Here is a 72,089-nt window from a genome sequence, read left to right on the forward strand (position 1 = left end):
CTGGAAGCTTTTCTCTTGCAGCTCCTCTGAAATCTTAATCCCACCTCCTCCCCTTTGGCCCCTGAGAGCACAGTCCTCTTAGAACAGGCGCTGCACTCACTTGTGCGACAGTCATGTGTAGCACTGTCTTCTCTCCGATGGACTGGACACTCCGGTCCAACTCATCACTGTAGTCCTGAAACTTAGCACAGTGCTTGGTGCAGGATAGGCATTCAGCCCATGCTTGTTGGACAGAAATAATTAAAGGAAAAACTTGTAAAAAACCAAGCCTATAGGGAAATTCTCATGGTCAGTGCTATATAAAAAATCATTTTTCTTTCAGATGAAGAGCTACCTTGAGTCTCAGTTATTTGGCACCAGCTTTCCGGCAGGCATTGTGATAGCCCCCAGTAATGTAAAGATGAATCAGATATAGCCCACAGTTAAAAGAACTTACAGGACACATTCAAGTAAATAGTCACATTGTAATGTGTTAAGTAGTAGGTTAGAATGCAGCGCAGGGTTAATTCTATGGGAATTCCAAAGCAGAAATGTCTGACCCATCTGAGGATCAGGATGAGGGGAGAGGGGAAAGCACTGGATGGTCACGGATAGAGACAGCTGAGCTGGGACCAGAGCTGGGCCTCCCCAGTCTCTTGGACGTGATTGTGAACACACAGGACTAGATGGTGGATCTTAGTTCTCCCAGCAATGTTTTTATTTGAACAATTCGGCATTTCACTGAATAGCAGGTGACTGAGCATGAATTTACAGAGGAAGGATCCATAGGTAGCACCTTTAAAAAACAGCTACCTCCTGCAGTCAGTGGTTACCTCTAGCAGGAATGGGATCTGAAAAGGCAGCGGGAGGGACCGTTACAATGAGTTTGCAACAGACTGGAATGCAAGTCAAGAAAGTGCAAGACAGAAGAGCTGCCACGGAGGAAAGTTCCCAGTTCTTCAGAAAGGGCTCCTCAGGACACATCCCTCTGCAGGTTCCTGACACTCAAAAATGACCATTCCTCCCTCATACTTGCAATTTGGAAGTTACCCCATTTAACAGACAATCACACTGTGAAGCAATGGCCCCCCTTTCGCCTCTATCCCACTGTATTAGTTTGATAGGGGAGCTATAGCAAACCACAGACCAGGAGCTTACACACCAGAAATTTATTTTCTCACAGTTTCAGAGGCTAGAAGTCCAAGATCAAGGTGTTGGCACTGTTGGCTCCTTTTGAAGCCTCTCTCCTTGGCTTGTAGATGGTCTTTTTCCTATGTCTTCACATTGTCTTCCCTCTGTGTTTGTCTATGTCTTAATCCATTCTTATAAGGACAATGATTATACTGGGTTAGGGCCCACCGCATGATTTCATTTTATATTAATTATGTTTCTAAAGGCTCTATCCCCAAATACAGTCCCCCTCAGATTCTGGGCTACTAGGGGTAAAGACTTCAATGTATGAATGGAGAAGGGGACATGATTTAGCCTATACCATCCACTGAAATGGATTTTATTCTGTGTTAGACTAAGTTTTCTATTCATGAGGAATTTAAAAATTCTGAGTGGGGAAAATTATCTCCCTGAGGTGTGCTAGCATCCCTTTGGAAGAGGTAAATGCTCTCTCAGCTAACTAATAGAGCCTGGGAGAACAGGTCCTAAAGAAGATAGAGATATCTATCTATCTCTCTCTATCTATCTCTATCAGAGATAGATTGATGAAAGTTTGAGTGTCAAGGTCTGCCACTATGAGTCCTGGGAGCTATTGACTATTATAGCAGGAGAAAAAAATGCATGACCACTATCAAGAAGTATTTCTAGATAAGCATTTCCAAGAAACTGGCCAATAAATTTCAAGGAAAAAAATCTGAATATTCAGGTTTCCAGTAATGTGTTGTGATTGCATTTAATGTTCTTAATAAATATTTACTTTGATACTTAATTTTGTATTCACAATTTTGTATTCTTTCTCTCAAGCTTCAGCCTCCACCTCAAATTTAGATCTGCCCAGTAGAAGAAGATGAAAAGGTGAAATCCTTTCTCATAGCTTGGACACTGAAATGTCCACAAATCCAGGGTAGATGGAGTTCTAGAGTTGGGTGTTAGGTCTGCCATCTACTAAGAAGAGGGAGGAGAGAGTTGGGAAGTGAAATACTCAGGCAAAATGTGTTTTATTTCTGGAAGTCGACAACAGTAATAAGGCAGAGTGGACAGAACCTATGCACTGGTGCTGTCTAGTCTTCATGGAACTTATCTACCTTTGAAGTATTCAGTCTGGGCCTGATATTCAGGCTACAATTTTCCACTGTAAAGACAAAAAGGAAGAAAAAAAAAAGCTTTCACTGGAAAATAGTTTAAAAAGCCTATACATTGGCTCTAAAATTATTTTTTAACAAGAACTAAGAGACTCCTTTTCCCAGCAACTGAATTCCCAACTCACCCAAAACAAACCTTTGTAAAATCAGACCAAGTGACACACAGGGGACCATATAACTCATGTTTACCAGAGCTGCCCTGGCCTGTACCAGGGAATAATCTCAGCTGCACAATACACACCATGACAACTGCCAGGCTTGAGGCCCCAAACCATAAGACCCACGCAAAGGAAGCTGTATTGACTTACATGAAGGCTACCGGGAGGCAATCTCATTCTCCTCATGGTATTTTGTATTCTAAAGGCCAGTCCCTCTCAATGTGGCTCCATTATTCCTGGACAATGAGATTACATTTGGAGTTTTAACTTTAACTTATAATAATTACATCTCACCCTTCAATTTCAGTTTGGGGACTAGCTGGGAGTCAGACATGGCTGTCAGAGAGATGAAAACCAAACATCAGATGTATTACTCAAAATAACTAGATAGGAGAGATGAATGAGATGAAAAGTCATGGTGAACTATCTCATATTTCCTCCAAACTTCGATTTACTCATAAGCACCAATAGGCATGCCCAGCCGACCAAGCTGCCCTGGTATTCTGACCACAATGCAAAGAGAAGACCCAGAGATACTGTCCTTGTGGGTGGCTACATCTGAAAGAAATTGAATCTAGGAGGAGATGAACCAAATTGCCTTCTTCCAAACTCATACGGTAGATAAATCATGTCTATCCCTATGAGAAGAAGTGAGTGGAGACAGGAGGGCAAAAAAAGCCCGGGTGGGTCCCTCTGGCCAGAACAATGAGCAGACGGAGTCGAGGCTTCTATCCTATGGTACAGGCAACAAATATCTCATGTCTAAAAAAACTGTATTAATATTTAGACCAAGTAACTGAACTTTCAAAAATATATCAAAAGAATATAATCAGTGATACAAAGAGTTATATACACTGGTATCCTCATTTTAACATTAGAGCAGGACAAAAGTCAAAACAATAAGAGAAAAGAATAGCATGTGTCTATTAAAAGTTTGTACATGTTTTTAATAAAATGAAAGGCTTTTAGGTTGTAATGGTGAATTTTTTAAAAAGGCAACAAAATTGTACTGCAACATAATCTCAACGTTTTTCAAAAGTGTTTCCACAAAAAATATAAAATGGATAAGAAACACTACGTAGGTATATTTTCCTTATATTATTACATATTTTTCAAATGTTCTACAAAGAGCAAATACTAATGATATAATCAGACCAAGATTATTTCTTCAATTTGCCCCATGTATCCAATCCACAATGTTAACTATGTATACAAATTTCATACAATAAAAAGGAATTTCATATTTAAGTATCTCTCTTCAATCATGAATTATATAAGAAGAAACCTAAACCTGTGTAGCACATTACTAGACAACAAATATCAAAAAAGTGAAAAAAAAAAAAAAAAAACAAACCAACAAACAAAAAAACAACAAAACAGCACATTGCCATAAAGACAACAACCATCCATATCTGTATGAATATCCCTATATTTCTGCAATATAAAGTAGAAAACATATATTTTATCCTACTGTTGTAATCTACCTAAAAAGGTGAGGATAAATATCTAATATACCTATTGATTCTAGCAAAACTAATCAATGATCAAATAAATTACTGTTTGCGAGCAAAAGCAATATTAACATTTTTAAAAGATTATTTTATTTAATTTCATTTTATTTTAATTTATTTAGAGGAAGCAAAATAGAAGGGGCAGAGGGAGAGGGAGAGAGAGAACCTCCAACAGATTTTGGGCTAAGTGCAGCCCAATGCAGGGTTCAATCCCACAACCCCAAGATGATGACCTGAGCTGAAATTAAGAGTCAGACCCTTAACTGACTGAACCACCCACGCGCCCTTCAACATTTATTTATTCATTATTTCTTACACTTAAATTCAATTAATTAACATACAGTGTAGTATTAGTTTCAGGGGTAGAGTTCAGTGATTCATCAGTCTTAAATAAAACCCCGTGCTCACATGCCCTCCTTAATGTCCATCACCCACTTAACCCTATCCCCACACCCCCTCCCCTCTAGGAACTCTCAGTTTGTTTCTTATGATTGAGAGTCTCTTATGGTTTGTCTCCCTCTCTGATTTCATCTTGTTTTATTTTTCCCTCAACATTTAATTATACATGATAAGGGTTGCCAGATAAAATAAAGTCTGCTTAATCAAATTTGAATTTCAAATAAATAACTTTTTCATTATAAGTATGTCCTTTGCAGTATTTGAGAGCCCACGGAATATTTGGAACATACTTACACCAAGAAATTATTCATTATTTATCTAGAATAACAATTTAATTGGCCACCCTGAATTTATATTTGCTCAATCTGGCAATGTTGTCCATGAAGTCATTTCAGAAAGCCACGTTCTCTCTCCTAAATATCCATTACTCTAGTTCCAGCAGGGGCCAAAACAATTGAATTAACCAGAAAGCACTCATCAAATGAAAACTAGAGCTTTCTAATTCAGAGGGAAACACTCCTGGGAAGGACACCTGAACGGATTCCATGCTTGTAAAACTTGCTGTGTATTGTATAATTGCCTTTGCAAACTTCTCCCCATCCCCATCCCAGCTGCAAGGCCCAGATAAAACAGGACAGGAGGGAATCCAACCTGCTCATTTCCCAACTAAACACTAAATGGAATATGTAGGAGCCAGCAATCCTTCCCCTATCTGAGAGCCACCCCACTGCACTGCTCCATGCAGCAGCTGCAGGAGGGTGGTCTGTACCAGCAGTGGTTCCTCTGCAAAGCACAGACATCAGAGAAGCCAGGGATGGCCAGGGCAATATCTGTCACCACTGGAAGAAACAAGGAAGAATTTGTCTGGCTTTCTTCTTACTCTAGAGATGGTTATCAAATATTGTGATCAGAGTAAAATGGAGGTTGAAAAAGGACAGGAAGGGCACTCGGACAACCCATGTATTATTATCCTGTGGCTCTTATTCAATTGTATGAACAATAAATACAGATATGGAGCAAAAAATGCAGTTATTCACACCCTCTCTATCTCATATACAGATAAGAACTCAATCTCCAAGAAGACTTTGGTAGCCAGGTAGCTCTCTGGATCCTTTATTAAGTGCTGACCCCAGAACCCAAAAGATTTCTGCCCATTGTTTGGTGCATTACTTCCAGGAAAGTTGTTTTAGAGGAAGATCAGCAGCAACACTGAACTGATAACCCTATCAGCAGGAGTAGGAAGGAACCCAGCAGAGGGTCTCCAAAGAGGACACATATCACTGTCTGAGCTTTAACCAGATGACCCACCATGCCAGAAGGAATTCAGAAGGGCAGCTGCAGGTTCCTCCCTGGGTAATCTGCCCTCTCCTCAATTCTCTGACACCTGCCCCATCCCAGCAAGGAGGTTTTATAGCTTAGTGTAGACAGTGACAAGTAGACAAGTAAATAGCAGCATGGTTAACTCCTGTTGTTCAATCACAAAAATGGCCCTAAGACTCAAGCTAATAAAGTATACATTTATCACCCTGAAATTATACAGTTATTCATTCTGCAACTGCAACTGTCCTGTTCACCTACAATGGTTCAGCACACACAAAGTGAGGATAAGCACCAATGCCCAACAGTTTGAAATCTATACTATTAGCTACTATTAGCCCAATGCTGATTGGATGCAAACCAAGAAATAAAAATCATGCTTTTGGTATTTTAATTCTTATTACTTAAATATCATTTGCTTTTAAAACTATTTGTGCATATGTGAGTGAATTTCATATTTCACTGCAAAGCCAATGTTATCATCATGTGTGCATAGCGTATATTCTTTTAACTCTTTCCTCTGAAACACTATACACTTTAGTTACCTGGCTACATGTCATTTGCCTTAAAACACTACAAAAACCCTGTTTCCAGTTCTCTTCACCCAATCTGGCTTCTCAGTTTAAATTTTCTTACCTATCTAGAGTGATTGGCTTCTAATGTCCTATGGCTGGCAGCTTCCATTCAGCCAGCCCTAAAACATACCCAAAGAAGCAGAATGCTGATGGAAATCATTCCTTGTCATTAAGAATAAGTTCTATTCTCATCTTTCCAATCTTCTCTCACTGATACTGGCAAAAAAAAAAAAAAAAGGCATTATTCCATAAAGGACAATAACCAGCTGGCTTTGAGAATCCTTAAAACATTGAAAGGACATTGACATTGAAGACATTAAAATAAGACATTACAGTGTTCTCAACAGAACACTTCTAATAACGATTTGCCAATCAGTCCTCCTCTTAGAGAACCTAAACAACCAGGTGTCCGTTGATACAGGCAACCACCAGTTTGCTTCTTCCTCCCTGAATCCATGCGAGCGTGAGGTGTCAAAGAATCTTTAATTCATTTTGGTTATTATTCTGTAATCTGAATGGACAACATCTAAAGTAAGATGACTCTATCAGGTTGCTTTCTCTTCAAAGAAATGAAAGGGGGATAATCTACTGTATATCTATTATCAGGAAAATAAAACTCGATTGATGTGCATTGTGAAAAGACTACCTCCCTCCTTCAGTACAGTGTTGGGGTGGGAAGTGGTCCAAAGAGAGAAAGCCTGGTTGAGTCCCTGGCTTCTACTTGCCAGAAGGATTAGAAGGAACTTTGCCTAGTGTGCGTGTCAGTTTTCTCACATACAACACAGAAATGAAACCCTGAATACCTCTTAGGCCCATTGTAGGAAATGAATGAGATCTTGTAAGCAAAAATATTCTATAAACTGTAATGACCCCAATAACTGCAAGTTCACAACATTTGAGCTCTAGCTACAGAGGAGAGTCAGGCTCTACGAATTCACCTCAAAGCAAGGGCAGAAATGTTGACTTGGAAATAATGCTTTTATTTTAATCTAAGTGTTTTAAATAATGTATATCTGCACCAAGAAGATTTGCTACTCTGGGAAAAAAATAGCATGCTGGTATTTTTAATTTGTTTATTTTATGCCACTCGAACAGAATAACACAGCCCTCTTCTCTTTAAAAGTCTTTCCTGATCAATAATGTGTTTAACCTCAACATTAAAGAGGTGTTTAAATTAGCACATGATTCTCAAGTTCCTTCTCCGAGAGAAGGTCCACAAAGTAACCTTCTAAATATTGCTTTTGTCTGGGCCAAATCAACTTGAGATGCCAGAAATACATTACCACAAAGCTGCGTTATAAGACAGTGCCATCATAACAAAATGGTGAAAAACAGAGCAGTTTTTATTAATAACAGCAGAACCTAATTTCATGGGTTTTAATTTACCATTTTTACATTTTACTATGACATTATCCAGATATAAATTGTTATGATGAGAAGCTATTCACTAGGGACCCAAAAAAATTACAACTCTGCTTTTAAAAAAAAGACTTTGCATATATCAGTGAAGGACACACTAATAAAGATTGGTCTGGAACATTTCTCTTTATGACGATTGACTTATCAGCAATAGTTACTGCCACAGAGTTGGAAATTACATAATTGCGAGAAACTGTAGATATTTGACTTGGCAAGAACCTTAGGCTTATCTGATTTATTTTTGTAAGAATTGGGCCCCATGGATATTTAGAAATGTTTAATGAAAGAACAGTAGAATATAAATGAAACAAGCAAAAATCCTCTTTTCAAAGGCTTCATTTAACTCCATCGTCACTGTTGTGATAACACAAATAAACCAAAGACAAACCTTTGGTGATGGCATTGGGGAAAAAGTGCTGCTCTAAATTAAAACATTATGAGCTACTAACATCTGGACAGTTTCTCCCTCTTCATAATAATTCTTGTCCATTCTCTGCCTACTATTTATCAGTGGGCACTGCATGACATGACAGTGAGCTTTGGAAGACATGCACAATAATGAGCAAAAACAGGATGGGGTCATACTCATGTGCAGGCATGTTCTGACCTCTGCACTTGGGAAAGAGGCCATTCCTTGAAGAGAGAGACAGAGACTGAGAGACACAGAGAGAGACATGGAGAGAGAGAGGGAAGTATATTAACCCCAGGCTATTCTCCTTCTTTGGATCTCCAGTAGCTGGTCAATGCTTGTTACAAAGATGATTTTCACAGAGTGCTCTGTTGTAGAATGGAAGTAAAATGAGTTCACATTGTGAGATCAGGCCTAGCAGTGAATGGGTTAATCAAACCCTAAAACAAAGGAAAGCCACCCATTTCAGAAGTTAGTCATCTATCCTTCATTCCTTTGGAAACATTGATTGAGGACCATGATGAAGCAGGGTGGTATCATGCATCAGAATATAAAATATAATCAAAGTGTTGTAGCAGAGACAACATATAAATGATAACTAAAGTGTCATGCAATGTGTTTGATAACACAGGGATGAACATAATGTTATAGGAGCACCAAGGAGCATCTGGTTAGATTGCCACAAGCTTGGTAGTTTCAAAATTCTCTTGCTTCCATTAGTAAAAGAGGAATATAGTGCTGGGTTAAATACTCCTCCTGCCTTGAGGCTATTTTTTTTGAAGATTTTATTTTATTTTTCTGACAGCAGAGATCACAAGTAGGCAGAGAGGCAGGCAGAGAGAGGAGGAAGCAGGCTCCCTGCTGAGCAGAGAACCCGAAGCGGGGACCCTGGGATCATGACCTGAGCCGAAGGCAGAGGCTTTAACCCACTGAGCCACCCGGCGCCCCTTGAGGCAATTTTTTAAAGCAGAGTAAAAAATTATTATAATGAATTGACCCCCCCCCATAGAAATATAAGTAATGGGATTTTAGCAGCACACTGATTTCATGGATACCTATGCATATAAAAATATTATTATAAGATTTATTTGTACATTAAAACATATCAAGCTTGTGGTTTTCTGATCACTATAAAAATGTTCATGCATACAAATACTTCAAATGTTATAATATCCTTGTATACTCAAAGTCGTAAGAGTAGCAAAGTTTTTCACATTAGAATATTATTCAGATTTTTAATGAATAACTATCCTATAAAACAAGTCTCTTCAATGATACACTTGCTAACTGACTGGCAAAATGAGCAGAACTCTAACCTAATACTTACATAAACACAGTAAGTTTTGACTATTTTCAATTTTTTTTCAATAAAAATGACCCAAGCTCTTTTTAGATCCTTTGTATTTTATCTTTCATTTTCTCTGAGTAGTAAAATAATGGTTGTGGCATGTTGAACGCTTAAAATTATGGTCTGAAAGCTACGTGGAGGTAAGAAATTGGGGCAAGAAACAGTACAGGCAGGAGACAAGGAAGAAGGCTCTGAATTTATTTAACAAAGCTATATTTGCCCAGTGTTAAGAGTTAGCAATTCTAAAACTATTTTATGTATACTCAGAAATTGAGGAATGAATATGCTGGGTGGAGCAAAAGGAGGAAGTCACAAATATGAAGGGAAGGTCAGAATGAACCTGTAGAGCTGGATTGTGATTGGAGATATCTGTATCAGCTCATGGTTTTTAATATCTTAGACAGGTAGGTAGACAAATAGATGTGCAAATAAACTTAGGTGTGTGCGTGTGCCTGTGTGTGTGTGTGTGTGTGTGTGTGTGTATCACATAGCCCATCCATTGGAAGGGCCTAGAATACTAGAAACAACATGCCACTTAATGCTTACATATTAGTTTCTATATACTATTTTCCACTAAAAGGAAACAGAACTCTAGAGAAATAGCTGATTCCAGGGATGGAAGAGAAAAAGTACAAGGTAAGACTAGAAAGTTCTGTTTTTCTCAAAATAAGAAAGTGCTGAAGAATCATGGGGACATTTCAAGGGTATATAGGAAGCTACTTGGAAGGATTCCAACTAGCTAAATTTGGGACAATATGACCTTAAAAATATGATAACAATAAATTATAGCCATTCATTATCCATTTTATTGAATAAAATAAAAATCTGAGCTTGTGCATACAAAAATGAGTAAATTCATGGGAAGAGAATGTATTTTATTAGAGGAGGATGCCATCTAGTAAGTAAAGAAGGAATGGAGCTAGACAATCATTAGTGAAGCTAAAACTAGAGGTGAAAGTTGATGAATGATGAAATATTTGGACGGTCTCTTAATGTATCCCCTCGCAATTATACATTACACACAAAGGAACAATTAGCAATTTCACTATGGAGAAATCTGAAAGACACAAATTCAACCAAATATTCAAAAATCACCAACATTAGGACAAAATGACATTGTGATCTTCCTAATGAGATGTACTGAGAAGGACACAATATTGCTTCAGTGACATTATTCTATAAATAAAAGAAAAATAATTATAAATTGGCAGGCATAGGGTAGAGTCTGTGAAGGATGATGTGGAAGGGACCAGAAATGACAGCGAACATGCAATTGGAGGCATGGTTGGTTTTGGATATTAAGAGAGTCAAGCTAAAAGATGCCAAGAGGTGACCTGGCCAAATGTAACAGGGAGGAAGGGACAGGTGTCTAAGATAAGCTCAGGGTGTATTTTTACCTGACCTACCAGAAGGATGGTGGTGCCATCCGCCAGAATAAGAACACAGGAGTAGAACCAAGCTTTTTTTTGTTGTTTTAATGGGGAGGGGGAAGTGGCCCGGAGAGGGGACTAACTGGAAAAAAAAGGAGAGGCTATCAATCTCAAAGCCAAACTCCAAAAAAATGATAAAGGTCATGAACACCCATTTTGTCCATATGCATTACCAAAAATACCAAAAGCAACCTGGACTGGACGTGGCACTCTATTCTGATCTGCGCAGCACAGACGGACATTCATCGCTGACCTATATTTTGCAGTAATATCAAGGGGAGCACCACTAGAAACAAGCTGCTTGCTCCTTAAATAGCAAACACACATATTTTCTCACCAGGAAATTGCACAGACCCCAAGTCTAAAACAAGCCAAAGGAAAACAAAGAGACAAGCCTCCTAGTCTCCTGTTCATGAGGCCCTGAAGTTCGGGGCAAGGCCCTCTTCATGGGGTCCAGATAAAATCCTCCCAGAGATCCTGAAATTTGTTTATGCAGGTGAATCAGGAGGCAGGGGCCCTGGGAAGAGGTGGTTACTGACTGCCTGCTCGGTGCCAGGCACTGGGTTTCAGCCTTCACTGTTGCTTGTTTCCTGTCTCTCTAGGAGGTCAGTATTATTATCATTCCTGTTTCACAAATGAGGAAACAGGCTGTGAGGTTAAGCAACCAGCAGAGGCCCCTGGGCAGTGGCAACACTAATGTTCAAAGCCAAGCCTGCAGATGACAAAGCTGCTTCTTTTCTCAGCAATGTGTTGTCTGTCTCAAAGAGGTAAGTGTGCTTGCTGGGAGCTCCTGGTGGCTGGAAGGGAAGCACCAAGAACCGCCACCTCTGACGTGGGAAGCAAAGGCAGAAGGCAATGGAGATAACATGAAAGGTCCATATAACCTGTAGCCCACTGACAAATACTTGAGGCCGGCAAAGTACAAATTCCTCCAGAAAGCTCCCAACAGTCTTAATTTTCACACCTACCTAGAGGCTAGGGGCTAAAATAACCTTGGTTTGAGAACAGCAAGGTCTCCAGTATCCTGGGAGTCTTCTTTAGCCTGTGAAAATCCCTTTGGAGCTTCCCTTACTTTTACTTCCCCCAACCCCAAACTATATAATCCGTTGTTCCCGGGGCAGCTGCTCTTTCTGCCCAGGGGTGCTGTATCCATGCTTTAATAAAACCACCTTTTTGCACCAAAGAGATCTCAAGAATTCTTTCTTGGTGGTCAGCTCCCAACCCAACAACACTACTCCAAGGACTATATCACCTCCACACAGGAAATAACTTGAGGAAAATGCAGGGGCGGTATGATGAACATGCGTATGCGCAGGTGTCTCCTCTTTTGTTGTTTGTCCTTCTTCCTTCCTTCCTTCCTCTCTTTTCCTTTCCTCTCCTCTCCTTTCCTTTCCTTCTCCTTCTTTTCCCTCTTTCTTTCCTCAAATAATCTAATAGAGAAAGCCCCTTAGTCCCCACAGCTTCTCTCAGCTGATAAAGTACTGAAAGCCTCCGGCCAGGAGGCATTTCCCTGTTTTGTTTTACTCAAAATTTGACTCTGGAAAACAGAAGCATCAGGACATCGCACAGAACCAGACAGCTCGGACGGCTGCTGCGAAATCCGGAACACGTCCTCCTCCCCACACGGCAGTTCCAGGTGCCCCACTTGTGTGCCACGAACCTGAGGAGGGCACATACTGAAGTCCTATTTAGCACTTGGTTCATCTGACCGGCATGCGGCAGGAAACTGGATCATTTCTTTTTACCCCTTGGATGAGGCGTAGCAAGCTGATTAATGATGTGAGGGAGAGTGGCCTAAGGAGGGGAGTTCTACAAATGTTTCCTTTCTGAGAGCCACGGCAGGCATGGGGAAAGAAGGGTGTGCATTGTAAGAAGGTGGCAGGCAGTGTTGGCTAATTAGGGTTTGCTTAATGCTGGTGAGTGTCGAACATTCCTGCTAATGGCTGTTACTAATGGGAGAAATGGGATCATTTGTTAACTTTACTTAGGAAAGTGAGTGTTGATGGCAGGATGGAGAAAAAAAGGTGAGCAAGGCCCATTCTGGCTAAGCCAAACGAAAAGTGGAAAAAACTCCTCATGATTTTCTTTAGGAAAGCAAGACCCCGATTTCACATGGGTACCACGCTCCCTCACCTTTATAAGAAAGTGGTCACCAACTTCTACTTTGCCTTCCTGCTTTTCAGTCCCTTTGGCCCTCTTCCAGTTGACCTTTTTCTCCCTGTTCAACATGCAGATTTTTAAATGGAAGTTGTCTTGGAAGCATGTGTTATTAAGAACTTACTGTGAACTGTATTCCTTGCTTTGACTTGCATGATTTCATTCAAGTTTTACAACACAATTGTGAGATGTAGATATGCATCTAATTCCCATTTTACAGATGAAGATTGAAGCCCAAAGCCCTAATCTACACAACTACGTGGCATTTTTATTCTTCAAGGCCTTATGTTTTATAGAGCATGTTTACCTTTAAGACTTCCTCAGGATAATGTTTAACACTTATTTTCTAAAGTACTAGTGTTTTTCTTTTCTTTTAATTCTTTCCCAACCCATCTGACACATTCCATTCCAGTGTCCCACAGAAAGAGTTCTCTGGCCCTTTGAATTCATTGTAACCTCTAAGTCATGGGGGTAATCAAGATGGACTGGCCCAAGAAATATGAACTTGGAAAACAGCTTATTCTTCACTAGTGAATTCTGACTGTCATACTCTCTTCTCTGGACAGCCTTCCCAGAACTTGTACATTGTAGCCATGACCTACATAGGTGGAAGTCTGACATAAAAGTCATCTGAGCAGAGCTTAGTATATATGCAATTGGCCTCCAGTCAATATTTTGAACAAAGAATTTCCACTTATCAGCTTTCAGCAAGAGTACTCTGCATATGCACTATGAATAGGGTTGATATGAAGAGAGGTTGCTCCTTAATCATGCTCTCAGACCTGTAAAGACATGGTCTCATCCAATAGGGTTTATATTTAGAAATATGAAGACTCATTCTTTGGAGTATTGAATTAACTGCATAGGATTTCAGATTGACCTGCTGTTAACCTGGGTATTGGAGAAGTTCCCTCAAGGGAAAGTACAATTAAGCAGAGGCAGGTAGGACTGTTTGTTCATTTGTTTGTTTAAGATTTTACTTATTTATTTGACAGACAGAGATCACAAGTAGGCAGAGAGGCAGGTGGGGGTGGGGGAGAGCAGGCTCCCTGCTGAAAAGAGAGCCCAATTGGGGGCTTGATCCCAGGACCCTAAGATCATGACCTGAGCCGAAAGCAGAGGCTTAACCCACTTGAGCCATCCAGGCGCCTCTAGGACTGAGAATCTTGATTCTACCCATTGTCAGTTTTGTGACTTTGGATGTTACCTCACTCTGCTTGGTAGCTGAAAAAGTAGTAAATAGTATAAAATGCATAAAATGTCGTTTAATTCCTAAAGATTTCAAACCATCCCAATAGCAGCAGCATCCCAAAGAGGGAAAGAAAATTAGTCTCTCCAAAACTTTGAAGACCTGAACACTTACACAATTTCACTTCCTCAGAATTATATCAGATAAAGCAAGCCATGGGCAGGCCTAAATTCAAGGGGTGGGAAAGAGACTCTACTTCCTGTTGGGAATGGCTGAAAAATAAGGTGCATGACTCAGTCAGCCACAGAACCAGGTACTCTGAGCCAAACATACTATAGGTATTGCCTATGTATTTCTCCCTAAGAAACCTTCAAACTAGGTGTTATGCACCCATTCTAAAACATGATAAACAAGGCTTAGAGATATTAAGAACTTATCTGAGATTAACCAAGTAGTTACTAGCAGATCTGGATTTTAAACAGAGCTTTTACTCCAAAATCAACACTGATAACTTAGATATATATTTGAAAGGCCAATCATGAGCAAGTCCTCTGTTTCTATAGGAAGGAGCTAAGAAAAACACATTACTTTGTCTTTACATTTATTTCCTAGGACTGTTCCAAAGAAAACATCTTGAGTATACAAACTCTCTATTTAGGTGTCAAGGTGCTTCCAAGTCTGTTCAATGCCAGTCTCAATAATCTATAGGGAAGTGTCCACCATTCCTCCAAAAGTGTCCAAATATATGAATCCAAGGAACATAGGAACAGACTCAAACAACTCTTCACATATTACTTTTCCCAGCCCATATTCTCAAACCATAGGAAATGTCTTTAAATCAAGTGCCAGGAGCTGCCTTAGCTAGCCCATGTTCACAGAGACGGATGATGTCAGTTAAATGAGTGCTATAGGCAATATTTTTTTTAAATTTTTTTTAATTTTTTATTTTTTATAAACATATATTTTTATCCCCAGGGGTACAGGTCTGTGAATCACCAGGTATAGGCAATATTTTACGGTAACTCCTCCACAAAAAAACCCTCACCCTTGAATAATTCCCTCCCCTGTGAATACAAGGGGACGTTACTCCCATGATTATGTTATTGTACATGGCAAAAGGGATTTTGTAGCTATAATTAAGGGTACATATCATTTGACTCTGAGTTAACGGAAAAGGAGATTATCCAAGTAGGCATAACCTCATCATGTGAGTTTTTTAAAAACAGAGTTTTCTCTGTCTGCTAACAGAAGAGAAAGGCAGAGAGATTCAAAACATGAGGAATTCAAACAAGACAGGTTCTCCATTAATGAGACGGAGAATGAGAATGACCTCCAGGAGCTGAGAGTAACCCTTGACCAACATCCAACAACTTGGACTTCAGTACCACGATCACAAGATACTAGATTCTGCCAACAACATGAATGGGCTTGGAAGCAGATGTTTCCCCAGAGCTTCTAGATAAGAGCCCAGCCTGGCTGACACCTTGATTTCAGCCTTAGGAGACCTTGAGCAAAGAACCCAGATGAGCCGATCTTGATTTCTGTTTTGCAGAACAGTGAGATAATAAACTGACATTTTTTAAAGCTGCTAAATGAGTGAGGATTTGTCATACAGCAGTGGAAAATGAAAAAAACAGCAAGCTGATCCAAGCGGCAGATGGAAGCATTAGGAAAACCTGAGTCTTTCCTTTTCTCCCCAACCCCTCTCTGTAATATCAGGCAAGGCATACCTGTGTTGACTTATCTTAAGCCTGATATTCCCCAAACTATTTACTCTGTGATATGGACAGTGTCCATGGCTCACTATACTACATTTTCTATTATAGTATTGATTTGAAATTTATCATTAGACCACATGTTCCACATATTTTCATTTTCAATACCTCACCTTACTTAGGTAGTAGAACATCAGTCATAGGATTATATCGATGCTCTATGCAATATTCTGTTCATAATTCACCAAAACAAAATGATAATACCCATTATTGCTAGGCACCTTATTATACTATCAGTAACCTTCACAACCTCTATGAAAGGTAGATATTATTCCAATTTGGAGGTCAACAGAATTAAAGTTTGGATGAAGTTAAGTGGTCCAAAGATACTGACTAGCAGAAGTTGAATTTTAATCCAGCTCAGTCTTACTCCTAAATTCAGAACTCTATTGGAGAGTGGTGCATAGATCTGTAAAATGGGCTGTGAAGAAAGCAGATTAGGTGATCACCTCATGCTGGAAATGGGCAGATGGGGGATGATATCTTAAGGGTGTTAGTTTATTTTTGAAATGATGACAATATTCTAAAAGTGATAGTAACGGTTGTACAACTTTGTGAATACACTAAAAGCCAACGATTTATACACTTTAAATGGGTGAATTGTATAGTATGTTCATTGTATCTCAATAAAGCAGTTTTCTAAAAAGAAAACTGAGAAGGATCTTATAGGAGAAGTTGAGGGATATAAGGTGAGGGAAGTAGGTAAGGAATGGGTAATGGGCTATGTTATGGGAAGCCTTGCATATCAGGCTATTCTCATTGAAATATATTCCTTCAAAAATAATGGTTCCTCGTAAAAAACATTTTATGTATTTATTTGACAGAAAGAAGGGGAAGAGAGAGAATGCATAAGCAGCAGGAGTGGAAGAGGGAGAAACAGGCTCCCCACTGAGCACGAATTTAGGATCATGACCTAGCCAAAGGCAGTCACTTAACCAACTGAGCCACCCAGGCATCCCCCAACAAAGGGTTTTAAATAAGGGAGTGAAAAATCCTTTTAGTGTTTTAGAAAGATACCTCCAGTGGGTACGAAGATGGATTTGAGAAGAGGGATGCCATACTATAGACTAGGAGGTTGATAAAGAGACTCCTGCTTAACTCACTGAAAAGATGGGACTTGACCTAAAGGTAATGGAATAGAAGGCCTAGTGCCTGAGAAACAATGCAGAGAGAAAAGAGATGTAACTTTTTAAGAGCCTGAGATAAGGGAGAAGAAGTTAAAGACAACTGGGCTTTTTAGTTTGAGAGGTCAGCTTTGCAAGGACAATGCCACCTGGCCATTTGTAGAGCATGGGGGGACTGGACAGTGGAATTTTTAAAAGCTCCTAAATCATTTTATTATGCAGCCAAGCATGTGAACCTCTGACTTTGATAGTTTCTTTCTGGTTGAGGCTGACAGAAAAGGACACAGCTTTTGCGTGCCAAATGCTTGTAGCCCAGCCAACAAAACATGGATCTGCTGAATAGAGGTGAAGCCTCATCATGAATAACTTGGGGTCTGATGGGCCCATCCAAGTGGCAGTCTCACTGATGGTGGCTTTTATTAACAGATAAAATTTAAGGTAAGGAGAAGATTATTTGAACTGGTTAACATGGAATCAGTAGGCTAGCTACAACCATACTGTGGGAAGTAAGAATTCCTAACTACTCTAGTACAGTGATTATCAAAGTGTGGTTCTCAGACCAGCAACATCAACTTCATCTAGGTACTCATTAGAAATTCGTGCATTCTAATCCAAACCTAATGATCACAAGCCCTGGAAATAAGGCCCAACAATCTGTGCATATTTTTTTAATGAAGTAAACTTCTTAAAATTTTGAAATAATTATAGATACATAGTCAATTGTTAGAAACAATAGAGAACAATCCCATCACCTTTACCCAGTATAGCCCAATGGCAGCATCTTGCAAAACTATAGTACAGTGTCACAGCCAGGATATCAACACTGATACAATCAAGTCAAAAATAAGAGTTCTTCTACCATCATAAAGATCTTTTATGTTGCCCATTTATAACCATAATTTCCTCTTGCCCTCATCTACTTCTTAAGCCCTGGCCACTACTGTCCCCATTTCTATAGTTTTATTATTCAATAATGTTATATAAATGGAATCAAACAATATAATTTGGGGGGGTTGGCTTCTTTCATTCAGTATAATTCTATGGAGAGTCATCCAGGTTGTGTGAATCAACCAATCAATCATTTTGGAAATATTCCAAATATTCAATAGTAGGGAAATACTTATGTAAATTGTAGCAGACCCACTCTAGAGCATATAGAGTCATCAAATTGATGATTACTCAGACAACATAATATAATGAAAATACCTTTTTCTAACATCGTATAGAAAAAAATCAAGATATTGAGTTATATATACTGTATAATTCTAATAATATTTTATGAAGGAAGAAAGATTAAACTTTAAGCCAACGGATGAGGAAACTTTGGAAGAATGTAATTATAAATATGACTATCAGGATACTGAGTTCACAGATGCCAACTTTTTTTCAAACTCTCTAATTTCATTATCTTTGAACCTATCTACATACATATAAAGATTTTAAAATATAAATAAATATTGACATTACGACATGTTAGTGACTTTGTGTCTTTTCACTCAGAGAAGAAAAACTATAAAGGTAATAGAGCCACTCTCCACAATATTAATTTCAATAGATCAGGGTGGACATCGTGAAGAAAAAGATTCTTCAGAGTCTTCCAAGTACACTAGTGTCTAGTTGTATTCCTCAATATGCATCTTATGTTATGAAAATCTCCTGGCTAACGGAGAGTTGACTAGTGTCACAATCTCACAAAAAAATAAGAAATAGCAGAAGGATGGCCAAGTAGGAATTGTGTCCCACAAATGACTCTCCCATGTCCTCTTCACTCTGTCAGGAGAATGGGTATACTCCTCTCAGTAACCATGGCAAGAATCAAAACACATTTGCCAAATAGATGAAGAATGACTATTTAGACATGTTTGTGGTATTCTACAATATCTTTTAAGCCTTTTATAGAGCTCTTTTCTTAAAACAAAAATTTTCTCCACAACTAAAACTGACAATGAAAATTTCATTATAAAAACCAATTTTGGGTGATCTGGGAAGGGTGCACGACAATGTCAGAACTTTGCACTGTCTTGGATTTATTACTGAGGTTGAACTCATAGAGAAACCAATCCAAAACAAACAGAAGATATGTTGCTGTGACAGCGAATTTTTTGTAACAACTGGACTGGGCTAAGCTGGTTAGACACTATTTGAGTGTGTATGTAAGGATGTTTCTGGAAGAGATTAGCATCTGAATCAGTAGACTGGATAAAGAAGGTCCACAAACATCGTCCAATCCAGTGAGAGTTCAAACAGAGCAAAAAAGGTGGAGAAAGAGTGAATTCTCCCTTTCATATTGAGATTGAACACCCATCTTCCTCTCTGGCTCTCTGAGGTCACAGCTCCTGATACTCAGACCTTTTACCCTGAGGCTTAAACCAGTGGTTCCTCGGGTTTTCAGGCCTTTGACCTTAGATTGGGAGTTCACCATTGGCTCTCCTAGTTTTCAGGGCCTTCAGATTCAGACTGACTCATATCACTGGTCTTTCCAGTTATCCAGCTGGCTAATGGCATACTGCGTGACTTTCCAGCCTTCACAATCACATGAATCAGTTCCTATAATAAATGACTTCTTATATGTCTGTATATCTCTTATTAGCTCTGTTTCTCTAGAGAACTCTATCTAACACAGCTGCCTACATGCTATGTGTAGTTTTCAGTGCTCAACAACAAAGTCAATCAGAAGATAATAAAAGAAAACAAATCAGGAAATCTGAAAAAAATACAAATTATTATTTAATATCAACCTCAGCACTCATAGCAAAATGATACATTTAAATTTCAGTACATAAAATAATTCAAAATACTCATGAGGCTCATATTCTATCCTAGACTCTCTAATATGGGAAAAGACCAATAATCAAGGAACTTATTGAATATATGGACTTTGATTTCCATGGAAGAGTCATGGAGAGGACCAAAAGTAAAGCCAATATTGGCGGTAGGCTAGAAGGACCAGTCAGAAACCAAAAACTCTTTTATTCCCTCATATCTGCAAAATCTTTTCCCTGTGTTTTACAGAACGCAAATCTCAGAGCTCTCCTCTTCCTAACTGCCATTGTAACTATCCCCTCCTAGCCTGCCCTCCTTGCTCTTGTCTCCATCAGTAGGTCTAGAGAGTTTAGGATATGGGAAGAATCACCAAACTAACATTTGATTGATTATACATGTTTAGGAATAGTAAGTATTTTTAAACTTCTGTTCCTACAACCAGATTGCACTGGGAATTAGAGATTTCTATTTGAACTCTCTAGTATAGCTACAGCAGAATTATGAATAAAACAGTGAAGCAAATATTCATTAATCACTTATAAATACCAGGCACTGTCTTAAGTACTTCATACTAGCTCAACTATCACAACTACAATTTGATGTTGATACCATCATTTTCTCCACGTTGTAAATATGGAAATTGAGGTTTAGGAAGATTAAACACACTTGTTCAAGATTGCTGTGAGATACTGGCAAGGGCTAGGATGCAGGAGGAGAGTGGAGAAAGAATTCAAACCAGGTCCTCTAAACTTGAGGCTGCATGTTTCACTTTCTGGAAGACCCTTTGGAGAACTTTGCTTAAAGCTGTCAAGAACTTTTGATTTCCAAACAAAGTTATGAACTCCAATTAAGAGAGGTAGAAATCTGCCTTAGCTCATGATGGTCTGACCAACTCAGGCTCCTTTGTGAGTCTTATCTAAAGCTTGGGTGAAGATAAAATCAGAGCCATAAAATGCATTGCATTAGTAGACCCTGTAAACCAGGGTTGGGGGCTGGATTTTACATGTCTTCTGTGTGCATACAAGAGGGACAAATGTGTGTTTAAAAGTTCAAGCATGGCAAGAAAGACAGTACAGCTATCATTCTACTACACTGTGTCTGGACATAGGGAAAATGCTTTGAAATGTGACATATGGCCAAATGGCCTTGGCACTGTGAAAGAAATACCCAACACAAAAGCTAAAAACAAGTCTAAACTTCATGTCTAGAACGAAATCTCAGCTGTCAAAAATAGTCTGCAGATTGCAGGAAGTTCTCCAAAATCTATTGGGATGAACAATAATAAATGATTGGGTCCACAAATGAGTTTACCATTCATTTTGGCACTGCCAGAAAATGTACAGCCACAGTGGGGTTTATATGATGAGTAATATAGTAATGTTTAAAAAGAAAGAAGCAGTAATACTCATATTGCTTCATATTAAACATTTTAAAATTGTTTAGACATCACTTCCTAAAAACTTTAAGAATGGTTATGAGAGGATGTACTCAACTATGAAGAAATACTATTGCTTTTTTTTATAGTCACATATTCAGAGTCAGTTTGTTACTATGGAATCACATATGATGTCATAAATTTGACATTCTAAATGCAAACCTAGGCAGAGTAACCGAAACATCAGGAAATGGAGCTGGGGAGAAGAAAACCTGCATAACAACGAAAGAAATTCAGGACTTAAAAGAAATGAGTCAAACATCCCTGAAACAGAAAAAGAAGGTGAGTGAATTGAATGTCCTAGAATCCTGCCAACGAGCTAAAGAAATGTAGACATCAACAAATGTAGCTATCATTGCCTCTGGGAATGTTCTGTAACAATTAAATCACTTCAGATAATGACTATATCTGGAGTAAAGGGAAGGAAAATAAAGAATATAAAGAATGGAGAAAAGTGAGATTAAAGCATTCAGAATCAGCCTATCTAATAATATAGCATTTATTAAGCATGTGCTCATATGTTAGTGGCAAGAGGAGAAAACACTGTTGCTATCTTTGAAGAATGCACAGCCTAGTAGGGAAGAGAATACATAAACAAAGTACAATTCAGTGCTCAGTAAAACTATGTACAAAAGACACAGGCAACACAAAGGAATGTTTAACTCTGGGAACTTCTCCCAGGTCATGCTGAGCTGGGTTTTGAAGAAGATTAAAGAGGAGGTTATGAGGAAATAGGGTGATATGTAGACAAATACAAGTCATTTAGCACAAGTGAACATACAGATAAATGTGTACCATGGTGGGCAAGTTGGAGGTAGACAGGATACACCATGAGACTCTTGGTCTGTAAAGCCAAGTGAATGAAGAGTGTATCTAGAAATGAAGCATAACTATATTTATGTTTTATAAATAGCACTTTAAACAGATGGATGGAGTGGATGGATCTAGAAGTTGGGAGGATTTGAGGTTATGAAATCTAATTAAAAGTCTATAATATTAGGAATGCAGGCCCATAACGTTCTGAGATCTGGAACAAGACAATGATAATAAGGACGGAGAAAAGGGATTATTTTTAAATATCTTTTGCAGTTATAAGTGGCAGGATTTTATGGTGATGATGTGGAGAGTGGCTGGAAAGATTTTAGGATCTAGTTCTAGGACCACATAGCTCTGCCATTCTCTGCAGTCATAGACTCAATCATCCAACTTACACTAATGCAGAGTATTAATGCACAGACTGGTCCTGACCACATTGGTCTAAGCTAGAAGCTGAGCTCTTAAAACTAATAACACTAATCTTGATCACAATATACCTACCAAATTAGCATGAAGCAATACAAATAATGCTCCAATACAATGGTATTTCCTACAATTGAAAAGGAACATATTTGAATAGTGTCCATGACACAAATCATCTCCCTGGGCTCCCCCACAAAGTCTTCCCTATCAGTTTGTTCACAAGAGACCTCCTTTCACTCTAGCTGGTATGAATAATTACAGAATATGTAGTTCTGTCAAGAGATCTGCATAGGATTAAGAACCTTGATTTTAAAAATCAAGCTGCTATTGGTGAGGCTTAGATTCACAGAAGATTGGAGTTAGGGTTTATTAAGAAAACAAACAAGTTTCAATTCTACATGGCCAAAGGAAAAGTTCCCTAAGTAGCAACATTCAGAGTATTAGAGAAAATAAAAGTTATTCTGTGGGGGAAATTTCACATTTAAATCAAGGTCCTGCTGAGCTCTGGAAAATTCTCCTGTAGGATTTTTGCCTGCTACCTTTTTTTTTTTAAGTGATAAATGCCTCATGCCTCAAATCTACAAACCAGAATATTTCTATATTAAAAAATGTTTATATAGTTCTTTGATATGTGTTATTTTTATTAACATCTGTTAGAACAGAAAGAAAATGTCTAAAATTTATATATATATGATATGTATATCATATATATTAATTATATTGGAAAAGAGGCAAATTCTAATTTTTATTCATCCTTTTATTCCCAAACTCAAGGTTTCTAATGCTCCTGAGATTAATTAATAAACATTCTTTGTTTCCATATTAAGAATGAGACTGGATCGAGGAACTCAAAAGACAGCTTAGACACAGAGAAAAGAAAAGATTCTGAGAAATCAGGAGTTCGTCTGAGCACTCAGGTGAGCTGACCTCTGTAGAGTTGGTTAGAGAATTAAAGAGAAGAAAAACACAATAGAAAATTTAAGGGGGCAAGAATGTTCTGGGAGGGAAGACTGAGCTGCCAAGATTTCTATTAAGGGATACCTAATGTCCTCATGGAGAGGTTAAGGACAAACTAGGAGAAGCTAGTCCCTGCCTTCCCCACCAGTAGACATCTCCTTAGCCATCTTCTCTGTTCAGCCTATGGGAGGAGACTGGTCTTTGTTCAGATCAGGGAGGGAAGGGGAGTCTGGCCATCGCATTGACCATTTTCTGCACAATCTTTCAGATGAGGCGTGCAGTCAATCCGAATCACTTGCTGAGATGTTGCCCCATGCGAGGTCACTCGTCGTGTAGACGCTGCCTTTGTGCAGCTGAGGGAACAGTACCTCTTGGCCCCTGCCGCACAATACGTATTTATATTCACATGTGCCTGTTGTGGGAGCAGGGCCGGCAGATCACCATGATCAGGGTGAGCAGAGATCAAACTACTGATTTTGGAGGGGAGCCACAGGCAATCTGGGTGAGGGGAAGGATATGGGGAATAGAAATTTCCACTTGCCTCTCCATAGTGTCTTCCAGTTTGACTCCTCCCAAAGGAAATGCTAGAGTATTCTACCTCCCCTTGGGCAGCTGATTGAGAGCCCTGATTCAGCCTCATTTAGATGTTAGCTGCCCTCATCTTTGTAGTCAAAAATGACAAAAATGTCTTCTTAGCTTCAGCTAAAAGGCTTAGACTTAAAGGAAGAAGTGGGGAAAAGGTCAGAAAAATGGTCAACGCTACCATGGTCCATATAAGAGTCACAGATGAAAAAATATGAGACATCAGGTTTGTTTCTTAGTTTTGGATTCTCCTCCAGGTGGATCTCCACTTTTTTCTCATCATGAAATTTAGGATTGGGCCAGAGCTAGAATAGTACATAAGGGTCAATACTGAATTAAGGTCATATAGGACAGGGACCTTCTCATTGGGTTCTGCTATGTTTAGCTTGAAATGGTGGTTCTGTAGGCACATGTGCAGCAGGAGTGGGTAGTGGGGTATTACACCCCTGGGTCTCTTCTTTCCTCCAAAGGGATCACAGGAATTATCATTGCCAAAGACTGATTCCCGGGGGTACGTTGTGCGAAATCAGTGGTCCCGAACTTCACGGAGTCCATCCACCAGAGCTCCATCAGTAGAAGAACCCAGAAGCAAGAACACCAGTCTTAAGGTAGAGATGGGAGATGAAATGAAGAATGTGATATAATATGATGATGATAATGATAATGATAATAATAATAGTTAGCAATTATTGATGCTTTCTTTGTGCCAGGACCTATCCTATGTGCTTCACATGCTTTAGCTAACTCAGTGATCATTAAAACAAACAATAAACCTATAAGCCCCATTCTACAGTTGAGAAAATTGAAACACAGAGTAACTTGCCTAAGATCTCACATTAATAACACTAATTGAGGTAGATTAAAACCCAGGGTCACTAAGTCTATAAGCTGTGCACTAACTTAATGATTAAGCCCTCTGACTTCTCCATCTTTCCTTCATTCATTCAATGATTATTTGCTGAGTAATCAAGACTTACAAGGTGGGATGGGCCAATGTTTACAGCAGCAATGTCCACAATAGCCAAACTGTGGAAAGAGCCCAGATGTCCATTGACAGATGAATGGATAAAAAAGATGTGGTGTTTATATACAATGGAATACTACTCAGCCATCAAGAAAATCTTGCTATTTGCAATGATGTGGATGGAACTGGAGGGTATTATGCTAAGCAAAATAAGTAAATCAGAAAGATATAATTATCATATGATCTCACTCATGTGGAATTTAAGAAACAAAACGGAGAATCATAGGAGAAGGGAGAGAAAAATAAAATAAGATGAGATCTGAGAGGGAGGAAAAACCACAGGAGACTCTTAACTATAGGAAACAAACTGAGGGTGCTGGAGGCAGGGACGAGGCTGGGAGGATGGGGTCACTGGATGATGGAGATTAAGGAGGGCACATGATGTAATGAGCACTGGGTGTTATATGCAACTGATGAATCACTGAAAATAATAATATACTATATGTTAATAATATACTCTGAAACTAATAATATACTATATGTTAATTGGATTTAAATTGAAAAAAAAAATGAAGAAGGGGTGGAAAAAATCAACGAAGTAGATAAATTGTTGAAAAGTATTGGATTGTGTGGTGCTTTGGTCCCTTAAATAGGCCTGGCCCCAGGAGGAGAAAATGCTATTTCTGAGATTAAGTTTTTGGATGCAGAGAGAGAGTGACACAGACCTCACCACTGGGAGAACATGTGTCTCTGTGAAAAGGGGCTAAATAGTCTAACCAGGAATATGCCTTCTGAGACACGTGAAACAATCATAAAAAGTGAAATAATATATAGATGCCTAATAATTTATTGCGCACTTTAGTAAAGATATTTTTTTGTAGAATCCTTCCTTTTTATTTAGGAAGATGATTCCTAAATAAAAGAGTTCCATTGGCAAACAGAGTTCTAAAGGCGATGGGAAGATACTCGGCTTTCCAGTCTACCAACCTTCCCAGCAATCACTGCATTAATTATAGGGCAAATGTATAAAGAGATGCCTCCAGGTGTTTTGTAGAATCTGCTGGTAAGAACATCTGGTCTTAGTTGCTCATAGAGTTAACTGGAGGTCACAGATGAAGGTAGAGGTGAGCAAGAACATCCTACCTGGAGGTCACTGACTGAGCAAGTTTAAGGGAAGCAAGCAACAGAACTTTGCAAACTACAGACCAGATGCCTAAGGGCAGGGAAGAAGACCTGTGCCCTATCCACTCCAGAAAAAAAAAAAGTGTTAGTTGCTGATGGGGAAGGTGGGGGAAAATAAAAGCAGTCTATCTCTGTGTCTGTATAAGAGACGTACCCAATAACTGAAACATCTGAGCCCCTTCCAGCCCTACTGAAAGGAGCTAGGATGAACCAGGATCCTACTAACGGCTAAGAATGGAACAGAGGGAAGGGGGACGCTTCTTGACTCCTGCTGGGCAGAGATGGGGACAGGTGAACATCTAACTCAGACTCCTACTTTATTGCTCCAGCTCCCCAGTAGCTCCACAACCTCCCGGACTTCATCCACCTCCCCCAGCCAGCAAGAGTCCCTGAAGCAGCTGTCAGAGGAGCCCTCGCCGCCCACACCACCTTTGCCTTCCACTCCACCTATGCCTCTGGACTCGCATCCCCCTACCCCGCCGGAGCCCTTTAGCTCCTCCAGGCGCAGCACCAAGATGCACGAGAATCCTGAAGCCTGGGCACATGGCATCGTGCGGGAAATCCGGGACTCCCGGGACCCCATGCCGCAGAGAGATTACCCGCGCACACCCCCCACTGAATGGAAGGCCTATACCCAGCGCAGATCAACCTACTCTTCCCAGCTAGATCAGGACTGTCTGTCAGAACTGCCCCGGCAGCATCACCAACGCGAGGAAGAGGAGGACGAGGACGAAGCCTACTGGGCCTCAGTGAAAACTCTGTATGAGAAGATCCCCAGCTGCTCCCGCCCCCGACCGGTAAGCAAGTCCCACAGACCTGGTACTGGAAATCTGCCTCCCCATCCCCCTCCACCTCCCACCTCCGCCCCCAGACCCATTCTAGCCTGCAAACCTGAGTCTCTCCTAGTCTCCCTTCTCTCTAACGTGTGGGCAAGTCCTGCGCTGGCCCTGCATCTCCCCTACTCCTGCAGCCTCAGTTGGGAGGGAATCCTAACTCTTGACTGTCTCCAGCATCCCAGTGCTCCAAGTGGGGCCTAGCTGTTTTCTTCCCACCTTGCTCTGGCATCAGCCCCTTTTCTGATCCCTTCGGTCCTGTGACTGACTCTCCTCCCATTGGCGGCCCTTTCTGCAGCCCAAACCCAAGAATGCCATCACCATCGCTGTGTCATCCCGGGCGCTTTTCAACATGGTGGACGGGAGAAAAATCTACGAGGAGGAGGGTCTAGAAAAGTACATGGAATATCAACTCAACAACGAAAATGTCATCCTGACCCCAGGACCTGCCTTCCGCTTTGTTAAGGTACCCTGAAAAACTGTGTTTGGAATGTCAGGACCCTGGATGGAGAGGGAAGGACCCAGGCAGACCCTTGGGATCTCATCCAGTGTCCCTTATCATTCCTTGCACCCTGTTGCAATTCTTGCCCTTTTCACGTGGACCCCAGGTCAGTTTATGCTTCCCACAGAGGCTCCAAGACTGGTGAGGAAGGGCCTCCAGTTCTAGATTTGGGTTGAGAAGGCCTTCAATAGAGTTCTAATCATGACACCTGTTAGAAACACCTTTGTTCCCTTCCTAGGAGTGGCACCAGAAGCAATAATAAGCTTACAATCCCAGTAGTAGAAACAAAATGCCTCATTAAAATGAAATAAAATTCACTTTAGATGGTTTTTTCCCCAAACATAACATATTAACAAAAATCAAGATGATCTTGGTTGGCACTTGGTTGGGGGTGGGGACATGATTTTAATAGAAAAAGTAAGGTTCTCTGAACTTATGCTGAAATGTATAGCACTTATAACACTGATCCTCTACATAACTTAGGGAAATGTTATACAATAACATCATAACTAGGTAGAAAAAACGACATCTACAAGCTGTGAATAGAAAGTACTTATGAGGCATGATAGAAGCATCAGGGGAAACCACTAACCTAAAGATTCAAGGTTAAAAAATAGACAAAGTACGTTGGTAGCACATATCCTAAAATTGGAACAATACAGAGATAATTGGTATTGCTCCTGTGCAAGGATAGCATGCTAATTCATGAAGCATTCTATATTTTCACAATAAATGATAATCTCAAGATGATCAAGAAAAGAAAAGCAGATTTTAGGAATCAAAGAAAGAAAAAAAATTGGCAAAGCTTGGAAAAGTTAGCCTGATCCTTCTCTCTACCTACCCCAGAGAGAGAATTTTAGAAAATCAAATGTTGTTAACAATTTTTTCAACAAACATTAGCTACCTATTCAGCAAATATTAACGAGGTTCTGTATATGAGTCTGAAAATAGAGAAACAAATGGCATAACCGTGCCTTAAAGGAGCCATAATCTCTCAGTGAAGAGTCTCCAGAGTTTGAATTTGACACCAGTGATATCCTTTCTCCCCAGACCCCAGACTCCAATAGCCACCTTGCCTGGCCCTCTTTACATGCACTCATGCTTGTAACCTGCAGGCACTGCAGCATGTCAATGCTAGACTCCGTGAGCTGTATCCTAGTGAACAGGACTTATTTGATATTGTACTGATGACTAATAACCATGCCCAAGTGGGAGTGCGGCTTATAAACAGCGTCAATCACTATGGTAAGTAAAATAAATACCATGTGGAAGAACAGCTTGCTGCTCTGGGAGAGAGAAGCCATGTTATTTTGCTAACTGTGGCCTCACTAATGCAGTGTCTTTGATACTGACACCCCCTTCTGCGTGAGGAATGTTTATTTGCCTATGTCAGAGAAAGAGAGGCCATGTTCATTTTTAACTTTAGCACAGAGTTGGGCCCAAAGCCCTGGACTTAACTTGTCAAGTGTGAATTTCAAAGTCTTAATCCCAGCTCCTGCAATATATTTCTCTGCTTTATGTTCTTCACTTCTGAACTTGACTTCAAGGAGCTATCAACCCAGAGGCATTCTCTGTGTGATCAAACTTCTTGCTCACCACAGATCTGTGTTTAAGGTTTGTGGGTTTTCACCTTCCCTTTCCACTCTTACAATCTGATTCTCCCTGACTGCTCTCCCCACACATCAAATCCATACCCATGTCAGCAAAATTATCTGTTCCTTTACGTGGAAATTTTGACTGACTCTAGTCCCCTCCTAGCATTTCCATCAGTGTGTTGGATTCTTGAAGAGAAAAACCCCAATTTCCTGGTATGGAATTATATGACTTGTTATTTGGGGATCTTTAGACTATTTTCTAAGTGACCTATCCAGGTTTATGGGTACATCAAGTCAAAATAAGATTGAACTTTGGCATATTTAAATTCAAGGTTTAAAGTAGGCATGTTTATGAATAATCAAGATGTATTATAACTAATGAGTTTTCCATTATCCTAATTATAAGGCTGATGTCTGAGGGGTCCCTGGGTGGCTCAGTCAGTTAGGCATCTTTCTGCCTTTGGCTCAGGTCATGATCCCAGGGTCCTGGGGTCCCTGCTAAACAGGGAGCCTGCTTCTCCATCTCCCTCTTCCACTCCCCCTGCTTGTGCTTTCTCACTCTCTCTCTGTTTCAAATAAATAAAATCTTTTAAAATTTAAAAAAAAGGCTGATGTCTGAGATACATTTTAAAAAATACTTGGCTTTCAAAAATGCAGCTTTCAGTGTTATGACATGGAAAGGAACACAGATAAAATGTTTAGCATAGATGAGTCCCATAATCACTCAGTAAATAGCAACTATTACTTTTTACAACACACAATCTTACACAGTTTAGTAGGTGACTTAGGTCTATCTATCCCTCACCAAACTGAGCCCAACAAGGCTAGTAGCATAAAGAAGCATAGTTATCACCCATCAATTCTGCTAATAAATTGACTGAGCTCCATCTTCTCATGCAGCCTTATTCATGAAACACCAACAGCCTTTCACCTGGAAAAGGTAGTTAGTTGTTTCCCTTCTCTAGGTGTTGAATGCAATTTGTATCTCCCTCTTCTATGGCTGTTACATTATCATTCTCTGTTTTACATGCCCAGCTGCTCAGTGAACTATGATCTCCTTAAGATGGGGGAAGATGTTTTAATTGTTTCTGAAGTCCCCAATGTCACCAAATAATTTATGCTCATATATTAATATTAATTTATATTACTTAAGGGTTTGCAGAATATACTTTTGCCACTTATGCCCAATGTCAACTTAAGTGAAAAACTGAGAGTATTTCATTAACATCATAGCAAACCCTTCCAACTCAATTGTCAATGGACCGTATCCACTCTGTGGGTCCACACAGATGAAAAACAACTGACTAGACTCAACATTCTGCTTTATATCATGTGCAGCTACCCAGTTTATTATGGCTTTAAAAAAACTTTGAATGGGTATATACTATCTTATAGGCATAATGTTATACTTTAACTGTTCTCAAATCATTAAACAGCGTTCTGCTTTTATAAATTATCCTGAACTGGGAGACATTTACACATCAATCTTTATCAGAGTTTCAGATTATTCCCTTAGAATAAAACTAACAGGTCAAAGGGTAAAAGCCAATTACATTTCTTAATACATATCGTCAAATTACTTTCTAGGTAGTTTGTACCAATTTGGATTTTCTTCTAAAGTGAAAATGGGTGCCTATTTTATAAAACTTTAACCAATACCTAGCATTTGTTTTTTAATTGTTGTTGATTTGAAAGACATTTAATGGTATTTTAATATTTAGTCTCCTAAATAATCACATTTAAAATGTCAAGTCAAGGGACACATGGGTGGCTTGGTCAGTTAAGCAGCAGGCTCTTGGTTTTGGCTCAGGTCATGATCATGGAGTCCTGGGATCAAGCCCTGATTCAAACTAGGAGTCTGCCTCAGGAGTCTCTCTCTCCCTTTCCCTCTGCCCCCTCCACCAACCTGATTCGTGTCTGCTTTCTCCCTCTTTTGAATAAATAAATCTTTAAAAATAAATAATAAGTACAATTTCAAATCAAGGAAAAAAATTTCAGACCTGTTGTTGTTTTTAGAAAACAGTTTAAATCCTAGCACTGCTTGTCATTACCATTATATTGTTCCTGAAGAAATACAGAGGGTACTTAAAATAGAGGCACACATGAACTATCTCTTTCAATAAGTAAATAGCCTATGGTTGAAGAAAAAGAACTCTGTCTAATTTAGACAAGAGTCAATGTGAGTCAGTGGGCGTAAACAAGTTGTTATGTCTCAATTTCCTTTTCTGTAATGATAATAATTTCCATCATACAATTGTTGTGAGACCAAATTAGCATGGTCTACATGGACATACTTTATTTAAAAACAGCTTTTTTATATATAATATAGCAATTTTTCAATATTAGCGTTACAAAGCTAATTCTAAAACCTCAGTAAGCACTCAATTATTTCTAAGACAACTCTGATTTACATTTACATTTAAGCATATTGTCTTGAATCTCTGACATAAAAAATCTTTCTTGCCCAATAATAGGTTTATTAATTGACCGCTTCTGTCTGACTGGTGGAAAAAGCCCCATTGGCTATTTGAAGGCATATCTTACCAACTTGTATCTTTCTGCAGATTCTGAAAAAGTACAAGAAGCAATACAGGAAGGTATTCATTTGGTTTTATCTCTCAACTTAATAGAGAGGTTTGCACTAGTGTGACTTTCATTGGGCTTCATATATGATTATGCCGCTTATGTCCTTGTTAAATTTTCTGCTAAGGTGTTTCCACATGTAGCAGCCCCTAAATCTGTCTTTTAGAGCTTTGACTTTATTGGAGGTGGACATTCTCAGCGATTGTCCTACACTCTATTTTACACTTCCTCATCTATTATAGAAATGGAGGCAATGTGTAAACAACTATTTTGAGATGTGTGGTTATAAATAGCAATTGAGTCATCAGGTTAGCTAGAAAAAAAAATATATATATATATATTTCAAGGTCTGGGAGGATCTTTTTTTCTTTTTTTAATCATTAAAATGGTAGAAGAAAGTGATGCCCCTGAGAAGAGTATTAATAAATCTCCATGGTCTGCCAGGCATTGCCTCTGCAACAATGTTTGATGGAGCCAAAGACATAGCTTACTGTGACACACAGCTCCGTGTGGCCTTTGATGGGGACGCCGTACTCTTCTCTGATGAATCTGAACATATTGCCAAGGAGCACGGGCTGGACAAATTCTTTCAACATGAAACACTATTTGAGAATAAGCCTCTTGCTCAGGTAGGTCCAGTGAGTCTAATTTAATTTTTATCTACTTATTTTCCAACATATATATGCACATATTTTTAAAATTATTTTAGGCAAGCCAATCTTCATTTCTTACCCTTTATACTTTGTTCCCTTTCTTATCCTTCATACTTTTCTTCCTTTCATGAACTCTTCATTTTGAAACATCTACTGCCCACTTGGGATTTTTGTTTGTTTGTTTGTTTTGTTTTGTTTCAGCATTTTTTTATCTATCCTTTTTGGAAGTGTTTCTATGGTCTTCTCATGATAATGAGTTCACCTCAAAATTACAAGTAATAGAGGTAATATGGCTTACCGTAAGCTATTTCTACATAAGTTCTCAGAATAGTAAAGTGATTTCCAATAGGTCAGTAAACATTTGTGGACCTCTCTGCCCATAAACCTCAAACTCACTAATGGCATTACTTAATTGAGAAAATCTGCACAAATGAGAGCTCAAATTGAATCACAATAATGAGCCTCAAACAAGTGCAAGCTATGAACACCTAATCAAAATGAAACCGAATATTTAGGTTTTTTGGAATCAATCCATGAACTGAAGTGTTAAAGTCACAGTTTTAAAATGAACAAAACCTACAACTTCTGAACCAAAGGAAATCCGAAACCTCAAAATATTCTCCAAACTGAATTTGAACTGACAGATGAGTTTCAATCTAAGAATTTTAGCAAAGAATTCATCTTTTTTTCTCAGCTCTTCTTGAATGTAAGACAAACTTAAATGTTATTATTTTTGTTACACTTATAAAAGTATATATAGACTAAATGAAAGTCAAAAAGTTTCACTAGCTCACCTCATATCACAGCAAGTGATATTTAAATTGTGTGTATGTGTGTGTGTGTGCATGAGAATGCACACACATGTAACTTCATACTCCCTCCCTAATAGCTTCTTCAGAAGCCTTGATCTTAAATTATGAAGTTGTTCAATGTTAACAAATTGAAAGGAAAATCCTTTGTTGTATTTTACTTAAGTCTGCTTTGCTGAAATTCAGTGCCCACTGTGTAGTAGCCTCTAACTACTACTGAAATTTGGAAGATTTCCAGAAAAAGAACACTTAAAAAAAAAAAAAGAACTTTCAAAAGCATACTTAAAGATGATCTTAAAATATCATTTTCTCATTACAGGTAAAGAATTGAAATTTCTTTTAGACTTGCCATTAATTATTTCCCTTTTCCAAGTTAAAGAACTTGTTCTTCCTGTTAAACAATTGAAATTGTGAAGCCCAACACTAGTTATTGCTGGAATACCCACCACATTTCTATTAAACATACTTGTTTTCATTATGCAGTCCTTCTGGCAGTGGATAAAGATGCTGCTTTTTACACAGACCAGGTAGCTTTTCTATAAACAGGCTTTGCCAATGTGTTCCACTCATGAGAAAGAAGTTATGGGGTATGATTATTACCCAAGCTTTCAAGTATGTTGGTCATGGGACTTAAGGCTTGCTCATGACATTGTCTCAAATGGAGGAGACAGCTGAAGAGGATTAACTTGGCCACTCTTGTAACTTTATTAAAAGCCTCCAGTGTGGCACCATAACAAGTAGTGGACATTTCCTGATTGATCCCTACCTTGTCTCACCATTCTCAGACAGTTGTTCTCCAACTGTGTGTGTGTTTGTGTGTGTGCACTTGTGTGTATTTTAATCAGAACTGTTGAGATATAATTTATATACAGTAAAATTCATAGTTTTTAGTAGATGCTTCTAAGAGTTTTGACAAATGGATACAGTTATGAAACTATGACCAAACTCAAAATATTCATAATACTCACAAAATTCTCTCATGCCTCTTTGTAGCCATCCTATCCTGCTATCTCTAGGATCTATCTACTACTAATCTGATTTCTGCGCCTCTAGTTTTGCCTTTTCCAGATGTCACTTAAATGGAACCACACAGGATACAATCTTTTGAATCTGACTTCTTTTATTAGCATTATGTTCTTGAGATACATCCATGTCAGTCCATGTGTTAGTAGTGTCTGTTCCTTTTTATTGTTGAGTCTCTTCTATGGATGTACCACATTTTCTTTAGCCATTTACCTGTTGAAGGATATTTAAGTTGTTTCCAAATGTTTGACTTTTATAAATAAAGCCATTTTAACATTTGTATACAGGGTTCTGTGTAAACTTAAGATCTGATTTCTCTTGGATAAATACCTAGGAGTAGGATTACTAGGTCACACAGTATATGTGTCACTAGGTCATATATTTAACTTTATAAGATTCTGCCAAAGTATTTTCCAAAGTGACAAGACCACTTTGAATTCTCAATAGCACTATATGTGAGATTTTGTTGCTCTATATTTTGCACTGGTAAGTTGTTTTTTGTTTGCTTCTTCTAAGCTATTCTAGTGATTATATAATGGTATCTGTGGTTTAAATTTGCATATATCTAATGAAAAATGATATTGAATATGTTATTAGGTGTTTATCTGCCATCATTTGTACTTTTTGGCAAATATATCTGTTCAAATCTCTTGCTCACTTGTATTGGGCTTGTTTATTATTGAAGTTTGAGAGTTAACATATTCTGGAGATAAGTATATTATCAGATGTGTTTTGCAAATATTTTCTCTCAGGCCCAAGACAAGCATATCTTTTTATTCTTTTTATCTTTCAGTGTATGTTGATGAACAGAAACTTATAATTCTGTTGGAAGTTCAACTTGTCAGTTAATGCCTTTATTACTTGTATTTTTAATGTCATATCCAAAAACTGACAAAGTCTCATAAATTTCCTATGTTTTTGTACATTTTGTAATTTTAGTTTTTCTTAAGGATTATGACCTATTTTGAATTAACTTTTATATTTATGCAAAGTATTGATTAAGTTGACTTTTAATGCTTATGGGTATCCTAATTGTTCCAGGATTATTTGTCAAAAAGACTGGCTTTCTATTCCTTTAACGTAGGTGTCTATGCTTTTACCAATATCACACTGTATTGATTAGTGCAGTTTTATAGTAAGTCCTGAGATCAGGTAGTGTGAGTTCTTCAAATCTGTTATATTTCAAAATTCTTTTGGATTTTCTGATTCTTTTGCATTTTTATACGGATTTAACAATGACCTTGTGCATTCCTGGAAAAAAAATCTGCTGGAATTTTTATTTTGATTGTGTTGAATTTTTAGCTTAATCTTGGGTGGGGGACAGCTTAATAGCAAGTTTTTCAATCCATGGACATGGTATATCTCTCCATTTATTTAGGTTTTCTTTGATTTTTTCCATCAGTGTTTCAAATATTTTTGTGTCCAGATATCACTTTGTTAGATTTCTACCTAAGTTTTTCATAATTTTTGGTGCTATTGTGAGTGATATATTAAATTTTTGATTTCTAATCTGTTTGTTGTAATATACAGAAATACAACTAGCTTTTGCATATCAACTCTGTATCTTACAACTTTGATAAATTGACTAGTTAGTATAGTAAAAATTTTGTAGATTATTTGAGATTTTCTCCATAGACAATACTATGAATAAAAACACTTATTTCTATATTTCCATTCTATATGTGTTTTAATCATCTTTCTTGCCTTATTACTTTTGCTAGTTCATTCAGTACAGTATTCAACAAGAGTGATAAGAGGGCATATCCTTGCCTTGTCCCTGATCTCCAGGGCAGATCATTCACTCTTTGACTCCTAAGTACATAGAGAAAATATATTTTGTATAATTTCAGTCCTCTAAGTTTGTTGAGGAGTGTTTTATGCGCAGAATATGGCCTATCATGGTGAATGTTTTATGTGTAGTTGAGGAGAACGTTGATTCTGTGCTATTGAGTAGTCAAAATGTCAATTAGCTTAAGTTGACAGTGTATTAGTCAAGTAATATTGCCCAAGTTTTCCGTATTGCCAATGATTTTCTATTTATTCTATCCACTACTGAGGAGGCAGTGTTGAAGTCTTCAAGAATATTTTGAGGATTAATCTATTTTTCCTTTTAAATATATGCATTTTGCTTCATGCATTTTTAATCTCTTTCACTTAATGCCCAAATATTTAGGATTGTTCGATCTTCTTAGTGAAATAATCCCTTTTCATTATGTAATGTCTCTTTCTGTCTGATAGTCCTAAAACCACCCCGATTTTTTGCTTTTTTCGTTTTTGTTTTTGTTTTGTTTTTAAACTAGTGTTTTTATTGTATATATTTTCTATAATTTTATTTTAACTGATTATGTTTTTACATGTAGATTGCTTTTCTATTTAAATTGGCTTTCTTGTAGAATGATTACACACACACACACACACACACACACCCCTAACTATCTATCTCGTGTTGCTTTTTTGGTACGGTCTGACAATCCCTGTGTTTTAATTGCTATTTTTAGACCATTTACATTTAATGTGATCATTACTCTGGTTGGACTGAAACCTATCATCTTCCTCCTATATGTTTCATCTGTTGTTTGTTTTCCCTTTTCTTACTTTTTTGCCTTTGGATTTATTATAGGTATTATATATTTCCAGGATTCCATTTTTTCTCCATTATTGACTTATAACCCATTTTAAATTTTTCAGTGATTACCCTAGGATTGACAACATACAACTTTAAGTAATCACAGTCTATTTGCAAACAATATAATGCCACATCATGTATAATGTAAGAATCTTAAAACAGTATATCCTCAACACATTCCTTCCATATTTTGTGCTATTGTCATACATTTTATTTTCAGCTATACTATCAACTTGCTATTATTTTTTATTTGACTAAACAATTATATTTAGAATGAAGATGGATAAGAGAAAAAATGTCTTTATTATTCATCTTTATTTTAATCATTTCCAGGGAATCTTCATTTCTTTGTGTGAATCCAACTTTCTCCCAGGTATCATAATCAATTTGCCATAAAACCATTTTTAACACTTCATGTAGAGCTTATATGCTATTACCAAAAGCTCTACTTTTCTTTGTCTGAAAAACTCCTTATTCTCCTTCATTTTTGAAAAATATTTTATTTGACTACATATTTTTTTTTGTATTTACCATATTTTTCTTTCAGGACTTTGAAAATACCCATTCATTATTTTCTGACTTCCATAACAGTCTCCAATACCACTTCAGTGGTGGAGGTTTTGTTTTGTTTTGTTTTGTTTTCCCTTTCCCTATAGCAGTGGATCTTTACCTATGCCCTAAGGGTGACAGTGTTTGAAGCCCCTCTTCTGGCAGTGTAACTTTTGTTACTTAGGAAACATGGGGCAAGGTAGAGTTTTAGTCTTTTCTCACAGTGGTAGCTGCTCCTGTCCTGCAGCCTGCACTACCAAGGACTGAATTCTCTCACTTTCTATCCTGCCTAAAGTCTTTCTCATAAACAATTAGGAAAGTCCATGAAAAAAAAATAAAAAAACAAACAAACAAACAAAACCCTGTAAAAGAGTGTTTTGGGTCTGTAACTTTCAGGGCTTCTTTGTTCTCTTATTAGTCCACATTTGACCTTGATCAATTTTTTTAAATTATTTCAATTTTTCATACTTGCTTATATGGTGTCTGGTATATAGTCTTCCATTGATTTGCCAAAGCAAAGATGTGTCAATTCTTGAATTCCATATGTCCTTGAAGAGAACCTTAGATTTTCTTTTTTTTTTTTCTTTAAGTTTCATGTTAGTCTATTGTCCTGTTACCTCAGTTCCCTAATGGGGTCAATAAATGTTAAGATTTTTCTTTTTAGATTATCTGGGTTTTTCTTGTTAAGATAGGAGTATCATCAGTCTTTCCAACGTTCTCCATCTTAGGCAGGTTCTAAATGTTTTAAGTCATACAGCTTATCAAAAAGGTATTTTTTAGTAACTTTACCTATTTATATATTTTTATTCACAAATTATATACTGTTCTTCTGCACAAATGTTTAAATTATAAAAATACCCAAAAATATAAATAAGAAGGGATGATATGGATACCTGGTTTCAATATGGTGACATATATGGACTGGTTTCTATTTATTCCCTTTGGAAACTACTCAAAAGCAGCAAGGAGAACTATATGCCCCTGTGTTTCAAAGTCAAATTAATCACAAGTTGGGTGACTCCTGCCAACAGTCACTATATCACCTTTGCAGCTTTTTCCAAAAAATAAAAAAAAATTAAAAAATAAAATAAAAATGATAGTAGTTTTTTTCACATATATATAGATATAGATCTTTCACTGTTAAAAAGTGAATTTTATTTGTTTTTTTTTTCCCCCTGATATATGCTGCCTCAGAGAAACAGTGGTCTAGACAATGTTTAAATCTAAACAGAAAAATGAATAAGGCATGTTTATTAAGAAACAGGTTTTTTCTGGACATCAGAGAAAAAGGGATCTTTTAAATTGTGAAATCAAATCAGCCTGAAAATATTATCCTTAACCTTTGCCATAAACCCTCTAATTGTTCCAAGGAAAACCAACCTGCTTCAGTGATGAGTAATAAAAACAGAACCAGCACAGTATATAAGCAAAGATACTGAGAAAAAGGGTAAGAAGGGCAAAATCTAATAAGAGATGTAGATCTCTCACTAGAAACAGTAGCCAAAGTATAGGTAAAAATTGTTACTAAACATTTACTGTAACTTTTAAAAACTTAACAAAGCATGTCAGGGTCATAAAGTAGAAATGTTAGAATCAGGGGAGAGAAGGTAAAAATTGAATGGTAAAACTCTGGAAATGAGGAGAATTGAAAAATAGGATTTTAGAAAGAAAAATAATAGAAAATATATCACAGTTAAAGGAAATCCAACATATGCATAACTGGAATCCCTGAAAGGAAAAAAAAAAAAAAAGTGGCATTATGTTCTGAGGGGAGAAAAGGGTTGTGTGTGGTAAATACAAAGTTGCAAATGTTGCAAAGTTGCAAAAGAAATTGAAAGAAATGATCATCATCAAGACCTGCCCTAGTAAAATTTTTTGACATCAAAGATGAAATAGTAATTCTTTGGGGAGACTTTACCTATGGGTGGAGAAGAAAATCACATTGTCCTCAGTCTTTTCCATAACAGTACTCAATAGCAAAAGACACTAGAGCACTACTTATAAAAAAATCTAAGAAAATGGAAAGAAAATCTAAATCACAGACTCTATTATCCAGCTAAAAGTTCATTTAGGTAAAAAGAAAACAGAACAACAGTTGAAAATGTCATGGTTTGTTATTTCCATAATATTTTCATGAGAAAACTAGAAGACAACATTTTGGCCCATATGTAGATGGCCAGAAACACAAAGGGACAAATGAATACAAAATATATTTAATCAGAGAACTAAAACTAAAACAATTGTAGGGAATAGGATGGCAGAAAAGAAAGTACACATTGTTTGTCCTAATAATGGGGAACTTATATAACTAATGAAAACTGGAAAAATGTGGAGGAAAAAGGCCTAAGGAAGAGTATGTTAATATCTTCAGTTATAATAAGTGATCAAAGGATAAGATGTAAAGCTGATAAACAGATGAAAATATTTAATAATGAAAATATAAACACTGAGAAAAAGGAAAAAAGTAAATTGTTTGGTTGTCCTCAGTCTTTTACCAAACAAGTAAATTCTATGGTTGCAAAAGAAATCCAGAATAAGAGAGAGATAAAGTGCTGTAATTTCATTATTTATCACTGTAAAAAATAATAGATCCTGGATTTAAAAAAAAAGAACTAACAGTACTATAAAAAGGTATAGTCACAAAGGTAACCAATAGAAAGAAATAATACAAACCTTCTTAAATCTTAGATGAAGCACACATACACATGCACAAAGGAAAAAACAAATACCCAATGAACAATCCTTTAAAATCTTTAAACAAGGAAAATGCAATAAAAATCAGAAGAACCATTATGACATATACTTGTAATAACGATAAATATAAATGGCCTAAAACTCTACTCTGTTTTAAAAATCAAGACTTCCAGATTGGAAAACAGCAGAATCCAAATCTTGCTCTATTCCAGAGAAACAGCTAAAACTGAGTGTTCAGAAAGACTGAAGATATGCACAGGCAATTGTAAATATAAGACAAGTCTAGATTCAGGGTGCCTGGGTGGCTCAGTGGGTTAAAGCCTCTGTCTTCAGCTTGGGTCATGATCCCAGAGTCCTGGGATCAAGCCCCGCATTGGGCTCTCTGCTCGACAGGGAGCCTGCTTCCTCCTCTCTCTTTCTCTCTCTCTTCTGCCTTTCTACCTACTTGTGATCTCTATCTGTCAAATAAAATCTTAAAAAAAAAAAAAAAAGACAAGAGGGCACTGAACTAGATAAAGGAGTGTAACTTCATAATATTAAAGTGTGCAATTCACAAAAAGAAAACTAAAATAGTTCTTTTGGGGATTAACCAAATCTCATTTAAATAGAGTATCCCATTTTTGCCATGGATAATTTATGTCTGTTGCCCTTATACTTTTTATAGAAACTTTCACTATTAAAACATCAATGTTTAGATAATAAATTATATGGTCATCCTACATTTATTTTAGTAATGCAAGGATAGTTCTTTATAAGGAAATATACTTACATAAAATGCAAGGAGTTTCAGGATTGTTCCATTGGCAGTACTATAACCTTTTATAAGCTCTTATAAGCCTCTGCTTTTTTAGCATTCACTTTAGCTCACTGGATCACAGCTGTGACATATGTTCCTTTTACAGGGTCCCTTAAAAGGCTTTCTGGAAGATTTAGGCAGACTGCAAAAGAAGTTTTATGCCAAAGACGAACGGTTACTTTGCCCTATCAGGACCTACCTGGTTACAGCCAGGAGTGCAGCCAGTTCAGGCGCCCGAGTGCTGAAAACCCTTCGCCGCTGGGGTCTAGAGATAGACGAAGCTCTTTTCCTTGCTGGAGCCCCCAAGGGTCCTATTTTGGTGAAGATAAGGCCGCACATTTTCTTTGATGACCACATGTTCCACATTGAAGGGGCACAGAAGTTTGGCACCATCACAGCTCATGTACCTTATGGCATTAATCAAAAAATGAACAATTAGGGATGGGGAGGAGAAATAAAGCAGTAAGTCCGGTATTACAGAAGCCACTTCTTGTGGATCTCTAGGTTAATTAGACAGGTACTTCAGAAGACTGGACCAGAACTTAGTTCATTTGGAAAGATTTCCTCTGTTTTTGTTGTTGTTGTTTTGTTTTGTTTTTGTTTAACATTTTTAACCCTTCAAACTTCTTCTTTGAGCTCTCAGTACTGTTGAACACCAGTGCCCCTACCCTTGTGTGTAAGTCATACTGATGACTCCTCAGGGTAAGTTTAGAATTAGAATGTTTGAATGCTGAAAGGGCCAAAGCCCAGTAAGTTTTACAAAGCATTGCTCATTTTTGGATGTTAGTAAATAGAATGAATTTTTACCCTTTCATCATTGTAGAATATTGGTCCTCAAAGAAGGAAAGAGTAGGGTTAAACACTCTCTTGAAAATTAGAGTTTTTTTATTCTGTTGCCTCTGTGACCAGCTTTTTAATCAATGCAAAATTAAAAGGTCACTCTACCTGCATAAGTATACCAATTCTGACACTGTTCATTCAAAAATAAATCAGCAGATTATTCATATAGGGCACTTTCCATTTAAGATGAGCTCCAGACAGAAGCTCCTGGGAGAGCTTCAAAGAAGCTTATCTCTTGGGTGTGTTGCCTCTGGACCACAAGGCTTCATATTTGAAGTCTCTGGCTCTGGGCCTGGCAGGTAGGTCCAACGTTTACGTGGGAAAAAAAAAAAAAAAAAAAAAAGCCTTGGCTACCACTTCAAAATGTAACATGAAGTGTAGTATCCTAGCCTTTTACTGTTACCATTCTTTTGTTATTTTTGTTTTGTTTTCAAGAACATTGACTGGTTTTTAACCATACTCTATTACATAATAGGCACAGTGATCTGGTTATTTCTATGCCACCTCATTTTCATACAAACCAAAGGTTTGTAACAGAATAGTATTAATACCCTCATTTTTTTAAATCAATGAAGAACTTAACATTCACAAAGAAAAAGTAGCTCGTCCAATAATGAGCAGCTAATAAATAGCAGAACTAAGATTCAAAATCAGGTCTTACTTCAAAAGTTATATTCTATTTTCTCTGTGTTGTATAGCCTTCCACATCAAGTCCTTATTAATTCCATGGCCATAGGACCTTTCCTGAACAGATTAGTCATTCCATTAAGTTCTATGCTTAAAATATACAGCAGTTACTTAGCAGATCTGGGGATTCCCCTCCTCCTCCCCTCTTCATGCCCTCTCTTGTTCCTTTACCCCCACCTCTCTCTCCAGTGCACTCATATATACATATTTCACCCCAGCTCTAGTTAAAGAAAACTGCTGCTGATATATAGCTTTTGCTCTGCTTAATTTGATGTAAGCTAGTCCAAAATATATCAGTCATGACACTCACTGAGTACCTACTGTTTTCTATGCATTCTCCAGTGTGAAGACCACAAAAGAAATTCAGACATAGTCCCATTCTCTTGGAAATTTTAAAACCTTGAACAATCCTGTAGAATAAGTCAAGCATGTAGACTGAAACAGTTGACACTAGAGGGCTGTTTGTCCTCAGTGCCAAGTGAGGGTCCCCCAGGAAAGTGAGGCAGACATCTGCATGGGTTGGAAGTGGTCAGACAATAGAATTGAGGTGAACTTTGAAGGATGGAAAAAATAGATAGACAAAGAGGAACAGATGTGCTCTGGGATCAGTGAGTTTGAGAGGCAGTGTCAAATTACAGAAAGGGTAGGGAAAAAAGCCCATCCCTGGTGATTTCTGCTTGTGCCATGTGGAATCCCCAGGGACAGTGCTCCTTCCCTCCTGTGAGCTTTATCTCTGGCAGTTCTTCTGGCATCCTAATGCTCTTCTATTTGTAATGTGACTGTTCACTGCATGTTACATCCTTCCCAAATGCACAGGAGTGGAGGAGAGTTTAATCAAAATTATCTAGGGAGTCCATCTCAAACTATACAGGTTGTGTGTCTCATCTCTTGTCCTGAAGATTCTAGAATGGGGACCGTGGCGGGGAGGTCTCTGTGTCTGTGCCAGACGGTAAGGACTTTGAGGACAGAAATGGTGTCCTATTTCTCTGTGACTGTCACAGGGCACGGGGCCTCGCACATACAGGACGGGGGAGTAGATGGAATGAATGAGGACTTGGAAGAGCTTGGTCTAAAGCTATGAAGTTTGCAGCTTGAAGATGGTTCCCTGTGGTAATAAGCCCTCACGTTTTTCGATCACTTTGTAGTGTAGAAAGCACTTCTTACATTTGATTGTCTCCAGGAGGAGATGCGGAAGCACCTGTGAATGGGCCTACTCAGAAGTCTGTGTCTAGAGAAAGTCCAGGCTTCCCTACTGTGTCTCTACCCGTATCAAATAAGACCACTGGCTGATGACCTTTCCATAGAGATCAATGCCGTCATGGTTTTCAGTTCTCAGACTGTGGTCCACAAACCAGCGGCGACCGAATCATCTGGGAACGTTCTAGAAATCCAAAGTCTCAGGTCCCATCTGGAACCTATTGAATCCTAAACTCTGGTACTGGGGTCCTTGGATTACCGTGTGTGTGTGTGTGTGTGTGTGTGTGTGTGTGTGTGTGTGGCGAGGAGGGGGGGGGGGTGGGGAGGGTGTTGGGTTTTTACGAGCTCTGCAGGGGATTCTGATATGAGAACCACGAGCCCATTCTGTTTCCAACTGGTTCACGCTGCTAAGCTCTTTGCCTTAATTATAATAAAAAAGGAGCTCTTCCTCGGACTCCAGAGGGTAGGAACCCCTCATTCTCCTGAGGGTGAGAAAACGGCACTGAGGGGTAACAAGTCCCAGGGATCCTTATCGGAAAGCACACTAAGCAAGCCCTGATATGTGGGATTTGTAAATTCAAAATATTCATACGGCATTCCCACCGGGTCGACCGCCACCACTCCGAGGCCTGCGCTCACCCTCCACGTTCAGGCTGGGGGCCGGCTCCACCGAGTCCCCGCAACTCAGGGCGCTGCACAGCCTACCCAATCCGGTGCCCTCGGAAGGAAAACTACAAATCCCAGCATGCCTCACGCTACCCCGTCAGGCGGCAACAGGCCCCGCCCCAGAGTTCCTGGCGTGCAGGTGGCAGCCTCAGCCCCCCGCGAGCGGCGATCCCAGAAGTCCCGCGCGGGGGCCGGTGGGCCTTTGGCCCCGGCGGCTATGGCCGTGGCTACTGTAGCTGCACTCCTGGCCGCCCTGGGTGGGGCCCTGTGGCTGGCGGCCCGACGGTTCGTGGGGCCCAGTGTCCAGCGCCTGCACGGAGGCGGAAACTCGAGCCTCATGCACGGGAAGACCGTGCTGATCACGGGGGCGAACAGCGGCCTGGGCCGCGCCACGGCCGCCGAGCTGCTGCGCCTGGGGGCGAGGGTGATCATGGGCTGCCGCGACCGTGCGCGCGCCGAGGAGGCCGCGGGTCAGCTCCGCCGCGAGCTCCGCGAGGCCGGGGGCCCGGAGCCCGGCTCTGACGCCGGCGAGGCCGGGGAGCTCGTCGTCAAGGAGTTGGACCTCGCCTCGCTGCGCTCGGTGCGCGCCTTCTGTCAGGAGATGCTCCAGGTGTGGGTCTCCGAGAGCCCCTGCAGATCGAGGACGGGCGCGGGCCTCGGCGGATGCGCGAGGCGGGGCCGGAGGCTGGCGGGGTGGGTTGGGGGTGGTACCGCCCGGACTCCCGGGGGTGTGACCTTGGGAAAGACCGAGTCTAAGAGTGTCAAATGGTGTGAGAGGGTTTGGGAGTGCAGACTCGGGAAATTGGGCGGGGGGAACCTGTCAGGTCTTCAGATTTTTGTTTTCTGTGTCTGAAGTCAGTGCACCAAGCCATCTTTCAGAGCCCGAGAGCCAGGGACCTTGAAGCAATTTTTTTCCCCCTTCCCTGCTGGGTAGGAAATTTAGCTCTCTGCCACCAGTGCACTCATTAGTACCAGCAGCTTAAACAGTCTCTGGCCTGATTTCTAGATAGATTGGACCTCGGAATCCCAGTAGCCATGTGCTCTACACGGGAAGAGAAATAAATATAATACTTAGTATTTATTGAAGGTTTCCTACATGCTGGGAGTTGTTCTCAGAATTTCAGATACTTAAAAAATTTTTCTTTTAATGAAATTAAAGTGCCTTTGGCTATTATTGTCATCGAATCCTCAGTAACTCTGTTAGGCAAATTATCCCCATTTTACAATGTTAGACAACAAAGGCATAGGTAGGCCAAATAATTGGCCCAGGATCTGTATCCAGAGCCCTTGCTTTTAACTTACGTACTTCTGCTGCCTGCCTGTGAGGTGTAGGAATCTTTGTTTAGATGATAAATATTCCACTGAAGTGGGTGTCCTTTGTTGAAATAGGTAGAACAGTTTCCCACAGAGGTGACTTGTAAAAGGGCATATAGAAGAATGAAATTTAAAATTGGGAAAGGTGCCAATATGAAGTGGGGCCTCTTGGGTTTACAGCAGAGGTTCCCAAACTTTCTAATGCTGACATGATGCCAGGAGGCCAAAGAAACTATCTGTTTATTAAGTAATTAAGTCCAAACAACCTAGTAAGTATTGATGTCCTAACAATTTAGTAGCTGTTTGAGAAAATAATACACATAATTGAAAGAAAAGAAGATATTTCATTCTTCAGTAGCCATAATTACTAATGGGAAATGTGCACCTGTCGTTCACTGCATAAACTTCGCAGTCTTTGGAATCAGGTTGGAAATGTCCATCCCCATTTCTTGTTCTAAACTGATATTTAACATTGTACTTGCATTTTACTAAAAACTCAGGTTTACGAAGATGGGACACCATTGAAAGAAATTTAGCACAATTTAATGTTGATGGTGTGAACCATTTGCAGCTAGTAGTTTTTGAGTTGTTGAGCAAAGTTTTCCTGGAAAATTTAAAATCCATAGCACCCTGTGGAGATCCTTGTGAGGCTCTGGGAAGCCTTGATGCACAGTCTGGGAACTGTTGCAGATCTAGAGAAGTTTTCTGTTTGTTTGTTTATCTTAATGGCTAGTATTTCATTATCAGGTAAAACAGGTTAAGAAATAAGAATGCTAGTGTATAAAAGATGCTGAAGCAATAAAAGTGGGTCTTATTATTCATTAAAAATGTAGATTGGTCTGGGTATGCTTCTCATTTCTGAGACTTAAGGCATTTTATTACTTTGGCCACTTGAGACAGAACCAATTAAAAGTTAAGGAGATAAACTTTACTAAGTTTCTTTCTGGCTCTAAAGCCCAATGACTATAACCAGATTTTTTTTTTTTAATGGAAGTATAAATTTCCCACAGGTTGGTATTCATGGTATTTATGTCATTTATCTCCTAGAATTTAAAAAAAAAAATAGTGAATGATAAAGTCTTAAAATAACACAAGGCCAGCAAAGAATGATGGCTCAGAAATGATTAATACAGGAAACTCTTCCAAAGGATTAGGGAAAAAAGAACACTCCTTTCTTTCCCCCATGGGTGAACTTTTGCCTTCTTTTTGAAGTTGACTGTTGGAAAAGCCAAAGGTGCTTAGACAGACAGAATGATAAATAGTTAATCCTCTGACAGGTAGGCTGTGATAACAGTTGTGAAATTTAACACATTTTTCTTTTTCCTTACACTTGGCAAAAGGGCCAGTGAAATTTGAAATTTGACCTCAAGTTAATTTAATCGTAGGTCATCATTGTGTCTTTACACCTGGAACATGTTGTACATTTCTTTTTCTCTGCCCATCAAAAGAGAAGAGAGGAGCCAAGAATGGGCTAGGGAAAACCAACTTACGTGAATTAAGGAATGAAAAGACTTCCTTTTGAGGACAATCTAAATTTTAGCATTTTACCCTGGAGAGATGCAGGAGGGTATAGACAAAGTATAAGATTCTGACTATAGGGGCGCCTGGGTGGCTCAGTGGGTTAAGCCGCTGCCTTCGGCTCAGGTCATGATCTCAGGGTCCTGGGATCGAGTCCCGCATCAGGCTCTCTGCTCAGCAGGGAGCCTGCTTCCCTCTCTCTCTCTCTCTCTGCCTGCCTCTCCATCTACTTGTGATTTCTCTCTGTCAAATAATAAATAAAATCTTAAAAAAAAAAAAAAGATTCTGACTATATAGATCCTCTAAGCTGGGGCCCTTCAGAGTTTAAAAAAGGTAGATGTTATATAGGGAGAAGAAAAAGAACTGAATCTTTTTTTTTTTTTTCTTTAATTTTATTTGTCAGAGAGAGAGAGCACAAGCAAGGGGAGCAGCAGACAGACGGAGAAGCAGGATCCCCTCTGAGCAAGGAGCCTGATGCGGGACTCGATCCCAGGACTCTGGGATCATGACCTGAGCTAAAGGCAGCCCCTTAACTGACTGAGCCACCCAGGTGTCCCAAAGAACTAAATCTTAAATTTAGAGTAGAGGTTAAAGGTGTTTCTTGGTCCTAACTCCTCCCTAAATGTCCTTTGCTGTTACTGTAAGACTTAGTATTTATGTATGATTCATACTTGTTTCTGATATTTTTATATTACCTATTTAATATTTTTCTTAACATTTCTTTGATTTAGTCATGATGTTTTCTTTAGTTTTAATTTACAGCCCTGGCCCTTTGTATTATATGTCCCGATTTTAAGGGAGCCACTTGGAGGTGCTCCATCTCCATTTGCCCTTAGAAAAGTACAGAATGAAAAAGTCCTAGTTTGCCCCTGGTGATGATAATAACAGCTCTGGGAATAAACAGTGCTGACCTGCCTTCTGCCGTATTTCCACTTCTAGCTGACATCGACTCTCTAGCTTTCCCAATTAGAAAAGCAAAATAGCTTACTGATTCCAAACGGGAGCATTGGTATCAGAAGTTTTCATCTTCCAGTTTTTGTTTGCCACCCAAGAGCCCTGTGATACTGCACAGATCACCTAACATTGGGTGCTTAGTTTGCTCACAGAGTTGGTGAGGGTAGATAAGAGGGCATGTGAAAAGCACAATGCCTGGTCCACATTAAACATACAAGTCTTTCCTACGCCCCCATTGTTGAAAACCCACAGAGGCACTTTATAGAATTTTAGTAGTGGCAGGAACTAAAATTTCATTTTAGGCCTGTGTTCATAATCGCCTCATTCTCTTTGACATTTAAAGGAAGAACCTAGACTGGACGTCTTAATCAACAACGCAGGAATCTTCCAGTGCCCTTATATGAAGACCGAAGATGGGTTTGAGATGCAGTTTGGCGTGAACCATCTGGGGCACTTTCTACTCACCAATCTTCTCCTTGGACTCCTCAAAAGTTCAGCTCCCAGCAGGATTGTGGTAGTTTCTTCCAAACTTTATAAATATGGAGACATCAACTTTGAAGACTTGAACAGTGAACAGAGCTATAATAAAAGCTTTTGTTACAGTCGGAGCAAACTGGCTAACATTCTTTTTACCAGAGAACTAGCCCGCCGCTTAGAAGGCACAAACGTGACTGTCAACGTGTTACACCCTGGTATTGTGCGGACTAATCTTGGCAGACACATCCACATTCCACTGTTGGTCAAACCACTTTTCAATTTGGTGTCATGGGCTTTTTTCAAAAGCCCAGTAGAAGGTGCCCAGACTTCAGTTTATTTAGCCTCTTCACCTGAAGTAGAAGGTGTGTCAGGAAAGTACTTTGGAGATTGTAAAGAGGAAGAACTATTGCCCAAAGCTATGGATGAGTCTGTGGCGAGAAAGCTCTGGGATATCAGTGAAGTAATGGTTGGCCTTTTAAAATAGGAACAAGGAGTGGAAGAGAGCTATTTATAAAACTGGCTGCCAGTTATATCTGTAATCAGAACTGGGGTGGCTTGACTACTTGCTACTTGAAAACTTTTGGTTTTACGCTAGTACTGCTGAGAGGTACATAATGGATATTTTGAAGTTACTAAAAAGTTATTTTTTGGAGAACATAAGATTTCAGAAAAGATGTCTTAAATATACAGTAAGCATAATGAGTAGTAAAATGAGCAGTATAATATACTTTAGAAATTATAATTGAGCAAGCATGGATTACGAATATTAAAGAATCCACTGACTTAAACACCTTGCAAACTTTTTCAAATACCTTTTGAGTTTCGTGGCCAAAGTGCTAAATATTTTTATTGCCGTGCCGGTTTTTGTGTGAAAATAACGTGCCTGTTGTGTGCACAATTCTTATGTGGAATAAATTTAATAGTGCAAATCCTTAATTGTGTTTTTCGGGTTTTTTTTTTTTTTTACTAGTTTCACTGAAATGAGTCCTTTATCATCTTACTAACCTCCGCTGACCTTGGTGTGCCCAGTGTCTTTCTTCCCGCATGCATATCTTGCATGCTGCCTTAAGAAGTAAGATTTCTAAAACCCAAATCTGTGTCACGGTGTCTTGTGCCTGTTTAAATTCCTTAATATGAGACTGCCCATGAGCTGGCCATAGGCTTACCTTGTCCTCTTTGTGCAGTCCAATAGAACTTTAGTCAATGACAGAAATAATTGTGTCCACACTATCCTATAATGTACACTTTACACATTTATGGTTATGGAGTGCTTGAGATACAACAACTGAATTTCTATTCTTATGTTAATTTAAATTTAAATAGGCACATTTAAATAGGACTACTGTCTTAGGCAGCACATCTGTTTGCTTAATTGTATAACAACATCCTCAGTATAGACCATACTCACTTGTCTCTGGCCTTTCCTTATATTCTTTTAATTCCTGTAGGAAGAACCAGTCCTTTATCTACTTTGTTTTAATTGATCATAGCCGCTTTGCTAATTATTTGTTCAAAAATCCAGTTGAATAATTAGAATTCTCCAAGGAAAGATTTTATTCTAGTCTTACTAGTTTTCCTTCCTCAAGTATCAAGTGTCGTACCTGACACACAGTAAACATAGAATAATGATGTTTGAATGAATAACTAAAGTAATAAATCAGTGGTGTGCACATACAAAAGGCCGAATAGGGATATTTTAGGTATCTGTTAAAGCATCAAAAATAATTAGTAATTCTTTGTCTTAACCATCTGTTACTGGAAAAAGGAGTTATTAAGGATAGACTGTACTACACTGAATTCAATGACCCTTTTGGTCAGGAGTAATCCTCGATTGGTTATTGTTTTTAAGACTTTCTATTATTTGGTTACCTGTATCAGTTCTTTCTGAGAATGGCAGGATCTTGGCAGATCACACAGAAGATCTGTTTGCCATTAGAGCATTGGGTTGGGAATATGAGAAACACTTAAATGTTTGTACTGTTACAGGTGTATCTTTGCAGGTGTAGTGGGTATATCTGTGTCATGTTCTTTGAAACATATTTTTAAAAAAGAATCCTACAAAAAGACTTGCTGAACTTAGAAATATGGGCAGGAAATACACCAGAATGCAACTTGGAAAAATGGAAGCTAATAAATCTGTCCTACACCTCGACTTCATTAAAAAGAATGCTTTTTTTTTTTTTTTAATTTTTCCTTTCTTTTTCTTTTTTATTCAGTTAATACCATCTTTTCTGGCTGCATTTTGATACCCGATGCTTTTCAGGGGAGTTGGGTCTTTTTTAAGAGTCAAGCCTTTCAGAGTTCTTGTTTGTGGCACCATAATAAAATAGGATATATTAATTTATCATGATGGAAAACTAGAAACTCATCTGGAAACACCCAGTATTTAGGTAAACTGAGCCGCCATTTGGAAGATGTCCTTCTCACCCTGTGTTAGATGGAATCGAGGACTAATAGTTATAGCATGACTTGTTGGATCGGGAGATGATTAAACCCTTCTGTTCTGCTGACTTTTGTTATATTGATATTTATCCTCAGCCTTAGCAGTATATTCTTAGAAGGATGCAGCATGCCCGATAATGGACTCATCGAGCCGGAATCCCTTTTTCATGTTGGTTTCTGGCTTCATCTTTTGAAATGTTGACTTCTACTTCAAGCGACTTGTTCGGAAAAGAAGTGTGATTATAACTCTTCTGTCTCAACTCAGAGTAGCTGTTTCTTAATAGGAGGTTCCCAGTAGCATTTATCTGGGATAGGGATCTCAGGGTGTAAACACACCACCACTTCGGGTTTGATTAACAGCTCACCACTCAGTTTTCCCGACCACAGGACCACACGGGCAAGACACTTCACCACCCCACCCCCCACCCACCCCTCAGCTTCTGTTTTCTTGACTTTGTCATTGAGATAATCCTTTAAAGGATTGCTCAGTGAATGAATGAGTAGGATATATAAGGCATTTAGCAATGTAGCTGGCATACAATGGGCAGTCATCAGTTTCCCCTTCCCCAATGCACCTGATCATTACTGTTAATAGTAATTAGTAATAGTAATGCTTACAGGAGTACATATGATGGAAACAAGACTAAACCAAGGATCAGCAAACTTTTTATAAAAGGCCAGACTAAATATTTAACATTACTAGGCCATATACAATCTGTTACATGTTCTTTTTTCTTTCCTTTTTTTCTTTTACAGTTCTTTAAAAATGTAAATCCATTCTTAGCTCATGCAGGCTATACCATTATACTGATGCAATAGCTTAATGGACTGGCTTTTTTTTTTTTCTTTTGCCTTTCAGACACTGTGCATGGTAGCAGTTCTTGCATGTACTGTAATTCTAGTTTATTTTTCTTTTCTTTTTTTTTTTAATACGGCTCCCGTTGTTTCTTTATATCATTTCTAATCTTGTATGACTGTTCGTTTGCAGACCCAGGAAGTCTAGAGTATGTATTTCTTAAATGTCTCTCCAGCTATCGATTCTGGTGTGAGGAAATCGTACTTATCCGCCTTCAGCTCTCTCCCCTCACCAAACCTGCTGGGCCTGGCCCAAGATCTGAGAGAACCTCTATTTGAATATTTAATTGATTCCAAATGTGCTAAGGAACACTGAAGAGAGAACATGTTACTAATCACCCTTCAGGAGCTTGGCGCCCACAGACAGCTTCAGATGTTTCACGAAGCTTATCTGGACAATAGGGAGTTAAATTAGTTACAGGTTAACATGGAGGAAGGTAGTTAGGTGAAATGCTCCTTTTTATGCAGACGGTAAGGAAGAATTTTTGCGAAATTAGATGTTTAACCAAAGTACAGAGAAACACATTTAACTAACGATTGTCGAATAGATTTACTGTAATAATTCCATTCTTTTTGGAAAACATACTGACTGATGCCTGTAGCCTGTAAATGCTCTAAGCTGGCAGGCTCCCCTCCAGCACACCCCTGGCACTGTTGTTCCCACCTGCTGTATCATATAATGAGGAAGAGAGCTGTGTAGCTTTCAGTTCTTCATTTAACATATATTTATTGAATGTCTGTTATGTGCCAGACATTATTCCAGGCTTTGGGGACACAGGAGGCAACAAGTAAAACACCAATGTGTGTGTTAGTTGTGCTTGTTATTAATCATAACAGAAGTTATTCATCATAAAACAAACCAATGCAAAACGAGAAAGAGTTTCTATGAAAAGTAAGCTGAGTGCCTTCTAAAAACTAAATGAAGGCAAATCACTAGAAACAATATCGAATAAAATTTCGTAACAACCGTCAAATACTAAAAATAGATACTATAAAAATCTAAAAGCACTTTCTTTAGTGCTTTGCAAGTGACTTTAAACTTTGACTCCAGTTTAAAGACACAAAAGTTGGAAGTCATGGACTATATTGTTTAAGTGAGTAAAATGCAAGAAGACGGAATTCCAAATGAACTCATACTCAGAAGAACAACAAAGGAAAGCCCTTAGCCTTGTATCAGAAGATAGGCAAATGAATGAATGTGCCGTATGTTTCAAGTTCAGATAATAAATCTCAGGTGCATTTGTTTCATCTTTATGATTTCCTTCTTTAATCAACTTGTCCATGTTACCAGCCAATTCCAAATAAGAGGCTAGTGCTATATAAAATAGAGCTATCACGGACATCAGGGAAGTTTCAGTTTGGAGGAATTGGTAATAAACGTGTTCTGCATAAGAAGTCATATTTTCCCAAAGACTCCTCATCTACATTTGAGATATACTTATTATTTGTGCCCCCAATATACTTGATTCTTATAGATTTATTTCATCCTGATGGGTTTTTACAGCCTAGGATTTATTTTCATCTTCAACCCCGTGTTTGTTTCTCTGCTTCATTTAAAGCTCCTACTAATTGTGTTAAATAGGTAAGTTCCTAAATATTTAAGTGATTTTTTTCAGTATGTCATTTTACCTTTAGAAGTTGCCATGTAACAAATGATGTATGATAGCCTGTTCTATCCTAAGATGCAAGCTTTAGGTCTGTTCAAAAAATAACAAAAAAGAAGATGCTAACTTCAGCTATAGATTCTGACTTAAAAAAAAAAAAATACTTGTACCTTTTTTTATTCTTTGGAGGACATATATCCCCTAGTCTAGGTAGTTATCCAGTTATCCAGTTATGTAGGATTAAAAACCTAATCCTAATGGTACCTTTTAAATCCTAATGGTACCTTTTCTACTATGAGAGCAGTGAGCTGAATGAGTAAATAGGAGTTTAAGTTGTAAATATGTTCAGATCTTTATCTGTACAGACCTACATACAGTGTTAGGCATTTTAGGACTATCTTGAAGTTGTGCACATGGTTTGAGGAAATGCTGAGCACAGAGAAATACATAATCATTATTAGTTTGTGAAAAAAGCAAAGCGAGTTTCTGCCACCAACCCATGAAAGCACAGGAAATGGCTTCATGTAGTAGGTGTTGGAGTCTAAGCATTCTGTTGACAGAAGCGGGTTCTACCCAGGGGTTTTGTGTTCATGTAATCAAAGACTTCAGAGCTGCAGCCTCACAAGCTCAAGTACACCCACCTCAGAGTTTATCTTTAGCTCATCTGGAAGAGTTTATTTTAAACATTGAACATTGTTTGCTGCTGTTGAAATGAAAGTGAGAGAGTTACAAGCTTTCTTCCACTGCCATCTGGCAGATTTACTGATGGATCGGGGGCTTTAATCCATGTAGCCCTGTGTGTGGGAGCTATTGTCTTTGTGTTGATCATGCAGCTGGCTTGGCTGAACTTTAAAAAGCTCACACAAAGCTATCATGAGCCATCCTATAGATAAATGAAGTTGGGGGTGTTGCAAAAGTCAGCGGAGATTTTTGCAGGAGGGTGGAGAAGGCTGGGATGTATACTTTTCATTCTTCTCTGAACACACATTTTAAAATCTGTAGTTCTCTTTGTGACCCGGAAAAGAGGAAGATGCCCATATTGGAATATTTTGAAAGAAATAATTGAAGCTACAAAAAAGTGACAATAGCTAAATTAGAAAAGTATGCAGCAGAGTAGAATGGAAAGGAACAGTAGACTGGAGGGGGGGGCTATATCTCATTAGAGCAAATGTGGGATTGCAAGAAGTCAGAGGAGTGTACTTAAATTTTCAGTGGGGACTTTCCTGTTTTTTGTTTTGTTTTACACCATGTGTCATATGGGACCTTCAAAGATATACACATCATGTACCTAATCCTTAGTTGTAACCTTTCTGGGCATGGAATGATGTAGGATCTCACTCAGTACATTACACTGAGTATAATGACTCACTCTAGTGCCTAATTCTTATCATAGCCACAAATGCTTACATATGCATTAAAAGATTGCATGTGAGCGACAGGCTATGTGCAAAACAGGATACCTTCAATACACCTTGTATTAAGTTTATAGGAACACAGGAAGACACATAGAACCAGAAATATCTTGGGCATATTTGACTGACATTCAGTTTTCTCTCCTAAAAATGAACACAAAAAAAATGACATGATACACATTCTGCATGAAAACCAGTCTCCGACACATAGGTGTCCTAGTGCAAGATTTTGAAGTGAGAATTTAAAGGAGGCCTCCTTCCTACTGTTTTTGGCTATTTTCTGGGTCCTGGAAATAAGAGTTGCTTCTTTGTATTCATTTTTGCTCTTCTTGTTTTGTTTTGTGTTTTGAGGACAAGAGCCAATTGAGGTAGACCCTGTAGTTCTGTGTCCACTTGCTTCTCCCTGGGTCTTGGGAGGGGGTGGCAGTAGCAGCAGCATCCCTGTTCTGGTTTCCTGATCCCAGAATCAGAGAGATGTCTCCTAACTAAGTATTTCTGTCGGCATCCTCTGGGTTCCCACCTTCCTGAGCATGGCAGAAGGAGCAGCTTCTTCTTATAGGTCAGCTCTGTACAATTTCAGGATTCATTCCTCTTACTGTAACCTAACCCACTCTTTCAGCTCTTCCCATGATTTTGTAGGCACCTACTTTCCTACTTTCTATCCCTTTCTCCTTAAAATATCTGAGAGGATTCTGTTTCCTCTTTAAAAACAACAGCAACAAAGCAGATTAACAGGGTGACTGACCAGAGAGAAGAAACACAAAGTTCTGAATAAAAACCACCTTACCAATGAGCAAGCAATGGCATAGACAGTAGACAGAAAACACAAAGAAATTTGGGTGTGCCAGCTTGAAAAGGAGGGGGCTGATGAAGGAGAGGCAGCCATCATGGCATTTCTTTGGGGAAATCACTGACATGCAATGCTTGGGCCCAAGCTTAGCAGCTTCACATACTTGAACTTATCAGAATGTCAGCTGACCATGTGAAACAACCAAAGGAACTGGGAATCTACAAACGGAATTTGGATAGCACAGAGTATCCCAGTGAAGGATACTATGGGGAACCAAATCATAGCCAGATATATGATTCGTTATTATAGGGTCAGAAGAGAAGAAGTTAATCCTATTGGAGGTTGAATGTTAGGTGGCATGAGTGGTGATACCTGTATTAGGTGAATTCATAAGCAGGAGTTTTCTGTTCTGGATAGCCATGACTCCTGTAGTGGGCCTTGTAAGGATGTGTTCTGTCATTGCTGACCACGCCATCTTCAGAGTGATAGTTTCTTTTTTCTTTTTTTAAATATGTGTTTATCACCTAAATATTGCTAGTCTGCCTCAGGAAACATTTCACCTCTATTATACCCCACAGAGATGTAAAAGAGGCCAAGTGAATTAGCCACACTCAAAGACACAGGTACGGGTAGAGGAATATATTATTCATAGTTGGAAAGGCTAACATGTGAGAGAGTATCTGCGAATCTTTCCTAATATGAGATTTCTGGTGAACAGATTAATTTATCACAGCTGTTTTCCATTTAGGAAAAATGTAATAAATACTGGGCTTCCTTCAGCAGGCAATTTGATTAAGATTGTAGAATGACGTGTGATAGATAATCCTGTATAAGTGTTTTGGGCAGTGTGAACGGATTAGAAAGACATTCATAACTGAAACCCTGGTTACCCTAAGAATATTTATTTCTATTTATCTGTTGCAAATCAAATCAGAGAAGTATAGGTAAGAGGGGATTCAAAGGCTACATGTGAGTTTTTAAGAACCGGACTATAGTGCTTTGAAGGCAAGGGCATGTTTGAACATTTTCTGCTTCCTGTTAACATCTGGAATGGGGATATAATATATCAACTACTCACAAGATATAAGATTTATTATTTAATTAGTTATTTAATGACCAAAATCTAAGGTGTCCACCATCCTATTGATGGCCAGGGGAGATGGAACCGATTTAACTGGCCTGACAGATGGTCTGTTCCTACACCTAGAAAATAAACTCAACCTTCACAGAGAGTAGAGGACTCTTTTAGCTTGTGACAGAAATGCTGGGCTACCCTGTACACTCTTACTCAAAACATGGAATGATATATATGAAAGAGCCTTGAGTAAGTGTGCCATCATTTTTGACAGCTATAGTTCATAGTAATTGGGACTTCATAGGAGGGAAACTAGAATGTCAACAAAGAAAGCTCACAAGCTAAAAAAAAGTTAACCTTGCCACAAATTCCCCTGGAAACATCTATATATTTCATTGAAATTATTGACTAGTGCCTTCCAGTTCTTTCTGCAGAATTCCTGCGGATTCTAGTAAGTAGGCTGCCTTTGGTTGACAAGAGAAGATTTGCCAAAACCAACACAATTAATTCTGCCACAAGCAGTATGTATTTACTCTGGCTCATAATTAATTTTCAAATAAGTATATGTGTATGAAAAAAATTAAGAGGGCTTATTTTCTTTTTAAAATAATGCCACCATTCTTGCAAATCCCTAAGATCATCAATTCGCAGGACAAATTAGGAAATGTGATTAAACTCACTAGAGAAAGTTCTTTCTAGAATAATTATTATTTATGTGCGCTATTTCACATATATTATCTCTAATCCTTGTAACAACACTGCGAGGTAGTCTTAGTCCTAATTTGCAGAGAAGGGAAGAAAGTGTCAGAAGTCCAAGTGACTTGCTTGGAAACTGATAGGCCCAGAATTAGAACCAAATTTTTTTCAGATTTTTAGAAGGTCTGGCTCCTTCCTACTGGTGTACCCTTCTTTTAGTGAACTAAAATAAGGTCTATAGAAAAAACTAAAATTTTCTCTAAAAGAAACAATAGTAAATATTTCATTTTCATATTCATAATTGTTTTTCTTAGTCTGACCCATTAATGTATTCATTTTCTAGAGTAGATAATATTTTAAATAAGGTTATTTCTGCTGGATAGGTCAAGAATGTGTTAATTTTTTTTCTTTGACTACTATATTTAGTTTCTCTGTCAACACAAGTTAATTGAAAAGGTTTCTGCATAATATCCCTAAGTGTAAATTATTTTTCAGGGTGGTTAAAAAAAAACAGCGCCCCATCCAGAGCTTTGGTTTCCTGCCAAAGGGATATATATCATTTTTCATGGGTTTGCAGAAATTGCACAAACAATGAAATGTCTGAGTTAAATCATAATACAATGATCAAAAGAGCTGTATTACTATACTTTATAGTAAATGCATCCATTTCTTTTGAAATAAAGCAGTGTTAACTCTCCAACATCTGCTGAAAATTCAGATTATACATATCTTATTAGTGAAAACACTCTAAAGAGTTCAAATACTTAGAATAGTTTTCCCACTTCACAATTGATAACACATTTGACATATCAATATTATTCCATGTAAAATTTTCTGAATAAAGTAAGAGGTGGCAGGGAAAATACTTTTTGTGTTTTGTTTAAAAAAAAAATATTTGATGGAACTTTGGCTTCTGGACATGACAAGCTAGGTTACTTAGACCAATACTTATTTTAGGACAACTGAAAATTCTGGATAAAAATAGAACAAATATGTGAACAAGATGGTGAGAAATTTTTAGATCAAAATCAGGCAAAATGAAGTAAGAACCCTAGAAGTTAAGAGAGAAGGCAAAGTTACCTTTGCCCAGAGGATATTTATCTCCTTAGCAGAAACAATAATGAATGTGAAGTTTTGTTTTGACTTCCCAGAACCTGAAGAGGATAGAAGTGGAAGGCTCTACATAATCTAGGATTGGAGGATAAAAGTGAAAGCCTGCACAAAATCTGGGATTTGATATACATCCAAATTCACATCAAGCTGGGATTCTTAAGGACTCCACACTCATGGTAAGTAGGAAGAAGAATTAACATTGAGTCATATTCCTGACTGTCCTGAGGAGCAAGGAAGTTCTCTTCACACTGAGAAGACGGAGCATATAAAAGAAGAGAAAACCCATTCCTGGAAGGAAGGCTAAGCCCTAGTCCCCAGGCAAAAGTGCACATGGGTTTCACCAGAGCAGTGCAAAAGAAGTTCAAACTATCAATTAGGTCTAAAGTCATTTAGGACTGGCAGTACCCTAGATGACCAGCAGAGAGAAACCCAAATCCTTTTCTGAGGAAGAGATGTTCATCAAAGGGCTTGGACAACCTCCATAATTAATGTTTTTCCAAGTCAGTGAGTAGCTAAGGTACATGCATAGGTACCATGAGTAAGAATTGGCAACACTGATCCAAGAATTTCAGATACAGAAATTATCAGACACAGATGATGTAATAACTATGTTTACTATGCTCAGAAAAATAAAAACAAACTTGAACATTTCATTAGAGAGAAACTATGAAAGTGACAACTTTTGGAACTACAGAATACTTCCAGAAATGAATTTATTTATATATTTTGTAGCCATTTGTAACAAACATAATTTATAACAAAACTCAAACAAATGAAAAATTCAGAAGGTGGATTTGACTGCTGATTGAACACAGCAGAGGAAAGAAGTAATAAAGAGACAGATCAGAAGAAACAATGCAGAAAGCTGCAAAGGGAGCATAAGGATAGACATTTTATGGGAAAGAAAATGAATGTGGTTGATAGAAAATAATAAATTTTTATGGTCACCTGGGTGGCTCGGGCGGTTAAGCATCAGACTCTGTTTCTGCTCAGGTCAGGTTCTCAAATTAGGCTCTGTTCTGAGTGTGGAGCCCACTTGAGATTCTCTCTCCCCTCTCTCTCTGCCCCTCGCTCCACTTGCACACAAAGGTGTGCGCTCACTCTCTCTCGGAAAAAAAAAATATATATATATGTGTGTGTGTGTGTGTGTGTGTGTGTGTGTGTGTGTATTTGGGTGCCTGGGTGGCTCAGTCATTAAGTGTCTGCCTTCAGCTCAGGTCATGATCCCAGGGTCCTAGGATCAAGCCCCACATCAAGCCCTGCATCGGGCTCCCTGCTCAGTGGGAGGCTGCTTCTCCCTCTCCTGCTCCCCCTGCTTATGTTCCCACTCTTGCTGTCTCTCTCTGTCAAATTAATAAATAAAGCCTTTAAAAATTAAAATATTTTTATTGGAGGTATAGAAGAACACAAAGAGAGAATAGGGACAGAGGCGATATTTGAAGAGATAGTGACAGAAAATTTTCCAGAACTGATGAAAAACAATAACCCATAATTTAACAAGCCTAATTCTAAAAGGAGTATTAAAAAGGCATACACTGAAAACTTAGGTCCACACTACAAACCGCACAACAGGGATTTCGAACAGGCTTACTCCTGAGCAAACTTCCAAAACTTGGAAGCAACCAAGATGTACTTCAGTGGGTAAATGGTTAAGTAAACTGTGTATATCCAAGCAACACAGTGTTACTCAGCACGAAAAAGAACTGAGATCTGAAGCCACGAGAAGATAGAGGGGGACCTTCAGTGTATATTGTTAAGTGGAAGAACTCAATCTGAAAAAGCCACATTTGAAATATACACATATGTGAAAGGTAGTAATGGACTGAATGAAACTAACTGCCAACCTAGAATTCGACACTCAATCAAAGTATAGATCCAGAATGGGTGTAAAGTAAAAATGTGAACAAACATAAACATACCAAAATGGAGAGGACGGCCACAGCTGAACCCCACCAGAGGACATTCTAAACAATTCACTCAGGCATAAGGAAAGTAATTCCAGATGGAAGTCCTGAGGAGATACGACCAAAGAAAATATTAAGTACAAAATAGATAATTATTGAGAAAATAAGAGCTCTATGAATATTTATTGTATAAAGATAATAATGTGAAAGATAGTCTTAATATACCTGAGAAGATTTAGGTAGAAATCGGGAAGAGCTGAGCTGAGTTAAAGTGTTCTAAAGGTTTTCTGTTATCCAGGAGTAAGATGAAAAAGTCAGGTTTGGAATTAAAGAATGCATGCGCACTAGAATGTCATCACTGAAATAATTTTTAAAAGGTATAATCTCCAAATTAATACAGCAGAAAACACACACACAGACACACAAAACAGAATAAAAAATCATCTTTCTAGGAGCACCTGGCTGACTCAGTTAGAAGAGTGTGCAGCTCTGGATCTCAGGGTCGTGAGTTTGAGCTTCACATTGTGTGTAGAGATTACTTAAATAAATAAAAAGTTAAAAAATAATCTTTTTAAAAGAAAAGTAGAAATATTAAAAAAGAGTAGAAAATGTGAGACAAATATAGAACACAAAATAAGATGGTAGATTTAACCTAAAATGTATAGTTATAATAAACGTAAGTGGTTAAATACTCCTGTATCAAAGCCAAAGATTTTTATATTTCTTTTTAAAGTGCAGTTATGCATTGTTTCAAGAGACACATCCTAAATGTAAGTATGAAAATATTGAAAACAAAGTAGGGGAAAAGATGCATCAAAAAAAAAAAAAAAAGGTTACCATATGGAAACTGACATAATTCTATTCTAAAACCTAAGCCAAAAAACATTATTATAGGTAAAGAAGGTCACTTCATAATGATAAAAGTTTTAATTCACCAGGAAGATATGATGGTTTTTTGTTTTCAAACATCGCATGAACTTAATTGTATGAAAATTTAAAAATTATAGAGCCTCAAAATATACAAAGCAAAAAACAAAAAAGCATATTTACTGTCACAGTGTTCTTTTTAAATACATATCAGTCAGTAGTTGATACAGAAAGCTGACCAAATGTCAGTGAGTCTGTAGGAGATTTGAACAGTATTTGATTAAAAAAGTTAATTTAATGGGCGACTAAAGAACACTGCACTCAACAGCTGAAGAATACATGAACTTTCAAGCATATTCAGAAGAATTTCAAAGTGCTTTTTTTATCGGGGTATAAAGCAAGTTTCAATTTATCTCATAAATTTGAGGTCATATAGAATATATTCCTCAGAAAAGGGAAACCTCCTACATTGCATTGTATGAATTGCATTGGTGGGAATGCAAGCTGGTGCATTCACTCTGGAAAACAGGATGGCAGTTCCTCAAAAAGTTGAAAATAGAGCTACCCTTCCACCCAGCAATCGCATTACTGGGTATTTATCCTAAAGATACAAATGTAGTGATCTGAAGGGGCATGTGCACCCAAATGTTTATAGCAGCAATGTCCACAATAGCCAAACTATGGAAAGAACCAAGATGTTCATCAACAGATGAATGGATAAAGAAAATGTGATGTATCTATATATACTATGGAATATTATGCAGCCATCAAAAGAAATTTTGCCTTTAGTAATGACATGGATGAAACTAGAGGGTATTATGCTGAGCGAAATAAGTCAATCAGAGAAAGACAATTATCATATGATCTCCTTGATATGAGGACATTGAGAGGCAAAGTGGGGGGTTTGGGTGTTAGGAAAGGAATAAATGAAACAAGGTGGGATCAGGAGGGAGACGAGCCATAAGAGACTCTTAATCTCACAAAACAAACTGAGGGTTATGGGGGTGAGTGGGGGGGTTGGTGGGTTATGGACATTGGGGAAGATATGTGCTATGGTGAGTGCTGTGAAGTGTGTAAACCTGGAGATTCACAGACCTGTACCCCTGGGGCTAGTAATACATTATATGTTAATAAAAAATTTTTAAAAATTTAAAAAAGAATATATTCCTCAATCACAATGCAGTTAAGATAAACATAAGGAGTTAAATTAATAATCAGAAATTCCCTTTAATTTCAAAATTAAGAAATTTACATCTAAATTATCAATGGATCAAATGAGAAATCAATATAGAAATTTTTAAATATTTGAAAAAATTATAATGAAATAATAGCCTTGAATGAATATATTAAAAATAGAGAATACTCAGGAATCAATCAGCTAGGTATTCATTTCTAGAGGTTAAAGAAAGTACAGCAAATATTAGCTCAAGAAAAGTGAAAAAATTACAGATAAGAGCAGATATTAATGAAAAAGAAAATAAATTTACAACAGAGAAAATTGACAATGTTAGATCTCTGAAAAGATTTATAAAATTGGCCTGCCTTTTGAAGAGAAGGCACAAAAAAAAAAAATTGTCACTTAACAGCCCCTCAAGCTCTTACTTCTTTAAGATCTTTCCTGTTTTGAGGGTGTCTAGGTAGCTCAGAGGGTTAAACCTCTGCCTTCGACTGAGGTCATGATCTCAGGGTCCTGGGATCGAGCCCCGCATCGAGTTCTCTGCTCAGCAAGGAGCCTGCTTCCCTCAATCTCTTTGCCTGCCTCTCTGCCTACTTGAGATCTCTTTCTCTGTCCAAAAAAAAAAAAAAAAAAAAAAAAAATTGACTAATGATGTCTGTGAGGCTCTTCCAAGTTCTGCCTGTTATCTAGTCCCAAAACCCACATAACCTTTATATTTATTTATTTATTTTATGCCATTCAGCTTCTAGGTACCAAAATTTCTTCTGCTTCTCCATTGTTGTGAAATAAAGTACTCTAGAACTTAGTTACTTAAAATAATAGCAACTGTGCATTTTGCTCCTCTGTCGGCAATTTGAAACTGGGCTCTGTGTGGGGGGCTCATGTCGTTTCCTCTTGGCCTTAGCTGGGACCCAAACTGGTTTTGGGGTATGCAGTACATGGAGGTGCAGGGGGCCTACGGGGGGGGTTCTAAGTCTCTGTAGTCTCTTTATTCAACTTCTTAATAGTTTTACACTTGAATTTATGTTTTGTATGTGAAGTCTGATGGGACAATGAAACATGTGATGAAAAGATTGCACATAGGTTAGCCTCTGCCACCTCCCAGAATCCCGAGGAGGGGTCCTAGCTGCCTGACTGCTGCCTCCAGAAGGCACCCACCTGAACCATGGCTATTCTTCCAGCCTTCCCAGGTACCTTTGGAGGTCTGCCCTCACTTGACTTCTGTGCCTGTGCCAAAGGATGCATGGTATTAAATAGCAAACACCAACAACAATAAAAATCCATAACAGGTTAACCAAGAGGCCATTAAAAAAAAAGAAGAAGAAAAAGCTTTTCTCCTACTTTGAGAACATGGATCTCTGAATTTTCAGTTGCACTGGGCCCTACAAATTAGCCAACCCCAATTGGGCAACTTATCTGAAACGGGAGATGCCGTTGCAAGAGAACTCCTTCACAGGGGTAGGAGTTGGTGCTGGGCGGTTGGTGCTGGCTGCTCAGCCAGGAGTGGGGGTGTGGTTCCTCTCCCTGTGGACGTCTCCATCTGATGGCTTGACTACTCAAATGGCAGCTGCTGTTAGTCCTAAGGCCTGGGCCTGAAAATCTGATAACATAGCATCGCTTTTGTCAGATTCTATTAGTTAACCTAATGGTAGATCCCATGAGACTTGAGGGGAAAGAGCATTAAAACCCAACCTTTCAGACAGAGGAGTTTCATATCATTCGTAATCATCTGTGATCTGCGATACACATATATGAGTGGTAAAACAAAACAGCAAACTAAGGAAATGAACATCTCAAAGGCAGGATAGTGAATAACAACAGGAGGGAGGGAGAGAATTGTGATCTGGGTGTCTGGGGTCCTGAGAATGTTTGTCTCTTGAATGGTTGGGTAAAGACACTTTAAACTATTTGCATATGTGTTATGCTTTTTTTGGTATATATGTTTTTTTTTAATTTTTTAAATTTATTTATTTATTTATTTGACAGAGAGAGATCACAAGTAGGCAGAGAGGCAGGCAGAGAGAGAGAGAGAGAGAGAGAGAGAGAAGCAGGCTCCCTGCTGAGCAGAGAGCCCGATGTGGGACTCGATCCCAGGACCCTGAGATCATGACCTGAGCCGAAGGCAGCAGCTTAACCCACTGAGCCACCCAGGTGCCCCTATATGTTATTTTTTAAATAAAAACTAAAATAGGAAAGTGATTGAATTCAGAGCTAAGGTTAGTTTTCAGATCCTTACATGATAACTTTAATATTACTAAAACTATTGCTAAGTCACATTTGTATCCTAGAAATGCATCCTTTTCTTGAAGTAGTTGAAAATGAAATAAAACCTCATTATTTAGACGTAATTAATTGAGATTCAGAAATAGCAGGTTTGAAGATGAAATGAGGTGACTTCACATTCTCTGAGGACAAAGCTTATCAAGCAAATGAACATGCAGTGCAGTGCTTAACTCGGTCAAGAGAAATCGTTCTCAAACATATAAATAACAGGCATATCTAAAGATCATCATATTTCATTTAAAGTTTTTCTTCTATGGACATGTGTGGATTGGAAAAGGAATTTCTAGTTTATAAATAATGGTCCATAGTAGCCCTTCTCACAAATATGAATCATTTTTTTCTATGATAATCTACTACCTGCCTAGAGTAGCCTTAATTATGGTATTCTGAAAATTAAAACTCAGATTGTTTTTATTTATAGATACACCAGAATGATCGCAAGTGTTACAGACTCTGTCTCTAAAATTTATAATCCACCTGTATTAACATTCCTTAATTGCTGACTACCCCAAAATACCGTTTTATATGTCTTTTTCACATCACAAGAAAGTTTCCCTGGGAAGCAGATTCTGAAGTAGAGATGTGCATGTAAGTGGTTTATCATAGAGCACTTATTTCCTATAAAGAGATAAGGAAAACAAGGTTGAGTATTGGAAGAAGTTTGAGAACTTACTTGGTTATGGACAGCATTTGATCAATAATCTTAAAAAAAAATTGCTCAAAATCTTTTTTGGAAGAGAAGCAATAAGTTAACGTAAATCTCAGAATACTAAAACACCTGAGATTCAATTGTCAAGTAGTGGATATTCATTCTTCGTTGGTGTTTGTTGAATGAATGAACAAAATGAGTGCTGAAAGCAAACAACTTATAACTTCAATCATATGTTCATTGGCTTTAAGCTCATTACCTCTGTATTCAGTTATAGATTTACATATAACATATATAGATGATATATATATGAGTATATATTTATAAATAGAGAGATATATATAAGATATACATATATATTTTTATATATATGGATATAAACAAAATACTAAAAATATTACTTTTAAGATTGCATCAAAATAGGTCCAGTTAGGGACTTTGTCATTTATAATGATCTAGGATCAACTATTTCTTATAATACATCTATATTGGTTGTTCAGCCTAAAAATAGCTGGCTTTCCTACACTCCAAGAAACATATCATGTATGGAAATAGCTACATGATTTTAATTTTGTCTTTTTATTTTTTAAAATATTTTATTTATTTATTTGAGAGAGAGAGAGAGAGAGAGAGAGCAGAGAAGGTCAGAGGGAGAAGACGTTCCCCATGGAGTCAGGAGCCCGATGCGGGACTGGATCCCAGGACTCCGGAACAATGACCTGAGCTGAAGGCAGTTGCCTAACCAACTGAGCCACCCAGACGCCCCTGTCTTTTGAACTTCAAAAGACACTGTGAGGCCAGTGTCATCAGCCCCTTCTAGAGATGAAGAAATCGAGGCTCAGTGGTCACAGAGGCAGCTAATGAGCAGCAGGGTGGGCAGCCTCAGGTTTCCCTCACCTGCCACCGTGCTTCTGCCTCACCCGCAGTTAGGCATTTCCCTCAGCAGATCCACAAATCTCTGTCAGTGTGAGCCAATAAATCTTGAGGTGACTCACCTCTTTCTGGGTTAGTTTTACTTTTTTAGAAAGGCTCTGCCTGAAAGACCCGATGGAATGATTATGATGTCCTGGTAGATGTTCAGAAACCATAAATTAACCTGGGAAAGGGGGTAGCTACATCCTTCGATGCATGAATCCCAGTTACCCGGGGGTGGGGGTTGGGGGGAGGTCTTGTCTGGGAGGAAAAGGCTCCGGCCTCCTCTGTGTAGCGGGAAACCTTTTGCAACTGATCACCATCATCTTAAAGGGCTTCCAGAACTGCATAATACCCCCAGAATTAAATAAATTACACGTGTGGTTATGAGCAAGTTAAGTACTTATTTATCCACATCATTAGTCATCGAAATTCTTGTAGGGAGTAACAGCCAGCCCCACAGGTCAGCCACTTCATGTTTCCTTAACACTTCCACTGTTTTTTAAACACCCGCTCCTTGATTTATGGCTGTACTGTGGCCTCAGCCTGGGCCTAATAACACAGCACGTACCACCCCTGATCAGAGTGACACACACATTCCCTCGCACCCATGTAAGTCATCCCATATGTGGGCCCTCGCCTTTTATTCTGCTCTCTGGAAGTTCATGCAAACAGGTGACCAGCGTTGCAAGCCAAGGACCTTCACTTCAGCATGAAGACTTTCAGTAAACGATGCTTACTCCTTGGCTAACGTCAGCCACTCAGTATTCTTGAAGCTTTTTTGGCTGCTGCTTCTTTTCCTCCAAACGGGCCACTTATTTCTGCTGGGAAAGCTTCCCTTTGTTTTCACCCTCCACGGGCAAGGGATTGTTTTTCACTTCCTTCATAAAATCACTAGCCGTGTGATGAACCCCAGATCACATGCCACCTTGACAGGAAGTCTTTCCCACCCCCATGTCCTTTTGGGCCCCAACTCACTACTGTAAGTCACATCTGTCTCTGAATCAAACCCACATACAAGCATCTCTGGGCCTGGCATGTGTTAGGCATCCAGAAAAATTCTACTATTTCTGAGTATCTATTATACACCAGCTACTATGCTGGGTCCTGGCAATGCATGGATGAATAAGACGGATTTTTGTCCAGATGGATTTTTTGCCCAGGTATACCCGCAGTCTAGCAGGCAGAGATAAACATAGGCTTACAACGGAGCTGAATGCTAAGTGATTGGATTCTGTGATAAAGAACTCACAGGACAGCTAACAGCACCCAGAGGGAAAGCTTTGGTTAAGTACGTGATTTTGTGTCGGTCTGGAAAGCATGGGTTCCTCGGGGAGCAAGGGACAGAAGAGAATCACAGCATGGGGAGAAGCACAGGCTGAGGCACAGGGACTTGCCCATGGTGTGGCAGGAAGCTAGACACTAAGGAAGATGCCGGAGAGATCCATGAGGCAAGGGTCACGAATGCATGAAGGGCAACTGAGAGGTGGAAAGGCGACTTAGGCTTTCACTGTGGGACGTATTTGGAGTCTTTTTAGCAGATGGATGGCACAGCTAGCTCTGTGTTTCCGATAAGTTGTGATCACAAGGGCGAGGTCACTGAAGTGGGAGACATGGAGCAGACAGACCAGTTACGGGGTTGAAGCTCTTTGTCCGAGCCGGAGCGAGTCAAAAGCGATAGCTACTCTGGAAGGAGAATGGACAGCTTGGGGAGATTTATCGGGTGTTGGAAGAGAGCAGAAGTGTGGAGGTGAGGAGGACTTCAGATGCATTAAAATAATTAATCTGATGATGCTTGAGCATTTGAATACAAGCATCCTGATGGCACTGCCCTTCCCTGAAACGGGCCGAAGGAACTCTTACCCCAGGTAGAATCCTGTCTCTGGTAGACTTTAGTGAAGTCAGGAGGATCTTCTCTAGACCCACCAGAGGAGGAAAGACCAGGAGGGCGGCCACTGCCCATGAACAAAGGGTCTGTTTGCCCTGGGGAAGTACGTTTTCCAATCACTCACTCACTCATTCTTTCATTCCATTGTTCCTCACATGTCTACACAGCAGCTTCCCTGTGACTTCAGTGAACTTGGAGGAAACAGGCAGATAAATGGATGTTTGGGCTGAATTGTGTCTCCCCACCACTTCCCCCACCCCGCCCACAAACTCATATGTTGAAGTCATAACCCCTAGTACCTTAGAATGTGACTGTATGTGGAGACAGAGCCCTTAATGAGGTCATTAAAGTAAAATGAGACTAAATGGGTGTTTCCTAATCTAATATGATTGATGTCCCCACAAAAAGTGGAAGTCAGGACACAGACATCACAGACAGAGGGATGGCCACGAAGACTCATTGAGATGGCACCCATCTGCAAGCCAAGGAGAGAGGCCTCTGAAAAAACCAAGCCCCCTGACACCTTGATCTTAGACTTTCAGCCTCTAGAACTGTGAGAAAATAAGTTTCTGGGTGCATTAAGCATCTGCCTCCATCTCAGGTCCTGATCCCAGGGTCCTCGGATCAAGTCGTCCATTGGGCTTTCTGCTCAGCGGGAAGCTTTCTCCCTCTCACACTCCCCCTGCTTGTGTTTCCTTTCTCACTGTCTTGCTCTTTGTTAAATAAATAAATAAAAATCTTTACCAAAAAAAAAAAAAAAAGAAAAAAAAAAAGAAGTTTCTGTTGTTCAAGCCCCCCAGTCTGTGGTATTTATTATGGCAGCTCTAGCAGTCTTATATGATGGTTAATTGTAATTTGTAGTAAAGAATGTGATAAAGTCTAAACCTTTACCATGGAGCATGAGGGAATCATGATCAGTTCTGCCTGGGCCAGCTAGGGAATGAATAAATTCTCTGATGAGGTTTTGAACGCTGAGTAGGAGTTTGCCAAGCTAAAACTGAAGGATGATATCCCAGATACAAGAAATTCTGTCTTTCTGGCTCCTTGGTCCCTGTCTTTGCGCTAGTCTTCCGGTCCATCGTGAAGGACGGTTTGCCCCTACTTGTCCTCAGCCAGTCATTACTAACAGAGAGAACCCAAAGCCCAATCTTTCTCGGGGGCCCAGACTCTGCTCTGCCTGCCTCTGCTTGGCTTCTTCCTCAGGCAAGCTGCCTACACGTGTTTGTAGGATGGCTGCTGAGAGCCTCCAGCCGGCATGATCCTGCCAGCCTGAGTTCCTCCAAGCTGCCCCTCGACCTAGAGCACACTGATTTAATTTCACAGATTGGCCCTGCTTGAAACATATGTCCACCATAGCCAGGGAAGTGGTGCTCCCCAGTGAGCCAGACTAGCCTAGGTAAAAATACGAGGCCTGTGGTCAATGTCATCTGAACCACAGGGAATGGCTTTTACACAGGAAGGAGGAGCTGCTGCGTTACTGCACCGAGAAGGAATACCCTGTAGGCAAAAGCAGTAGCTGCTCCTGGCAGTATTATTGTCACTCCTATTCAGAGAAGGGGAAGCAGATTTGGAGAAGTTAAGCAGCTTACATGCACCATGTATTCATTTATTACATTGTCAACCACAGTTTCTGGCTATATGCTAAGCACTGTGCTAGGAAGAATCAGTGAATGAACAAAACGACGACACTACTGTAAGGAAGATTGAATTGTGGTTGAGAAGGACATCAATAAAGAATCAAATTCTATGGATAATATAAACACATAAATAACATACTAAGAAGGTGCTAGGAAAAACTTGGGGAGGTTAAGGGGTACCTGCAGAAATGATAGTAATTATAAAGTTCACAGGGCATGTCTCTTTGAGAGGGTGACATTTACATGATCCCAGGGTCCTCGGATGGAGCCCTGGAGTCTGGCTTCCTGCTCCGTGGGGAGTCTGCTTTTCTCTTTGCCCCTCCCTCTGCTTGTGCTCTGTCTCTCTCTTTCAAATAATAGATAAAAAAATCCATAAAAATTATCCTCTTTTTTTGGGGGGGGTGGTCTCTACACTCAGTGAGTCCCCCAGAGCTATGCTGGCACGTGCAAAGGGTTTGGCCCCAGGGCTAGGGAGGTGGCCAGGGGGCAGATGAAGAGTGACAATGGGGGACCCCACTCAATGACAGCTGGACATTAGGGTCACCTCAAACCTAGAGGGCCTGAGGAGAGTGTCCTCCTGCCTTTTGATGCCCTGTCACCTTGGTCTTCGAAAGCTGCCTGGTGTGTGGGTAAAAACAGTGGTTCTAGAACCAGAGAGCTGGATTTCAGTCTCAGCTCTGCTGCCACTGTGTGCTGGAGCTGAGTCCCCCCATCGCTCTGAACTTACTCGTGGGCATACAAAATGAGTATAAGTGGGATATAAGTAAAATACTCAATGTGGGGCACTCTGAATATTAGCTCTATCTATAAGCCCTTAGATTTAAAAGCCCTGAACTGAAGCCCTGCTCTGTCGCTTCTCCGTTTTACAGACCTGAGCAAGTAATTCTCCTCTAAGTCGTCTAGCACGGAGTCAACAATCTCTAACTATCTTCAAGCATTACTTTGGAGACTGTGTGACATCAAAGAGGTACAAGTTTCTTGCCCATCGTCAGTGGGATTCTTCTTGTTACAAAGCAAATAATCTCATGAAGGTCTTATATTTTCAGAAGCTTTTGACCTGGATAAACTGATGAAGGAAAAAAATGTGCTTCAGAGACTTGGTACGGTTGGAGTTGCAGTCAAGAACTGAGCTGGGCTGGGGCCCCCAACCTAAAAAATGTTTCCTAGGGGCAACAGGCAGTGGGACCACCATCTTGGTTTTACTATGAAATGAGTTCCACGTGTTACCTGAGTCCAGTAACCACCACCCTCAATCATATTCCCTATCTGCTACTATTGCAGTACCCAAATTTTAGAGTACACTTATGCACTGCCTGTGGTCCAGGGGCAGGAATACAAGACAGCAAATGGGCAGGAGGTAACAGAGAGAAAGTGAACATCCATGCATACATAAGAGCACTCCATGGGTGTCGAGTCCCACCTAGTGCATGTGGAATTCCTTTTAGAACCTAGTTACACAAGCATGGAATGAAACAAAGTCATGATAATAATGGAAGTGGCAAAGATATTTTGAGTGATTATTAAGTCAAGCATTTTGCTAAAGGTGTAAAGACATGATTTTCACGTTGTTTCTATGAGGTTGGTCTTGCTATTCTCACTGTGCAGATGAGGAAACAATGCCAAGAGTTTATGTGGCTTACTCAAGATCACACACCAGTAAAGGCAGAGCCCAGATGGCCTACCTGTGTGCTTCCACGCTCCAAAGCACTCCACTGATGGGGGGGGGGGGTGGATGGTTCTAGACTGTACCAAACACAAAGAACACTGAAAATAGCAGAGGTAGGTTTTCAGAGGAAGGAGAGGTCTTCGTGGATGAGATCTGTCTGGAAAGCCTTTCTGGAGTCCGTCAGAAATGAGCTTGGTCAGAGTGTTGGGAAAAGATCATAAGAGAGCAGCAGAAAGAAACTAAAACCTGAAATCATCACTATTTATTCCTTGCTTAGGATGAAAGGGTGAGAGCCCTCTTGGGCTTTTAGCCTGTTTGAGGAAGTTACCCTTGACGTTCGAAACTACAAGGACTGCTCCCATAGGTCAGGCCTGTGGTCTAGTGGGCTCAAAAACCTCATTGAGAAATAAGCCAGAGACTGGAATAGGCATTTTCAGGAAAGGCACCATGAAATGTGATGAACTTGAGAACGCTGCTAATAATCCAAATAAGAAGATACAAGTCCATTTCCACTTGATGAGCAAAAATTAAATGGTCTTGTAAGTCAGACATTACCAAAGCTCATGGTCATGTTTTATA

At 39.0% G+C, this 72,089-nt stretch overlaps 2 protein-coding genes and 1 non-coding gene across 5 annotated transcripts; all 3 read left to right on the plus strand.

The window, feature by feature from the left end:
- The first annotated feature begins 21,461 nt into the window (after positions 1–21,461).
- NT5C1B (5'-nucleotidase, cytosolic IB) lies at positions 21,462–42,724 on the plus strand. 3 transcript variants are annotated; one of them, XM_004745844.3, is made up of 10 exons: positions 21,462–21,582; positions 23,367–23,456; positions 23,765–23,947; positions 24,549–24,686; positions 26,554–27,021; positions 27,356–27,523; positions 28,675–28,804; positions 31,629–31,751; positions 32,182–32,366; positions 40,994–42,724. In XM_004745844.3, the coding sequence occupies exons 1-10, from the start codon at positions 21,550–21,552 to the stop codon at positions 41,324–41,326; spliced, it is 1,851 nt and encodes a 616-aa protein (XP_004745901.1). In that variant the 5' UTR covers positions 21,462–21,549; the 3' UTR covers positions 41,327–42,724. The 3 variants fall into 3 exon arrangements, with proteins under 3 accessions (XP_004745901.1, XP_004745904.1, XP_012908394.1); XM_013052940.2 differs by having other exon boundaries at positions 21,496–21,582; positions 23,314–23,456; XM_004745847.3 differs by lacking the exon at positions 23,765–23,947 and having other exon boundaries at positions 40,994–42,723.
- Positions 28,182–28,284, plus strand: LOC123390198. The gene has a single exon (XR_006604865.1). It is a non-coding gene; the product is annotated as a U6 spliceosomal RNA (small nuclear RNA).
- Positions 42,725–44,381: 1,657 nt separating the features above from the next.
- On the plus strand, positions 44,382–49,476 carry RDH14 (retinol dehydrogenase 14). The gene is made up of 2 exons (XM_004745848.3): positions 44,382–44,887; positions 48,407–49,476. The coding sequence occupies exons 1-2, from the start codon at positions 44,495–44,497 to the stop codon at positions 49,022–49,024; spliced, it is 1,011 nt and encodes a 336-aa protein (XP_004745905.1). The 5' UTR covers positions 44,382–44,494; the 3' UTR covers positions 49,025–49,476.
- The last annotated feature ends 22,613 nt before the right edge of the window (positions 49,477–72,089 follow it).

The sequence above is a fragment of the Mustela putorius genome, unplaced genomic scaffold, assembly GCF_011764305.1.
Source record: "Mustela putorius furo isolate JIRA1106 unplaced genomic scaffold, ASM1176430v1.1 tig00537284_pilon_pilon_pilon, whole genome shotgun sequence".
Taxonomy (NCBI): domain Eukaryota; kingdom Metazoa; phylum Chordata; class Mammalia; order Carnivora; family Mustelidae; genus Mustela; species Mustela putorius.

Bases quoted from the DNA above. Each gene is read 5' to 3' on its own strand.
- NT5C1B (XM_004745844.3), top strand. From the start codon at position 21,550: ATGAGTCAAACATCCCTGAAACAGAAAAAGAAG. The intron at 24,687-26,553 runs GTAGAGATGGGA...TTATTGCTCCAG, and splicing joins GCAAGAACACCAGTCTTAAG to CTCCCCAGTAGCTCCACAAC. The intron at 32,367-40,993 runs GTAGGTCCAGTG...TTCCTTTTACAG, and splicing joins AGAATAAGCCTCTTGCTCAG to GGTCCCTTAAAAGGCTTTCT.
- RDH14 (XM_004745848.3), top strand. From the start codon at position 44,495: ATGGCCGTGGCTACTGTAGCTGCACTCCTGGCCGCCCTGGGTGGGGCC. The intron at 44,888-48,406 runs GTGTGGGTCTCC...TGACATTTAAAG, and splicing joins TCTGTCAGGAGATGCTCCAG to GAAGAACCTAGACTGGACGT.